The 72,089-nt window shown below is 39.1% G+C and overlaps 1 protein-coding gene across 1 annotated transcript; it reads left to right on the top strand.

Annotated features, from left to right (window-relative positions):
• The first annotated feature begins 562 nt into the window (after positions 1–562).
• SNAPC1 (small nuclear RNA activating complex polypeptide 1) lies at positions 563–39,462 on the top strand. Its single transcript, XM_080809595.1, has 10 exons — positions 563–765; positions 3,197–3,356; positions 3,507–3,647; positions 4,222–4,326; positions 13,207–13,365; positions 15,294–15,362; positions 16,084–16,146; positions 18,739–18,889; positions 34,314–34,412; positions 38,126–39,462. Exons 1-10 carry the CDS (start codon positions 638–640, stop codon positions 38,185–38,187), a joined length of 1,137 nt encoding a protein of 378 aa, XP_080665721.1. The 5' UTR covers positions 563–637; the 3' UTR covers positions 38,188–39,462.
• Positions 39,463–72,089: the final 32,627 nt, after the last annotated feature.

Below are 72,089 nucleotides of genomic sequence, written 5' to 3' on the forward strand. Positions count from 1 at the left end.
TTCAGCTAAGTACTGTGTTAGATTATTATGAATATAGGGGATGGGTGGCGGCAGGGAGATATTCTCAAGTTTCTCAACTTGTGGTTGCAGAAGACTGCTACGGTTACAATAAGAGAGACATACATTAGACACTATATTATGTGGTTGTAGACTGTGACAGAACGAGCCCAGTCCATTTCCTAGTAAACTGTCTTTAGCTCCTGTTTCCATGAGGAGGTAGGTGAGGAGGAGGAACTGTTCTTGCCTAGCTACAGAGTTGACTTGTCACACTCGGGTCACTTTAAAGGAAACTGATAGTAAGGGTAAAGCCAATTTACACAAGCCAGCCTAATGCAGACCTAAAATACTTCTTGGGCTCAAAGGACACTTGACATACAAACCTCTTCAATGAAATTTAAAGGACTGCCCTTAGCTCCCTACGTTAAAGAGAGCTGAGTAGGTAAAAAAGACTGGCATCCACTCATGCGCAGTAAGCAATACCACGGTTCGCACGAGTCCGGCTGGAGGCGGAGCTAACGGGCCCGGATAATACGTCACGGAGCGCAAGTGCGTCAATTATAGAGGCGGAACGTCCGGTCCCGGTTTCCTCGGCGACAGCGGCGGGCTGGGCCGCGTGTGGTGTTTGGGCTTCGCAGGCATGGGGACTCCTCCAGGCCTGCAGACTGACTGCGAGGCGCTGCTCAGCCGCTTCCAGGAGACGGACAGTGTGCGCTTCGAGGACTTCACGGAGCTCTGGAGGAGTATGAAGTTCGGGACCATCTTCTGGTGGGTGTTTCTACTCGGCTGCCCGCCTCTCTCCCTGGTCGGGGGTGGCGTAGGAAGCTGCTTTTTTCTCCAGCGCGTCGCAGCACCTGAGAAAGGCGACAGTCTCAGAATGCTGCCCTCAGCTCTCCTGGGCCTTCTTCCTGGGCGCTTTCATTCCTTTCGGCTGCATCCTTTTTTTGGCGTCCTCCTCAGTGTTATTTCTGCCTGGCCGTCCTTCTACACCCTCCTCTCCATGTCCTCTGCCTGGTACCGGCCTAGGTCACTCATCATTCCCCTTCCTGCAGTGGTGTTCTCTTAGAACCTCGTGTTTGAAAACAAAACAAACACCTAGGCAAGGACAAACCCCTGCACGATGGAATTCATTTTTCATAGGACAACCAAAGTTGCCTTTTTAAAGTGCAAATTTGATCCTGTCACTCCCCTGCTTACCATTCCAGTGGTTTCCACTGCCCTTAGGATAAAGCTCAAATTCCCTAATTCCCAAATTCCCTAACATGCCCGGTAAGACCCTCCGTGACCGGCCTCAGCCCATCTCGGCGACTTTACCTGCCGTTCCCCTCCATGCACTCACTCGCTCCGTTCTGCCTGTGGTCCTCTTCAGGCGTTTCGAAAGCCCGGAGCTTTCCCCCAGCTCTTTCTGCCGGGTCACTTTTTCTTCACTTGGTTTTAAGCTCAAGTGACAGTTCTTTAGGGAAGCCTTCCTTTGCCCTTCTAAAGTAAGGCGTTCAGACTCTGTTTTTCCTAGAGCACTCTTATTTTATCTGTGGACTTTTACCACAGGGTATTGTGAAGTGTAGTAGAATGGTTACTGAGCCCCACTGCCTGATTTTGAATGAGTCCACAGAGTAACCTGACTTGGGGGGAAGTTTGCCTGAGCTTCTGTATCTATAGAATGGAGACAGTGATAATACTTCACATTGTTCTGAGGGTTAAATGAGCTAATATATGTTAAGTGCTTAAGGACTCCTTAAGTATTCATTATTATTATTATTATTATTATTGCTTTAAATTTTTCCCTCGGCTGGATAGAGCTCTGAGGACAGTGACTGGATGAATTTGGTATCCACTGGCATAACATATATAATAGTGAAAAAGCTAAATAATTGGCTGACTGAATTCTTGTGATTAAAACTCTGTGTTTTCCTGAATAAAAATTAAAAGTTCTCTTTTTTGTCGTAATATAATAATTGCTTATGTAGTTTGTACATTGCATGGTTTGAGGATAGAGAGCTCTTTGTTGTACAGTTAATGAAAGGAAAGGAACTAATTTTGTTTTTTTGAAGATTTTGTTTATTTGACGGAGAGAGAGAGAGAGAGCACAAGCAGGGGTGCGCCAGGCAGAGGGAGAGAGAGAAGCAGGCTTCCCTGCAGAGCAGGGAGTCGGATGTGGGGCTCCAGCCCAGGACCTTGGGATCATGACCTGAGCTGAAGGCAGTGGCTTAACCAACTGAGCCACCCAGGCACCCCAGGAACTAATTTTTTAATGGCTACTAAATGTGATGTGTTTATAGCTTAATGTATTTAATCCATAGAAGAACTCTGAAAAGCAGGTATATAATTATCCATGTTTTATAGAAGGGGAAATTGAGGCTTAAGGAGGTTAAGTAATCTCCATGATCAAACTGCTAGTAGGTGGTAAAGCAGATACTGAGAACTGTATGTCTGCATCCAAAACCTGTGGTCTTTCAGTGCATCTCTCCTGAGAAGTGGCAGTTAAGGAAAATTTTGGTGGGGTTACCTCAATATTTAGCTAATGAAGAAAAACTAAAATGAGAAAAAAAGTGAGGACTACTTGAAGAGTGATGTTATTTCTTTAGAAATTGCTTTGGTTGCTAATACAACAGTAGGTATTTTGCATTCTTTTAGTATATTTATTATTTGAAGAGCCTAGGCTTTGGGAGTATAGGGCAGTTGCTTTCCTGCTCGGCTCCCTCTTTACTTTGGTGAGCTTTACCCTGCAGAATTGGGAGGAGGACATGGGTTAGGTTGTATTGTGGTTCTCTAACTTTTTCACCTAGGTGTCTCAAAGACAAATGAGGGGTATGGTGAATCCCTGAGAGTATTGAGGAAAATATCCGTTATATATTAAAATGCATGTAATTTTTGTATTTTATTCTGTAATATAACCATGATTATTTTAATATTTTAAATGTTTTAAATTTTTACCCGGGAATAATTTGTAACCCCTCCCTTTTTGCTCTCCAATTCAGCAAGTAAAGTTGATGGTTTAGAAAGAGCATTATGTTTACCTACTATATGCCTGTGCCTCAGGGTAAGAAGCACAGCAGAAAATTAGGTCATGCTTGATCATGAAAGGATCAGATGTGGAATGCCCATTCAGTTTCTAGCAGCTGCTAGAATATATGTCTTCTAATTTTTGTTCATTACTTGTTTACTGAGAGTCATAATATATTTTCTCTTTGTTTCCTAGTGGTAGAATGAGAAATTTAGAAAAGAACAAGTTTACAAAAGAAGCGTTAGCTTTGGCTTGGCAATATTTTTTACCTCCATACACCTTCCAGATCAGAGTTGGTGCTTTGTATCTACTATACGGATTATATAACACCCAACTGTGTCAACCAAAGCAAAAGGTAATACTTGTTTTCCCTCAGCAACATAGGAAATAGGTACAATATTTTTACAGCAAACTGATTTTAATAGGAATGCCAGTGTTTCAAAAATATAATACATTTGCGAAGAAGATTTACCTTTAGTAACAACTTTTTTACTTTTGTTTATAGATTAGAGTTGCCCTGAAGGATTGGGATGAAGTTTTAAAATTTCAGCAAGATTTGATAAATGCACAACATTTTGATGCAGCATATATTTTTAGGAAACTACGACTAGACAAAGCATTTCACTTTACAGCTATGCCCAAATTGGTATGTTGTCTAAAATAGATCATTTTTCAAAATGAAAACTAATGTTTTATTGTTCATAAAGTACCTCAATCTCCATGAAGTGGAAAAGATACCATGTAATTTCTGATACTTGTAGAAAGGTTTCTTAAAATAGGAGAAAATGCTTTCTAATTACTTTTCTTTTGCAAACAATTTAGTCTTTGCTTTTAAATGCAGTGTTTCTAAATGCCATCTATTAAATTGTTAGAAGAAGAAATTAGATTTGGCATCTGCCATTTTGCTTATTTCCTTTTTCAGACATTAGGTTACTGAAAGAGGACCAAGGAATTTTAATGTCAGTTGGTGAAAAGTTGAAACTTCCACTAATAAAATTTATTTCTTCAGTCTTAATGACAGATGAGACACTAGATTGAAAGAGCATTAAGTCCTAATTCTGGTTCTGACATCAGCTGGCAAATCATGTAACTTGTCTGAATATCATCTGAAGTTAGAAGCATATGGCATGGCATCTTAAAGGTTATTTTAAAATTCTAGTAGTCTTTGGAAAATGGATTATCTAAAAAATATCCTTTAAAAGACATTCATTATCATCTAGCTATCATATAGGATGAAGAAAAAAATTCAGCGAGCTGAAGTTACAGAAGAATTTAAGGACCCAAATGATCGTGTAATGAAACTTATCACTTCTGATGTATTAGAGGTAAATTTGTTTTTTCTGCCCTTGAAATTAAAAAAATTGTTATTAACTATATATTGAAGTTATACCTTCATCTATGGGATACTGAAGTTTTTTCTAATGAATTTAACTGTTGATAGAATGCTTATTTTTCCTCCAAAGTATCAGAAATAATACACCCTAAATATATGAAAATTTATGGAATAAATCTGGAAACTCAGTGAGAAGCAAAAAGATGTAGAAGACTGTACTTGAACTTGGGTATTTAGATTCAAATACTGAAAAGACCATTTGTATTTGACTTTAGATAGGTCATAAAACAAGAATTTAGGGCACCTGGGTAGCTCAGTGGGTTAAAGCCTCTGCATTCGGCTCAGGTCATGATCCCGGGGCCCTGGGATCAAGCCCCACATTGGGCTCTCTGCTCAGTGAGGAGGAAGCAGGCTCCTGCTACCTCCTCTCTCTGCCTGCCTCTCTGCCTACTTATGATTTCTGTATGTCAAATAAATAAAATCTTTAAAAAAATAAAATTATGTATTAATTTCCTAAGTTCCCTTTTACATGTTTATTTAAAAACTTATTGAATAACAATGAGGCTATTCTGATAAAAATTTGAAATCAAGAATTATGGATAAGAGGCACACTCTTTTTTTTTTTAATCTAATTTTATTTTTTCAGTGTTCCAAGATTCATTTTTTATGCACCACAACCAGTGTGCCATGCAATACATGCTCTCCTTAATACCCACCACCAGGTTCACCTAACCCTGCACCCTCCTCCCTCCAAAACCCTCAGTTTGTTTCTCAGAGTGCACAGTCTTTCGTGGTTCGTCTCCCCCTCCAATTTCCTCCAATTAACTTTTCCATTCCTTCTAATGTCCTCCATGTTATTCCTTATGCTCCACAAGTAAGTGAAACCATATGATAATTAACTCTCTCTGCTTGACTTATTTCACTCAACATAATCTCCTCCAGTCCCATCCATGTTGATACAAAAGTTGGGTATTCATCCTTTCTGATGGAGGCATAATATTCCACCGTATATATGGACCATATCTTCTTTATCCATTTGTCTGTTGAAGGGCATCTTGGCCTCTTTCCACAATTTAGCAATTGTGGCCATTGTTGCTATGAACATTGGGCTACAGATGGCCTATCTTTTCACTACATCTGTATCTTTGGGGTAAATACCCAGTAGTGCAATTGCAGGGTTATAGAGTAGCTCTATTTTTAATTTCTTAAGGAATCTCCAGACTGTTTTCCAAAGTGGCTGCACCAATTTGCATTCCCACCAGCAGTGTAAGAGGGTTCCCCTTGTTGTTTCCTGTCTTGTTAATTTTGGCCATTCTAACTGGTGTAAGGTGGTATCTCAATGTGGTTTTGATTTGAATTTCCCTGATGGCTAATGATGATGAGCATTTTTTCATGTGTCAGTTAGCCATTTGTATGTCTTCTTTGGAGAAGTGTCTGCTCATGTCTTCTGCCCATTTTCTGATGTGGTAATCTATTTTTTGAGTCTTGAGTTTGAGGAGTTCTTTATAGATCTTGGATATCAGCCCTTTGTCTGTGGTGTCATTTGTGAATATCTTCTCCCATTCCGTGGGTTGCCCCTCTGTTTTGTTGACTGTTTACTTTGCTGTGCAGAAGCTTTTGATCTTGATGAAGTCCCAAAAGTTCATTTTTGCTTTTGTTTCCTTTGCTTTTGGAGACATGTCTTGAAAGAAGTTGCTGTGACCAATGTTGAAGAGGTTACTGCCTATGTTTGCTTCTAGGATTTTGATAGATTCCTGCCTCATGTTGAAGTCTTTTATCTATTTTGAGTTTATCTTTGTGTGTGCTGTAAGAAAATGGTTAAGATTCATTCTCCTAAACATAGCTGTCCAATTTTCCCAGCACTGTTTGTTGAAGAGATTGTCTTTTTTTCCACGGGATATTTTTTCCTGCTTTGTTGAAGATTATTTGACCACAGAGTTGCAGGTCCATATCTGGGCTCTCTATTCTGTTCCACTGGTCTTTGTGTCTGTTTTTGTGCCAGTACCATGCTGTCTTGGTGATCACAGCTTTGCAGTAAAGCTTGAAATCAGGCAACGTGATGCCCCCAGTTTTTTCTTTTTCAACATTTCATTAGCAATTCGGGGTCTTTTCTGGTTCCATACAAATTTCAGGATTGTTTGTTCCAGCACTTTGAAAAATGCCGGTGGAATTTTGATCGGTATGGCATTGAAAGTATACATTGCTCTAGGCAGAATAGACATTTTAACAATGTTTATTCTTCTGATCATGAGCATGGAATGCTTTTCCATCTTTTTGTGTCTTCAATTTCTTTCATGAGTGTTCTGTAGTTCCTCGAGTACAGATCCTTTGGTTAGGTTTATTCCCAGGTATCTTATGGTTCTTAGTGCTATAGTAAATGGAATTGATTCTCTAATCTCTCTTTCTGTGTTTTCATTGTTAGTGTGTAGGAAAGCAACTGATTTCTATACATTGATTTTGTATCCAGCCACATCACTGAATTGCTGTATGAGTTCTAATAGTTTGGGGGTGGAGTCTTTTAGGTTTGCCATATAAAGGATCATGTCATCTGTGAAGAGAGAGAGTTTGACTTCTTCTTTGCCAGTTTGAATATCTTTTATTTCTTTTTGTCTGATTGCTATTGCTAGGACTTCCAGTACTATGTTGAACAACAGTGGCGAGAGTGGGCATCCTTGTCCTGTTCCTGATCTCAAAGGGAAGGCTGTCAGCTTTTCCCCACTGAGAATGATTTTCGCTGTGGGTTTTTCATAGATAGGTTTTATGAAGTTGAGGAATGTTCCTTCTATCCTTATACTTTGAAGAGTTTTAATCAGGAACGGATGCTGTATTTTGTTAAATGCTTTTTTTGCATCAATTGAGAAGACCATGTGGTTCTTCTCTCTTCTCTTATTGATTTGTTCTGTCTCACTGATAGATTTCCAAATATTGAACCACCCTTGCATCCCAGAGGTAAATCCCACCTGGTCATGGTAGATAATCTTTATAATGTACTGTTGGATCCTGTTAGCTAAGATCTTGTCGAGAATCTTGGTATCTGTATTCATCAGGGATATTGGTCTGAAATTCTCCTTTTTGATGGGATCTTTGCCTCGTTTGGGGATCAGGGTAATGCTGGCTTCATAGAAAGAATCTGGAAATTTTCCTTCTGTTTCTATTATTTTGAAACAGCTTCAGGAGAATAGGTATTATTCTTTGAATGTTTAGTAGAATTCCCCAGGGAACCCATCTGGTGCTGGCTCTTGTTTTTTGGGAGGGTTTTTGATCACTGCTTCAGTGTTGTTACTAGATATTCAGGTTGTCAATTTCTTCCTGTTTCAGTCTTGGAAGTTTATAGGTTTCCAGGAATGCATACATTTCATCTAGGTTGCTTAACTTACTGGTATATAACTGTTGATAGTAATTTCTGATGATTGTTTCTATTTCCTTGGTGTTAGTTGTGATCTCTCCCCTTGCATTCATAATTTTATTAATTTGGGTCCTCTCTCTTTTCTTTTGGATTAGTTTAGCCAGTGGTTTATCGATCTTATTGATCTTTCAAAGAACCAGCTTCTAGTTTCGTTGATGTGTTCTACTGTATGTCTAGTTTCTAACTCATTGATCTCTGCTCTGATCTTGATTATTTCCCTTCTTGTGCATGGGTTGGCTTAATTTGTTGTTGATTTTCCAGTTCTTTAAGGTGTAAAGAGAGCTGGTGTGTTCCGGATTTTTCAGTTTTTTTGAGTGAGGCTTGGATGGCTATGTCTTTCCCTCTTTGCCATATCCCATAGGTTTTGGACCGATGTGTCTTGATTCTCGTTGGTTTCCATGAATTGTTTAAGTTCTTTTTTGATTTCCTGGTTGATCCAAACATTCTTAAGCAGGTTGGCCTTTAGCTTCTAAGTTTTTAATTCCTTCCAAACTTTTTCCTGTGGTTGAGTTTCAGTTTCAAAGCATTGTGGTCCGAGAATATGCAGGGAATAATCTCAATCTTTTGGTATCAGTTGAGCCCTGACTTGTGACCCAGTATGTGGTCTGTTCTGGAGAAAGTTCCATGTGCACTCAAAAATAATGAATATTCTGTTGTTTTAGGGTGGAATGTTCTTTATATATCTATGAGGTCCATCTGGTCCAATGTGTCATTCAAAGCTCTTGTTTCCTTATTGATTTTCTGCTTGGATACTCTGTCTGTTACTGAGAATGGCATGTTAAGATCCCCTACAATTAATGTATTCATATCAATATGGCTTTTTATTTTGATTAACAGTTGGCTTATGTAGTTGGCTGCTCCCATATTGGAGGCATAAATATTTATAATTGTTAGATCTTCTTGGTGGATAGACCTTTTACGAATGATGTAGTGTCCTTCTGTATCTCTGACTACAGTCTTTAGTTTAAAATCTGATTTATCTGATGTGAGAATCGCTACCCCAGCTTTCTTTTGGGGCCCATTGACATGAAAGATGATTCTCCATCCCTTCACTTTCAGTCTGGATGTATCTTTTGGTTCCAAATGTGTCTCTTGTAGACAGCATATGGACGGGTCCTGTCGTTTTATCCAGTCTGCAACCCTGTGCCATTTTATGGGAACATTTAGGCCATTCACATTGAGAGTGATTATTGAAAGATAAGTTTTTATTGACAGTGTGTTGCCTATGAAGTCCTTGTTTCTATAGATTGTCTCTGTGAATTTCTGTTCTATGTCACTCTTGGGTTCTTTCTTATTTTATAGAAGCCCCCCTTAATATTTCTTGTAGTGCTTACTTGGTGGTCACATACTCTTTTTTACCCTTTGCTGGTCGTGGAAGCTTTTTATCTCTCCATCCATTTTGAGTGTCAACCTTGCTGGATAAAATGTTTTTGGCTGCATGTTCTCATTTAGTGCCCTGAATATGTTTTGCCAACCCTTTCTGGCTTGCCAGGTTTCTGTGGACAGGTCTGATGATATTCTGATGGACCTTCTTCTGTACATAAGGAATCTCTTTCCCCTAGCTGCACTTAGAACCGCTTGTCTAAAATTATGATTCATGAATTTTGCAATCAAGTGTCTGGAGATCTTTCTAGATTCATTGATCTTGGTGGGTGTCCTTTCTGCCTCCAGGACACAAATGCTTGTCCTATTTCCCAGACTGGGGAAATTTTCATCCAGAATTTTTTCAACTGTATCTTCTAGTCTTCTCTCTTTCTCCACCCCCTCAGGGATCACAATAATTCTGGTGTTGATATGTTTCATGGTGTCATTTATTTCCCTAATTCAGTTTTCATGGCTTCTAAGCTGTTTGTTCCAGGCCTCCTCCTGATCCTTTTCCTCTATCAGTTTGTCCTCTAGATCACTAATTCTGTCTTCTGCCTCAGTTACCCTAGCTCTTAGAGTATTTAGATTAGTTTGGATCTCATATTGGTTTTCTCCAACCTAGCCATTGCCTGAATAATTGTTGCCCTGAATTCCCTTTCTGACATATTGTTTATGTCCATATCCAATAGTTCTGTGGAAGAGGGCACAGTCTCTAGATTTTTCTTCTGTTGGGTGTTCCTCCTCCACATCATTTTGGTGAGAGGTGATTGAGGGGCTGTATAGCTGAATATATCAACCACGATCTAAGCAAGGTGCACCCTCTCCACTGATGTCTTCTGCCCCCGTAGAGATCCAGAAGTGTATAATCTTACATCTCAGGCTGATTTCATGGGTGTTCAGAGTGTTCTGGTAGATATTTAGCACACTTTAGGGGACCAGTTGAAACAGGGTCTCCTACTTCCCCGCCTTCTTGTCCCTCCTCCGCCTAAGAGGCCAGTCTTAAAGTAGCTTTACCATCTAATGTATTTTGGTATTTTATTTCAGTTGTTTAGTATTAAGAAAAAAATCTTCTTTTACATGGATCAGTAGTGAGAGTCATAGAGTTTTACATGCATGGTAAAACACTGCCCTGAGTTTAAAACAATACCCATTACCAGGACTACAACCTAGTAATTGATGATATATTCGCATGTCAAAAGAATGAATATATGCACACATAAAGGGAGAGAGAATTCTCATGAGCAATTGAGTCTAACCAGGTACTAGCTTAGGTCAGGTTTTTTAATTTCTTTAATCCTTAGTTTCCCCCTCTTTAATATTAGGATTACCATCCTTATTTCATCCAGTTGTAAGAATTGAAACTGAATTATGTCTGAATAATGCTTGTGGCACATAGTGGACTCTTGATAAATGTTACTTCTTTTTCTTTTTCAACCCTATTCAGTCTTTTCCTGTATCAGGAGTGAAAGAGGGATCAGATTTTCAATTTGCTCAAATGTTTCTCTGTATTTTAGATGCTACCATACTCTAATAGCTTTAGCCTGTCTGATTTCATCTGTTATGTTTGTAGTTAAGGTAGTAAATTGATTTCTTTTAAAGACTTACTGATTTATTTGAGAGAGAGGGAAAGAGTCTATGTGTGAGACTGGGGGAGGGGATGAGGGAGAGTGATTCTCAAGCAGACTGCCCACTGAATGTGGAGCGGGTCGTGGGGCTCAATCTCAGGACCCATGAGATCATGACCTGAGGTGAGATTAAGAGTCAGATGCTTAGCCAACAAATTGATTTTTGAAAGTACTCTGGGTATGCTCTGTAAAATAACTGTTTTTAAGCAAAAATTGTTAATTTGGGATCCATGGGTGGCGTTCAGAAGGTCCATGTATCCTTTTCCCCCTGCATTGTATGGTAAACTCTCATATATATGGGGGCTTGGTTTGGTTGAGGTACCATAACTACCTTCACATTCTCAAAGGTGTTCATGCTCCAACCCCCACTCCTCCCCACCCCTCACCAAAAGATAAGAATTACTGTTAGAAGGAATCTGTTTACTAAATGTCTAGTCATAGTACATAGTATAGTACAGGAGCTAAACAAGATGTTTTGTATAGATTATTTTATTCCTCATAATATCCCTGCCAAGTAGGTGTTTTAAACAATTTTTTTTAAAAAGATTATTTATTTATTTATTTATTTGACAGACAGAGATCACAAGTAGGCAGAGAGGCAGGCAGAGAGAGAGAGAGGAGGAAGCAGGCTCCCTGCTGAGCAGAGAGCCCGATGCGGGGCTCGATCCCAGGACCCTGGGATCATGACCTGAGCCGAAGGCAGAGGCTTTAACCCACTGAGCCACCCAGGCGCCCCTAAACAATTTTTAATTATTTGTTTAACTTCAAGTTTATATTTAGGCTTAGGATGAGGATTCAGTGAGGGGAGATTGTATGAAAGATGGAAATGCAAGGTTCCTGGTGTAAAAGAGGTAGGCAGTTCATGATGGAAGCCCAGTGGAGAGATTAGCCTTGAGCAGGAGAAGGCATAATTCTTTTGAAACTTGGGGAAAGAAGGTGAAAATGGATTCATATGATTTGTTGTGAAGAAGAGAAATAGAAGAGAAACAGACCCGATTAGTCTGAACTTTAAGAAACGGCATTGAGGGTTCAAGGAATTGAGAAAGAGAAAGTTTGGAATAAAGACTGAAGAACAAGAAGGTTTGGGGATAGCAGAAAGGATTGCCAGGAAGTACTGAGGTTAATCATAAAGAGGCAGAGGATGTTTTAGAACAGTAAGACATTACATTGTTCTTATCCATATTCTCTTAATGAAAAAGATGATTTAAATCCAGTTATAATTTTTGGTTGTAGACTAATATGGTGGTGGAATGTTAATTTTTTTTTTCAACATACCTTCTTGAACATGCTTTTTAATTTTGATTTTAAGTTCTTTTACTGTATGAATTGAAGGTCCTGAAGGTGTTGAATTAAAGATTCCTCTGTTTAAAAAAATTGTGTATGTCAGCAAACAGGTGTGGAAGATTTTAGAGCTGAAGTGATGCATAAAGGCATGTCCTTTTTAGGGTGATTGAGGAGAAGGGTCAGAAGGGCCAAGCTATGGAATGGCTATCCCTAGAAGCTTCTGTATGAAGTTATCCTGACTACGTAGGGTCTTTGGCTTGCCACAGATCTGCTTTGAGATCCTTATCCCTCAATACCTCAGTTGACTCTGTCCTGTCCTAGTGTAGTCTTTGACCCATTCTCACTGATAATCCTTATATTTAATACTTCCTTACTTTCCTTCTGCACAAATGCTATTAAGTCTGCCCATCAGCACCTGAATTTTTGTCATCATTCTGCCACTCATAAGTTCTAGTTTTGTGGTTAAGGAGGCATAATAAAATGAAAAGAATAGGACCAGAACTTCTAGTTTTGTTTGAATCACTATATTATACAACTGAAACTAATATAACTTTCTATGTTAACTATAATGGAATTAAAAAAAGTATATGGGGAAAAAGAAACTTTTGATTTTTAATTTTAACTGTTACTTAAATATGACATTAAGCCAGTCGTTTCATTTCTGAGTCTTTATTCATATGGTTATAATAATGGCTATGATCTGTTGTGTTTTCAAAATGTGCCAGGAACAATGTTAGACGTTTTATGTTGTTATCTCACTAATAATCTTAGTAACCCTATAAAGGAGGTTGTATTTTCCTAATCTTAAAAACAAGGAAACTGAGGTTCAGAGAAGTAAAGTAATTTCCATAAAGTGCAGTACAGTAAGGTACAGACTGGATTTGAGTGTCCAGGCCTGTAAGGTTCTAAGCCCATGCACGTTCTTCTATTTCTTAATCCTTTACCTTTGTATAGTGCTTTACATTTTATAGAACATTCCCACTGGTATAAGTACACTTAATACTTTTAGACTGGGCTAGGTGGCATCATATCTTCATTAGTAAAGTTGTGCTGTTTTGGTTGCATGATTATATTATTTTCAACGTACTGTAGCATATTATTCCTTATCAACTTAGTCATTTTATTTTGTGTTGATTTTGCCTTTAAGTTTCTCCTCAAAAATGGAATAAAAAACTCATCTTTTCACTTTTAGGAAATGCTGAATGTTCACGATCATTATCAGAACATGAAACATATAATTTCAGGCGATAAATCCAATCCAGACAAAGCCCTCAGCTTGATAAAGGATGATTTTTTTGACAATATTAAGAACATAGTTTTGGAGCATCAGCAGTGGCACAAAGACAGAAAGGTATGTGACTGCTTGTTGGATACCTCACCATTGTATTTGCATTATACACTAATAGCTGGACTTAGGTGATAAAATTGAGAGGCAGCTTAGTTGAGTGGCTATATGTTTCTGGAGTTAGGATTTCGAGGGCTTTATTTTTCTAGCTCTGGCTTTGCCAGTTATCAGCTATGTGATGTTATTTAACCTTACAAACAAATTTTGTTATGTAATTATATAATTAAACAATTATTAGTAGCAGTTCTATAATATGTGTTAAATAATATACATTATATATAATATCAGTGTAACTGTAATCTTGGTATACCACAGATTTATTATAATCTTTGTAATTTAGCATTTTCCAGAGGTTGCACACTGGCCGTCTTTGGGTCAGATCCTACACACAGGTGTGGTTTCTTTGATACAGTGTTGATCCTAACACTGGTTTAAAATATTGAATTAATCACTAGAATTTAAATTTTTGTGACTTCACTTAAAATTGCAGACATCCAACTTCTCTTAAAAGTAAGTGGTTTGGGGGAGCGCCTGGGTGGCTCAGTCGGTTAAACATCCAACTCTTGATTTTTGGCTCAGGTCGTGATCTCAGGGTTGTGAGATCGAATCCCGTGTTGGGCTATGGGCTCAGCACAGAGTCTGCTTGAGATTCTTCCCCTCTCCCTTTGCCTTCCTCCCATGCCCATGCCCTTTCTCTCTCTCAAATAAATAAATAAGGCTAAAAAATATTATTAAAAATTCAGTGGTTCGGAAACCCTGGTTCCGTTTTTCTGCATGGCAGCAGACTGCCAGGCCTGAGTTGTGGCTTCTTCCATTGTGATTGGGCATGCTCTACCTCTACTGGGTTTATCCATTTACAAATCTCATCACCACAAATCTTCGGTTTAGTTTTCTGATCCAAATACTGATGCTAGGCTGCCCATTTTCCACAGTAACCTTTTCACCTAGAGAAACTTTTTTACTCTGGAAATCAGCCTTGCTCAATTTAACTTTTAAACCACTATTCCATCTTATTTTAGTAAATCCTTTTAGGAAAAAATAAAAGAACATAAGCAATTTCTGATGACTTACTATGTATCTGATAATGTATTAGTGTTTTCACAAATGCTACATAGGTGGTATTATAGATATGCTGCCACTTTTTGGCTTTTCGTTGTATAAAAGGAGCTGATTCAAAAAAAGGGCTGGCTCAAAACTTAATTTTAGAAAAGATAAAGAAAGTGATGAGCTGACAGTCGTGGAAAAGAAACAATTTGCTTCTTGTGCACCCATTTATTTTAATGAGAGACAGCACATTTTAGACTGAATACTTTGTTACAAATGGGTTACACAAATGACCTAAGCAATTTATGTAAAAATCTATTAGGTACTCTGTTACAGTACTTTTATAGTATCTTTTTTTTTAATAGTATGTCTTTTAGTAAGCTCTCTAATTAGCATTACTAAGACCTCTGAAAACCTGAAAGAAAGGAGGATAAACCAGTTTTCTTACTGCTGTATGAAGTGTGTGTTTTCCTTCATTAGTTAGAAGGATTCAGGCATTAAATTGATAAATTTTAAAACCGTTCTGAGGGACGCCTGGGTGGCTCAGTTGGTTAAGCGGCTGCCTTCGGCTCAGGTCATGATCCCAGCGTCCTGGGATTGAGTCCCATGTCGGGCCCCTTGCTCGGCGGGGAGCCTGCTTCGCCCTCTGCCTCTGCCTGCCACTCTGTCTGCCTGTGCTCTCTCTCTCTCTCTCTAATAAATAAAATCTTTAAAAAAACAAAAAAAAACAAAAAAAAAACCTGTTCTGAAACCTAACCTTGATATTAATGTCAGGTGGTGAACCATGCTGTAATAATGTGAAGTGATCGTTTAGTTTTGTAGTAATTTGCAATTGATTTTTAGTTAATTTGAATTATAAATGTGTATATATAACATTTTTGCTCTTTCAGAATCCACCCTTAAAATCAAAAGTTAAAGATGGAGAAGAAAAGAGAGAAGGAAACTCAAAAGAATCAGAGGTCAGAAAAATACACTATATGATTATTTACGGGGCAATAGTTAAGTTAGCTTCTTTTCGTTTGATATGTGGCTCCGATTCTGTATACAAGTATCATGACCCTTGGTCACTATTATCACAATTATCTCAGACAATTCTGAAACATCAGTTCTCTGAAGAATTAGTTTTTTCTTTTCTGGAAACTATGAAAGACACATCAAGTGTAGACTGGAAGCGAGGATGGTAAGTGTTTCTGCAGGGAAAGGGTAGGATAACAGTGGAGGGTGCTCTCTGCCCTTACACAGACAGAATAGGGTTTTTGCATTATGTCTTTTCTTACTTCCTGTCTGACTTTCAACCAGTGTGGAGGGCTTGCTATTATTTACTGCTTTTGCCTCCACAGAGTTTTTATCCATTTTAGTTGATGAGACAAGGAACCATTTTTGGGCATAGGCGGGGGGGGGGTGCGGGGAATGGCCTTGATCACCAACGCTTTCATTCATATGAACCTCCTTAAATCCTAAATAATAACAGTCAGTAGCCATAGGGATGGTATTGTGGACCTGCTAGGAGAATGTGGTGTGTTTTTATATGTCTTTGGTCAATATGAGTCCAATGAATGTTAACTTCTTTGACCCTATGTTCTGTCTCAGATCTTATTTCTGATAACAAATAGTTGGGAATCCATAGTTTCTGTTAATATTTATGTTTCTTTTTCTCCTTCCTGTTTATGTTTTATCCAGAGATGTGAAAGGGCAGAATCTTTAGCGAGAATAAAATCAAAGGCCTTTTCAGTTGTCGTTCAGGTAAGTTATTTCTTTCATAAGATAATTTAGGAATTGACCAGATGCTTTTTTAACAGTATTTTTATTTTTCATTAGAGTAACACATGAATAGTTTAAAAAGTCTAATAATCCTATAGAGCTTATATAACCCAGCAGTTTTGTGGTCTACCACTTCCACCCCTGTACTCCTAATCCATCTTCAGCTTTTTCTCTTTTAGTAATCTCTTCTGGTATTTACCTGGAATTTTGATGCCTTTGCTTTTTATTGTCTTCCAGCCTTTAGTATTCCTGATCATGAAAGGTTTTAGGATTTTCTCTCTATCCCTTGAGTTTTGAAATTTATGATAATGTAAGTTGGTGTGGGTCTTTTTTCCATCATTGTCTTTGGCTGTCCTGGCAGGCATCCTTTTGATTGGATAACTTTCATTTCTGAGGAGTTTTTGGTTTTTTGTTTTGTTTTTTTTGTTTGTTTGTTTCTTTGATAGCATTTGCTACATTTTTGCTCCTTCTCTTGAATTTTTATTTTATTTTTCTTTTCAATCTCTATTTTCGGGGAGATTGCTTAAACTATCTTCTGAATCATTATATTGAATTTTTTATTTTTGCTGACTTTTTTTTTTTAATTGCTAAGGGTTTTTTATTTTCTTCCCTGAATCTTTTCTTAAAAAAAATGTATTTTTTTTCTGATGCAATATCTTTATCTTTTATGTTCTTGAGGATGTTAATAACAGTGTTTTGAAGTTTATGTCTTTTCCCCCAGAGTTCCTATTTTTGTTTATTTTGATCTCTTTCATTTTGGTGGCTATTTTCAAATGTTTTCAAATGTTTAAATGTTCAGATCATATTTAAGAGTGGTCATGTGGAGATATGACTTTTTAACCTCAGTGTTTCTTTTTGTTGGATCTCATCATTTTTACCAGAGAGCAATTTCCATTCCCTTGTCTGGGGAAAAGAAGGGTAAATAAGCTCAACCACCAATGTTTTGGGAGCCTACAGAGAGAATAATCAAGAGGCTTACCATTCCTTATGCAAGTTTCACTAACTTCTCTATTTTTAGTAAGAGGCTTTGTCCTCTTCCTCAGCTATACCATTCCTCAGGCTATAGCTTCTCTGGTTTAGCCTCTCCAGAGAGCAAGCCTCCTGTTTTCTGTGGGAGGTAGGTCAGCTGTGTAGTTTTGAGGTTGGGAAACAGGACACTAATGCTTTTTTTAAGACCCATTTCTAATGATTCTAATTCCTGATCCACTTGGATCAGTTAGGTTTATAGTAACTTTCTCAATATATGCAATTAGATTTCAGACTTTGTTCTGTTAAGTCAGCTGTCACTCACTGTTCCTACTACCAAATTTTTTTTTTTTTTTTTTAGCAGCTCCATTGTTTTCTATTATTTCTGTTTTGGGAGTTTATTCAGAAATTTTCTCACTGTCATTTTAGTGGAATTTGAGGGGAGCACACGGATAAGTTTATGTGCTTAATCCCATATTTTTTCCTGGATTGTTTTCATGAATATAGAAGTTCTTTTTTCTGTGGGAAATTACTATCATTTTCTAGTTGTAGAAATGAAGAGAAATAAATAAAAAATTAAAAGTGATTGCAGATTAGTTAAGTGTTACATATTTGTTATCCCACACAGTGAATTGAGCACAAAAAATATTGTTGAATGAAAGCACCAAGGACAATAAGTTAACTAATCCAAATTGTTTTAAACCAGAAATGCCCACATTATATATGCTAATTGATGTTTAGTGTGTATCTTAAAACATGATGAGAATTAAATTGTAATTCCCATAAAGTATTACAAGAGTGTGTCATAGCATAGCTGCAGGATTTTTCTTTATTGAGGTATAATTAAAATATAATGAATGGTAATTTTTTAATAGTTGTTAATACCTGGATTTCAGCATTAGCTGAAAAATCCTGTAAGGACTCTGCTTAAGCAAGTAAAGGAATTCATTGACTGAAAATAACTAAAATGTCCTTGCAGTGTCCCTCTGTTTTTCACCTTTTATGTTGCTTTCACTGTCTTCAAGTGTTCCTGACAGCCAACTATGCATGTTTCCAGCTGTGGATTCAATGGAAAGGGAGAATTTTCCTTCCTAATAGCTACACAGAATTCTAAAATTGAGCTATGGTGGAGATCACATGCCCACCCACCCCTGAACAAATCAGTGGCCGTGGTGATGTGAAACTTTTGACTAGATGAGTGGCACGTACCTGGAGCTGGGCGTCAAGTGGTTCCACTCAAAACACATGGTGATAACTAGGGGACATAAATGTTCTTAGAAGAAAGGGAGACTAGGTTAGTAGACAGTAAAAAACAGTACTCATCCTTTATACCTATTTCCCAGCCATGCAACGACAACTACATTTTAGCCCAACAACTACATTTTTTACCCAATTTGAGTGGATGGTGATGACAGTTGCAAGAAGCCTTTCCTGTTATAAAGATATAAGAGTATATATATATGCAACAAGTATTAAGCAAGCCAGTATAATGGTACTTTTTATGAGTTATTTTTCCCCGTCTTTGTGTATTTTGTCTTTTCCTAAATTGTCTATTAGTTGGATTCGTTTTGTGATTCATTGTGGTTAATTGGATTTCTAACTCTTAAGGCATCCAAGTCAAGAAGGCATCGTCAAGTCAAACTTGACTCTTCTGACTCTGATTCTGCATCTGGTCAAGGACAAATCAAAGCAACTAGGAAAAAAAGAAACAAAGAAACATTGAAATCAGCAGGAAGGAAGATGTCTTCTAGAAACAGAGGTAACTTTTTAAAGTCTTTTTGAGACTCAGCAAGGGATAATGAATCTTGTTTTACAACCTCCCCTCCCTGTTCTTTCTTTATTAAAAGGGATTAGATACTTGTTTGAGAACTTTGTGAGATTTAATATAAACAAATGAATTAATTATCTTAGATCCTTAGAATCTTACTGCTTAAAGGGATCCTAAGAGTTATCAACTTCATCATTTCATAGATGATGAAATTTAGGTCCATACAGATTAAATAATTCGTCCAAAAGTGAAATAGCTATTTATAAAATCAGTATAAAATTGTTCAGAGCATATTTTATAAATACTTTTTGTGTGTGAATTAAACTTAAGTGTAGAGCCAGGTGTAATACATTCTATAAACTATATTTCCCTTTAGTTGCATTAATTAAGCTGTACCTTTTCTTTTAAAATAGTGTGTCTATCAAATTAACCTTAGTATTTGATTCTTAAAGAAATGACTATATATTTTAATAGTTTAATTTTTAAAAAATTGCACGAGTAATATATATTCATAATACATAAAGTTGGAATCTGATTAGCAGGCTCAGGAGGAGAAAAAAAGGCATTAGAAACATTAGTAAATATTCAATGCCTAATATAAAACACATTCCCAGCTACTAGTGCAGTATATAAAGATGGGTTATGGCCTTTTAACATAAATGTTTTCCTTCTATATCCTTTCCCTTCCAGGTAGTGGAAGGAGAATTAAAGTTAAATACCTTAACATAGTCCAGATATGATTAAGTTTGGTAACAGTTGCTTGAAGTATACTGAAAATTCAGAGGAGGAGATACCACATTTGTTAAGGATAATCAGGAAATACTTCAAAAGCAGAATTTCTTAGTTCTTTTTACAAGGCTGGCAGATATTGGGAAGAAACCTGTTAGACCAATCTCACTCTGAAAAAAAAAATCCTATTATGTGTATTGAAAGAATCCCAGCTATAAAACAACTTAACTGAGTGCATTTTGTTCCAGAATGCAGGGACGGTGCAATTAGGAATATATCAATATAATTTGCCATACAAATAGATTAAAGAGGAAAATGTGAATTCATTTTAATACTTACCCAAGAAGACATTTGATAAAATCTAGCATCTATTCTTGATTAAAAAAAGAATCCTTTAGATTAGGGGGTCAGCAAACCTGTTATAAAGAACCAGAGGGTTCTTAGGCCATAAGATTTCTTTCACAACTACTCAACTCTGCCATTTTAAGGCAAAGTAACCACAGACAATATACAAGCAAATGAATATATTCCAATAAAATTGTATTTACAAAAACAGGTGATAGGCCAGGTTTAGCCTGGGCCCACAGTTTGTCAGCCTCTGCTCCAGATAAAAAAAAGTAGTAGGTTATATCTTAACTCAGTTTTAAAAAGTATGTGTGTGAGTGCATGTTATTTGACAGAAGGCCACCTCATGTTCATTGCTAGTACATAGAAGTATCACAGTTGTATTTAATATTGCCTGTCAATGTAATTAGGCAGGAGAGTGAAGTAAGACATGATTTCAGAAAAATTAGAAAATTACCATGATTGGGGCACCTAGGTGGCTCAGTGGGTTAAAACCTCTGCCTTCAGCTCAGGTCATGATCTCAGGGTCCTGGGATCAAGCCCCGCATCGGGCTCTTCGCTCAGCAGGGAGCCTGCTTCCTGCCTGCCTCTCTGCCTACTTGTGATCTCTCTCTCTCTCTGTCAAATAAATAAATAAATAATTTTTAAAAAAGAAAATTACCTTGATTTACAAATGACTGATTTTATGCGTAAAATTATCTTAAAGAAAATTCCCTGGAAAAAACGTAGGAGCACAAAATTTAGTAAGGTAAAGGATACCACTGCAAACCTTACAGAAATTAAGAGGCAAATAAGGAAAAATTATGAATACTCTTAGGCCAATAGGTTAGGTAAAATGGATATATCTTTTTAAAGACACACATTTTCAAAACCAACACAAAAAGAAATAGAGCACTTGAGTAGTTCTGTGTTTACTAAAAAAAAAAATACATTCCAGCAAATGGCTTTGTTGGAAAGTCTAAGAAACATTTAAGGAAGGAATATTATGCTGTTCTTTCAAAAGACACAAGAAGGAACACTTCCCAGCTTATTGACCTTATAAGAAAAGACAAAGACTTTCCCTCATAAACATGAATATAAAAATTTTTACAAACTATTGGCAACTTGAATCCAATGGTATATTAAAAGGACAATGTAGTAGGACAAACTTGGGTTTATCCCAAGAATATAAGGCTGGTTTATTTAGGAAATAAAGGAGAACCAGAATAAAGGAGAAGGACTATATAATCATCTCAGTATATGTTAACAAAATATTTGACAAAATCCAGCATCTATTCATGATAAAATCTGAGAAAATTAGGATTAGAAAGGAACTTTCTCAACCTAATAAAAGATTTGCGTGGAAGAAAATACAGCTAACACCATACTTAATGGTGAAACCATACTTTCCCTCTGAAATTGGGAACAAGGCAGGGATGACTATACATTGTTCCCCTTATACATCATACTGGAGGTTCCTAGCCAGTGAAGTAAGGCAAGAAGAAGAAATGATAGACATTTAGATTAGAAAGGAGGAAATAATATTGTGTCTGTTTACAAATGAAATTATTTTTTACACAGAAAATTTCAAAAATTCTACTCAGTAGTTACCAGAACTAGTAAGTGAGTTTAATGAGGTCACAAGGTACAGGGTTAGTATTTCTGTATACTAACAATGGAATAATTAGTAATTGAAAAAAATTTTAAAGTATAACAACACAAAAACCACAAAATAGCTTGGTATATAGGTAACAACATATGTGCGGGATCTGTATGCTGAAAACTACAAAACGATGAAAGGAATCAAAGATTTAGGTGAACGGAGAGATAATATGGGCCTCATGGATTAGAAAACCAATACGGTTAAGAGACACCTAATCCGGGGAGACAAGATGGCGGGGAAGTAGGAGGAGGCGCCTTTTCAACCTGTACCCTAAAGTGAGCTGATTACCTACCAAAGAACTCCGATCACCCATGAAATCAGCCTGAGATCAGAATTATACACGTCTGGATCTCTACGGGGGCCAGAAGACGCCAGTGGGCAGGTAAAGTGGAGTGGGAACGTCGGACTGATATCGGAAGATAAACAAAAGGGGGAGGGAGCCACCAGAGGCGACCGATTGGAAAATAATACCCCGATACGAGAGTGCCCTGCATCTGGGTACCAGCATTAACTTGGAGTCTTGTTGAAAGCACTCAAAAGAGCAAAGGATCGCGCGGGGAAATTGTGGGAATCGGGGCGGCTAGGGACAAGGGCTTAAGTCCCCAGACCCAGGACAGCCTCCCCTGGCGCTGAGCCAGAGAGAGTGCGGCGGAGAAACCTGGTCTTTGTCCCTGAGCCGCCAGTGCGCCCGAGAACAGGTGGAGTCCGGCTCCCGTGAGGGGCTGGGAGCCACACCAGACGGCAGAACGCGCACGAATGCCCAGCCTGGTGTTCTCGGACCCACGCGGCGATAGAGCCGATAGAGCCGATAGAGCTGGAGGCGCCGCGCCCCAAACCCTCCCCTGGGAGAGGTGCGCGCAAGCCCGGCGCTCTTAGCCCCAGCCAGCAGGAAAATCTCAGTGTGCGATCGCTGCTTGGAACCTCTCTGGCGGTCTGGAGCTGCCCAGACAGCCACAGGTTTTGCGTACAAGCAGGAGATCCTGCGTCCCCAGGGACCGCGACTCAGAACCTGCTCTGCCAGCGGCCCAGCGGGTGCAGCACCTGCAGGGGAGCAGACTGAGGCTTCTCTCTGAGAGGGAGGTTGGGGTGCAGTTTTCTTTCTTCTAAACCTCCAAAAACCATCAAAAGCTGTCAAGGCGAGAGAAAAGAAGTGAACAAACATAAAAACCTCCAGAGAACAAAAACCTGAAAAAACTGTTTTTCTCAGAGCCCACCCCCTTGAGGGGGTCGGGAGGACTTAACTCAGGGAACATCATTGACTGAAAACCCACGTGGCAGCCCCCTCCCCCAGAAAACAAATCAGGAAAGAAAAAAAAAAAAAAAGACTACAAGAGAACAACCACCAATACTTCATAGATACAACTTTTATTTTTAATTCTTTCCCACTATTCTGGTTCATTTTTTTTCTTTTTTTATATAGATAATTTTTTAACCTATTTACCATCACAGTGAGATGTCCAGTATATCAAATTCCATGATAAACTTCTAACCTGAATTTTTTGATACATACACATGTGTTTTTCTTTTGCTTTTCTATTTTCTTAATTTTTAAAAAAATTTTTAATTTAGTTTAGTCCAGTTTATTCCTTTTTTATTTTTATTTTCTAATATTCATATAGAGTTAAACTTCAAGGTAACCCCCTTTCTCCAAGCAATGCTACCCCTATAGGTGAACCAATTTTTAATCCCCCTTTTTCTTAGGAAAGTTGAGTCCTTTAACAAAGATATCAAGATACATCCAGGAAGAATCAAAATAACCTTCCTCGCCCACACCGAGAATCTATAACCATGCTCCCATCTTTTTCTTCTGCCAGTGTCTCTGTGTATTTATGTTTGTCCTGATAGTATATAAATCTTATACTTGGGGTTCTTCTTGACAAGGCTCCTCCTTTTTTTGCTTATATATATATATATTTTTTCTCTCATCATATACTTTTATCAGTCTTTTTGTTTGTCTGTTTTTGTTTGTATATGTCATAAATCTTACCCTGGGGCCCATTTGGGCTGAACCTTCTCTTTTATCTTCCCTCTTTTTCCTGTCTCTCTCTCTCCCTCTTTTTTCTTTTTCTTTTCTTTTTTCTCTCGTTTGGGTGGGGAATCCTGAGTGCTCAGAAGCGTTCCAGGGTGCACCTTGACTGCACCACGGTTGATACATCCAGCTACATCTGTCCAGTCATCTCTCACCAAAATGACTAGGAGGAGGAATCCCCAACAGAAGAAAAATACAGAGGATGGGCCTTCTGCAACAGAGCTAACGGCTATCAACATAGACAATATGTCAGAAAGAGAATTCAGGCTAACAATTATCCAGGCAATAGCTAGGTTGGAGAAAGCCATGGATGACCAAACGGAATTGATTAGGGCAGAATTGAAAGCGACCAGGGAGGATGTTCATAATGTTAGGGCAGAGCTGAAGGCCACCAGGGATGAGGTTCACAACGCTCTCAATGAGTTCCAATCTAATCTAAATTCTCTGAAAGCTAGGGTAACTGAGACAGAAGATAGAATTAGTGATCTGGAGGACAAACAGATAGAGAGAAAGGATCAGGAGGAAGCCTGGAACAAACAGCTTAGAAGCCACGAAAACAGAATCAGGGAAATAAATGATGCCATGAAACGTTCCAACGTCAGAATTATTGGAATCCCTGAAGGGGAGGAGAAAGAAAGAAGTCTAGAAGATATAGTGGAACAAGTTCTTCATGAAAATTTTCCCAATCTTGCGAATGGAACAAGTGTTCATGTACTAGAAGTAGAAAGGTCCCCCCCCAAGATTATAAATTCAAAAAAAACATCCAGGCACCTCATAGTAAAATTGAGGAATCATAATTGTAGATACAATCTCTTGAAAGCCGCTAGGACAAAGAAGCTCCTTACATACAGAGGAAAGCCCATCAGAATAACGTCAGACCTGTCCACAGAGACCGGGCAAGCCAGAAAGGGCTGGCAAGATATATTCAGGGCACTAAATGAGAAGAACATGCAGCCAAGAATACTTTATCCAGCAAGACTGACATTCAAAATGGATGGAGAGATAAAGAGTTTCCAAGACTGGCAAGGCTTAAAAGACTATGCAACCACCAAGCCGACACTGCGGGAAATATTAAGGGGGGTTCTATAAAAGAGGAAAAATCCTAAGAATAGCATTGAACAGAAATATAGAGACAATCGACAGAAAGAAAGACTTCAAAGATAACACAATGTCAATAAAAACGTATCTCTCAATAATCACTCTCAATGTGAATGGCCTAAATGCACCCATAAAACGACACAGGGTTGCAGATTGGATAAAACGACAGGACCCATCCATATGTTGTCTACAAGAGACCCATTTTGAACCTAAAGATACACCCAGACTGAAAGTGAAGGGATGGAGAAGCATCTTTCACGCCAATGGACCTCAAAAGAAGGCCGGGGTAGCGATTCTCATATTAGATAAATTAGATTTTAAACTAAAGACGGTAGTCAGAGATACAGAAGGACACTACATCATTCTTAAAGCGACTATCCACCAAGATGATCTAACAATTGTAAATATCTATGCCCCCAATATGGGAGCAGCCAATTACATAAGAAAACTATCAATCAAGATAAAGAGTCATATTGATATGAATACATTAATAGTAGGAGATCTTAACACGCCTCTCTCAGAAATAGACAGATCATCGAAGCAGAAAATCAATAAAGAAATAAGAGCATTGAATGACACATTGGACCAGATGGACCTCATAGATATATACAGAACATTCCACCCTAAAACAACAGAATACTCATTCTTCTCAAGTGCACATGGAACCTTCTCCAGAATAGACCACATACTGGGTCACAAATCAGGGCTCAACCGATACCAAAAGACTGAGATTATTCCCTGCATATTCTCAGATCACAATGCTTTGAAACTAGAGCTCAATCACAAGGAAAAGTTCAGAAGGAACTCAAATACCTGGAAGCTAAAGACCACCTTGCTTAAGAATGCTTGGATCAACCAGGAGATCAAAGAAGAACTTAAACAATTCATGGAAACCAATGAGAACGAAGACACTTCACTCCAAAACCTAAGGGATACAGCAAAGGCGGTCCTAAGGGGGAAATTCATAGCCATCCAAGCCTCCCTCAAAAAAATTGAAAAATCCAGATCTCTACACCTAAAGAACTAGAGAATCAACAACAAATCAAACCAACTCCACACATAAGAAGGGAAATAATCAAGATTAGAGCAGAGATCAATGAGGTAGAAACCAGAGATACAGTAGAACGTATCAACGAAACTAGAAGCTGGTTTTTTGAAAGAATCAATAAGATCGATAAACCATTGGCCACACTAATCCAAAAGAAAAGAGAGAAAGCCCAAATTAATAAAATTATGAATGAAAAGGGAGAGATCACAACTAACACCAAGGAAGTAGAAACAATCATCAGAAGCTATTATCAACAGTTATATGCCAATAAGCTAAGCAACCTAGATGAAATGGATGCATTCCTGGAAAACTATAAACTCCCAAAATTGAACCAGGAAGAAATTGACAACCTGAATAGACCGATATCTAGTAACGAGATTGAAGCAGTGATCAAAAACCTCCCAAAAAACAAGAGCCCAGGACCTGACGGATTCCCTGGGGAATTCTATCAAACTTTCAAAGAAGAAATAATACCTATTCTCCTGAAGCTGTTTCAAAAAATTGAAGCAGAAGGAAAACTTCCAGACTCTTTTTATGAAGCCAGCATTACCCTGATCCCCAAACCAGGCAAAGACCCTACCAAAAAGGAGAATTTCAGACCGATATCACTGATGAATATGGATGCTAAGATTCTCAACAAGATCCTAGCAAACAGGATCCAACAGCACATTAAAAAGATTATCCACCATGACCAGGTGGGATTCATCCCTGGGTTACAAGGATGGTTCAACATTCGCAAATCAATCAATGTGATAGAACAAATCAATAAGAGAAGAGAGAAGAACCACATGATCCTCTCCATTGATGCAGAAAAAGCTTTTGACAAAATCCAGCATCCGTTCCTGATTAAAACGCTTCAAAGTATAGGGATAGAGGGAACATTCCTGAACTTCATCAAATCTATCTATGAAAAACCCACAGCAAATATCATCCTCAATGGTAAAAAGCTTGCAGCCTTCCCATTGAGATCAGGAACACGACAAGGATGCCCACTCTCACCACTCTTGTTCAACATAGTATTAGAAGTCCTAGCAACAGCAATCAGACAACAAAGAGAAATAAAAGGTATCCAAATTGGCAAGGAAGAAGTCAAACTCTCTCTCTTCGCAGATGACATGATTCTTTATATGGAAAACCCGAAAGACTCCACCCCCAAACTACTAGAACTCATAAGCAATTCAGTAATGTAGCAGGATACAAAGTCAATGTCCAGAAATCAGTGGCTTTCTTATACACTAACAATGAAAATACAGAAAGGCAAATTAGAGAATCGATTCCATTTACTATAGCACCAAAAACCATAAGATACCTCGGAATAAACCTAACCAAAGAGGTTAAAGATCTGTACTCGAGGAACTACAGAACACTCCTAAAAGAAATTGAAGAAGACACAAAAAGATGGAAGACCATTCCATGCTCTTGGATCGGAAGAATAAACATGGTTAAAATGTCTATACTGCCCAGAGCAATCTATACTTTTAATGCCATTCCGATCAAAATTCCACCAGTATTTTTCAAAGAGCTGGAGCAAATAATACTAAAATTTGTATGGAATCAGAAGAGACCCCGAATTGCTAAGGAAATGTTGAAAAACAAAAATAAAACTGGTGGCATCACGTTACCTGATTTCAAGCTTTTACAAAGCTGTGATCACCAAGACAGCATGGTACTGGCATAAAAACAGACACATGGACCAGTGGAACAGAGTAGAGAGCCCAGATATGGACCCTCAACTCTATGGTCAAATAATCTTTGACAAAACAGGAAAAAATATCCAGTGGAAAAAAGACAGTCTCTTCAATAAATGGTGCTGGGAAAACTGGACAGCTATATGTAGAAGAATGAAACTTGACCATTCTCTTACACCGTACACAAAGATAAACTCGAAATGGATAAAAGACCTCAACGTGAGACAGGAATCCATCAGAATCCTCGAGGAGAACATAGGGAGTAACCTCTTTGATATCAGCCACAGCAACTTCTTTCAAGATATGTCTCCAAAGGCAAAGGAAACAAAGGCAAAGATGAACTTTTGGGACTTCATCAAGATCAAAAGCTTCTGCATAGCAAAAGAAACAGTCATCAAAACAAAGAGGCAACCCACGGAATGGGAGAAGATATTTGCAAATGACAGTACAGATAAAAGGTTGATATCCAGGATCTATAAAGAACTCCTCAAACTCAACACACACAAAACAGATAATCATATTAAAAAATGGGCAGAAGATATGAACAGACACTTCTCCAATGAAGACATACAAATGGCTACCAGACACATGAAAAAATGTTCATCATTACTAGCCATCAGGGAGATTCAAATCAAAACCACATTGAGATACCACCTTACACCAGTTAGAATGGCCAAAATTAGCAAGACAGGAAACAACGTGTGTTGGAGAGGATGTGGAGAAAGGGGAACCCTCTTACACTGTTGGTGGGAATGCAAACTGGTGCAGCCACTTTGGAGAACAGTGTGGAGATTCCTCAGGAAATTAAAAATAGATCTTCCCTATGACCCTGCAATTGCACTGCTGGGTATTTACCCCAAAGATATAGATGTAGTGAAAAGAAGGGCCATCTGTACCCCAATGTTTATAGCAGCAATGGCCACGGTCGCCAAACTGTGGAAAGAACCAAGATGCCCTTCAATGGATGAATGGATAAGGAAGATGTGGTCCATATACACTATGGAGTATTATGCCTCCATCAGAAAGGACGAATACCCAACTTTTGTAGCAACATGGACAGGACTGGAAGAGATTATGCTGAGTGAAATAAGTCAAACAGAGAAAGTCAAGTATCATATGGTTTCACTTATTGGTGGAGCATAACAAATAATATAGAGGACAAGGGTAGATGGAGAGGAGAAGGGAGTTGAGGGAAATTGGAATTTGGAAATTGGAGGTGAACCATGAGAGACTATGGACTCTGAAAAACAACCTGAGGGTTTTGAAGGGGTGGGGTGGGAGGGTGGGGGAACCAGGTGGTGGGTATTAGGGAGGGCACAGATTGCATGGAGCACTGGGTGTGGTGAAAAAACAATGAATACTGTTACGCTGAAAATAAATAAAAAATTTAATTAAAAAAAAAAAAAAGAGACACCTAATCCTGTATTATTCTGTAGATTAAATGTAATCCCAAGAAGTCCCAACAGTTACATAAATAACAAGCCGATTCCTAAGTGTATATGGAAATGGGAAGAAACTAGAGTAGCCAAAACAGTTTTGAGAAATAACTCTAAAGTATCAGAAATCAAGACAATGTACTATCTGCAAAAAGGTAGACATACAAGTCAATGGAAAAGAATAGGGAACCTAGAAATAGACTTGTACTTACATGGTCAGTTTTATTTTTGACAAAGGTACAAGGACAATTCCAGGTAAAAAGATAGTCTTCAGTAAATGGCGCTGATACAATTTTATATCCATATGCAAAAAACAGATCTTCAACTTAAACCTCTTTGTCATATGCAGAAATTAACTTAAAATGGTTAGACTTAAATATAAAAACTAAAATCATAAAACTTAAAAGATGAAAACAAAAAATGTGGTCTTGGATTGGGCAAAGATTTTTTATACATGACAGAAGAAATACAAGCCATAAAAGAAAAAAAATTAATTAGACTTGCCTCAAATTAAAATTCTTTGGAAGACACTTACAAGAAAACGAAAAGACAAGCCACAGAGTGGGAGAAAATATTTGTAAGATACAAACCTGATAGAGGTCTTGTGTCCAAATATATAAAGAACTGTCAACACTTAGTAATAAATAAACAACCCAATTAAAAGATGGGCAAAAAATTTGAACAGATACTTCAAAAAGAATATGTGAATGGTAAATAAGCATTTTGAAAGATGTTTGGCATCTTTAGTTAGTAGGAAATGCAAATTGAAAGCATAGTAACATTCTAATACTGCCTGTCACAATGGCTACAAAAACTGAAAAACAAAACGAGATTGACAATAACGAAAGCTGATGAGGACACAGAACATTTGAACCTTCATACATTGCTCGTGGGAATCCAAAATGGTACAGTCACTTTGGAAACCTGGCAGTTTCTGATAGAGCTAAACACAAACTTACCTTATGACCCAGCATTCCTACTCCTTGGTATTTACCCAAGAGAAGTGAAAACTTATATAATTTCACACAAAAGGTTGCATGCAAAGGTTTATACTGGTTCTGTACATAATTGTGAAAAATTATAGCCAGCCTAAATGTCTTCAACTTGGGTAAACAAACCATGGAGTAAGTGTACAGTGAGTTACTCAGGAATAAAGCAGCTGCTGATACATGTAGTAGCATGGGGGACTCATGTGCCTTGGGCTAAGTAAGAGAAAGAAGACAGACATAAAAGGCATAAAGACAATCTGGAAGAATCAGAATTTGTAGGGGCAGAAAACGTCATAGGTGGCTAGGTGCTGAGGGTAGAGGGCGGTGTTGACTGTAGAAGGGCAGGGAAATTTCTGATAATGATGGAATTGTTCTGTATTTTGGTTGCAGTGGTAATTGCCCAACTGCATTTGTCCAAACTCCTAAACCTGTATATTGAAAATGGGGACTTTTATTATCTGTAAATCAACAACTCAAACAAACCCAAACCCAGAGGACATGAGGAAAAGACTGATTAGTTTGATTATATTTAAAAATAACTTCTGCAAGAGTAAGTGTTTTTTCTAAGGTGTATCAAAGATAACTTTGGGTTTTGAAAGTTGCACAAGCAGTTTTTATTAGCAATCAACCTTCATACAAGTGCAGAGAGGTCGGCCGGCCAAGTTGCTTTCTTAAACACCTAAACAGGTTTTTGTTTTGTTTTGTTTTTATGTGGCTGAGGAACAAAAGAGGAGTAAGTGCAAGATAGGAAAGAAATTAAATGAAAGTTTCTTTTCATCTTAAATATTTGGCAGGTGTATATATCACTTCCTTTGCTATAGTATATTTTATTACTTAATGAAGTTACCTAAAACATTTTCATAAACTCTGAAATTAGCTTTTAAGAACTGGTTCTTTATCACATCTAAGATTTGTTATTGAATTTACCTAGGTGTGTTAGGGATTTAACCCATGAGAAAGAAAAAGTCTAATAAGATGCCTGAATTAAAATCTTTTTAGTTGTAACTCAACTATTCTAGCTAACCAGCTTTGTGGCTTAGAAGGTACTGTAAGTACTTTGAAGCAGAAGTGCTTTGTTATTCGATATCTTAAATATCCAAGTGCTTCATAGTTTCTCTTTAATCAAAATTTCATTTCCTTAAAGTGGAAAGGTATTTTTGATTTCATGCTCTTTTCAAAAAGAAACACCTTATACTACCAGCAATGCAAAAGAGCTTGCAAAACTATTTGCAGCACATATAATAATGTTAACATTTCTAATTTTAGGGGAGCTTTTATAAATTAGTAAGAAAAAGGCCACCACCCAGTAGAAAAACTGGCTTAGGAGATGAGCATGCAATTCACAAAGTGCAGACAGTCAACATGTATATTAAGAGATATTTATTTATTTTAAAAGATTTTATGTATTTATTTGACAGACAGAGATCACAAGTAGGCAGAGAGGCAGGCAGAGAGAGAAGAGGAAGCAGGCTCCCTGCTGAGCAGAGAGCCTGATGCAGGGCTCAATCCCAGGACCCTGGGATCATGACCTGAGCCGAAGGCAGAGGTTTTAACCCACTGAGCCATCCAGGTGCCCTTATGAAGAGATATTTAATTTCTGTAATTAAAGGAACGTAAATTAAAACATGATTTTTATATAACTTATTAGATTGGCAAATATTAAGGATAAGTGAATATATTGATAGTGAAAGTATGAATAGGTAAAATCTGAATTTAAGTGGCAGTACAAATTGGCACATCCTTTTCAGACAGCAATTTGGAATCTGTCAAAATTTTAGAAGTATATGTCTTTTAATGTAGCATTCCAGTTTCTAGGTATTTATCCTTTACAAGTGACAAAAAAATAGGACATTCACTGCAGTATTATTTGAAATGGCAAAGACTAAACAACTCAAATGTATAACATTGAAAAACGTGGTATGTAAAATTGTTAGCCCATACAAAAGAATATTTTGCAGTTATTAAAAAGCTAGAGAAAGTTCTATATATACTGACATGAAAGTAGGTCCAAAATAGACCTATTAAGCATTGCTTAATGAGAATGTCTTTTTAAAGAAGAGTATGATTGCATTTCTGTTCATAAAAATATCCATAGGGGCGGACGCCTGGTTGGCTCAGTCGGTTGAGTGTCCAGCTCTTGGATTTGGCTCTAGTCATGATCTCAGGGTCACAGGATCTAGTCCCATGGTGGGCTTTATGCTGAGCAGGGAATCTGCTTGTCCCTCTCCCTCCCCATAATTTAATCTTTATGACTCAGGGTTATTATCATAAGCATATTTATATTACTAGGCTTTAGAATATAATGATCATATCAAGAAATATCTTAAGTGTGTGCGGAAGTTTATCTTTATACTTACGGTTTCACACTGCAGTACTTTGTCATTTCTTATGCCTTGTTTTTTAAAAAGTTTTTGTTACATTTATTGTGGTAGGTGTCTTTCTGTTGTCATTGTGGCTTATAGCAATTTTTTTTTTTTTGCCCTTTTGCTGCTGCTTAATTGTAATGATTTCAGAAACTGGTTGGCTGTTCACTTCGGTTTTATGTAAAATAAACGTAACCAGGTTTTGGATAAAGGCCTGGGGAACATACTGGTGATTGAAGTTCATGAGCTTTATTTAATATGTGGACTTTGAGGTAAACATCTGAAGTTTTGTGTGTTAACTTGGTTTCTGGCTGTATGATAGGTGGGTGAAGCACTGTATTTGTTTTTAAGAGCTTTTAGAGAACATTGCTTTTTATTTTTTAAACTTACTTAATGTAGAGATCCATCTCTAAAATGTAAGTAATCATCATGTTACTAGATGAAGACTTCTCAACTGCCCTTTTTTTTTTTTAAAGATTTTATCTATTTATTTATTTGAGAGAAAGAACATGAACGGGGGGAAGGGAGAGAGAAAAGCAGACTCCACGCTGAGCAGGGAGCCCAGTGTGGGGCTCGATCCCAGAGTCCAGGCATTGTGACCTGAGCCAAAGGCAGATGGCAGACACTTAATTGACTGAGCCACCCAGGTGTCCCTCACCTGTCCGGTTTTAACTCAGAAATCCTTATCTTGACATTGTTGAATAGAGTCTTTGAAGTTGTAAATGAGGATTTAGGAAAAAATCATTAATAATAGATATGGATGGACATGGCTAAAAGATTGTGAAGAACAGTATCAGTAACTTTGGGTAGATTGTACTGATTATAATTTTGTGAACTGGAAATATAGGTTCAAGTTTTTTAAAAAACCTGATTAGATGTAATAAGAGATTTCCTAAAACAGCTACCATCTTAAAACTTATGTAATAAAATACTGTAATTAATATTTATGATTTGTAAGTAAAGGTAAAATTCTAATGACTCAGTGGGAAACTGGTATGATTTTATTAAGTTTAAATTGTATTTAAATGGAAGCTTATTGCTACAGCTTACTCAGCTCTTCCTTAGAGCAATCTGTTCTTTCCATAAACTCTGTACCCCATCTCAGCATATATGTGTTCAGAGCAGAAAATTTAAGTTTATTTTCATTTAATTTCTTGCCTTATGAGAAGTGCTAACAGGTATGTGTTAACATATGTGCTAAGTGAAATACTGTGTTATAAAATCATTGCTTCCATATTTAATCATTTAATAAATATTTATTGAGGCCCTACTGTATGTCTGGCACTTTTCTGAGTGCTGGGGATACACTGACTTAAAGCCTGTGCTTGTAAAACTTACATTCTAGTGGGAAGAGGCAGACCATAGAGAAAAAAATTAACATGTAATAATAGATCAGATGGTAAAAGTATTGTGGAAAAGAATAAGGCAGCATGAGGAATGAGAATGTATGTGGGATTGCTGTTGGACCTGAAAGTTATGTGCTAAATGAGACTTGATAAGACAATGGTATTTGATAAATATGATGAGGATATTTCTTTAGGCACCAGAAGGTTGATGTAGAAAAATGTTTTGGAAAATGGTAAGTCAGTGGCAAATTATGATTAGAGGAATCGAGGAGATATAGTGAGAAAAGATAGTATACATTCAAAAACAAGGCTATTACCTTTAAAATTACATTTATGATTAGCTTATATAGTTGAAGTAAGACTCAAAATTATTCCTTGATATCTACAGATAAAACCCATGATGTGTGTGATAAAGCTTGAGTAAAATATTCGTGTTTGACTACTTTCATTTCTTTCCTTTTCCTTCATCTTCTTTACTTTAATGGAGGAATTCAGTTATTTTCAAAGCAGAGATACAAAGAATACTTAAAATAGATATGGATTTTAAAATGCATATTTCTCTTTACGATTATAATTTTAGCATTTAGTTTAAATGTCTAATTTTTATGTTATTGTAGTAATGACTTTATTTTGTGTAAAAATTTTTCTCAGTGATTAACATTCTTAATTTTTGTATGAAATGATTTTCTTAACTATTTCCAGATGACGTGCAGAATGTACATAAAGAAGATAAATCTTTAAGGCTGAGTATGCCTGTAATTACAGAAGAGGAAGAGGACAATGGAAGTTTTAGTGAAACAGGTACCAATGAAATTTTGTCAAATATTGATGGAAAGTTATGCTTCGGGAGCATTAAGGTTTAGAACCCTTGAACAGCATGGTGGTTACCTGTGTGTTTTTGTGATGCTTTTTTCCTTGACACATTGGAGAATTTTAGTATTAATCATGACACTTAAAAGTAAATGTTAATACAATAAATGAAAGGAGAGAGAAAAGGATAGGTAAAATACCATTACAAGTATGTGAATGTACCTCATCATGAGGATGTCTGGAATGTATTCCTAAGAAGGCGCAAGGCTCACAAAATACAAGTAAGTTTCTGGATATAACTTTAAAAAGATTTTATTGTTAAAAAATAGTTATTTCAAATTTGAATTTAAAATTTTCACCTATGGAATCATGATTGTAACTAAATAGTTGTAAATTGCATGACATAAATTAAAATGGCTATACCTTTTAGAGTTGTTTTCATAATTTGTAGTGTTTATTGAACAACAGTTTAAGTATTATCTCTAGTAATAATTATAGTATTATAGAGAATAAGTTATATTTAACAGGCTAGGCTTGTACGGTAGTCCATCAATGATAATGAATACAATGTGTGTTAAGAACAATTTTTTTTTCATTTGGCTTTGTATTCATTCAGCAAGTATATCCTGAGTGCCCATCATGTTTCAAGCACTTAGCTATGTACTACTGGAATTTAAGAACCATTTTATTTCAATCACAGTTATTATAGATCTGAGTACAGTGACTGGCCCACAGTGGACCTAAGTAAATACCTGTTGAATATATCAGATCAGTCTGTGCCTCCAAGAACCTTAGAGTTCACTTAGGGGAAAAAAACAACCCAGTTCATTGGGGTAGAGAAACAGTGTAATAGAAATATATAAAAGACAAAGAGTGGCATTTCACAAGGAATATTTGTTTCCACATATGAGTGAAATCATATGATCATTGTCTTTCTCTGCTTGACTTATTTCACTCAGCATAATCCTCTCCAGTATATCTTTTCTGGCTATAACAGGAGATGCCACAACCAACACTCAAATAAGTGTTTATCTAGAAAGAGGTATGAACCTAAAAATTACAAGTCATTAAAACCAAAGAAAATAATAGAAAATACAAAAACATGAAAATTATGAAAGACATAAAGAAACAAAATATTCCCCACCAATGAAAAACAAAAGAAGAGTGATGGGAAAAGGAACAAGAAAAGACAAAGAAGAAAGTAAGAAGAAAAAGAGATTCCAGGAATCTTCTAGATTCCTAGAAGACAGCAGCAACCAGGATGAAGTGCAGCAGGCCAAGAGAGCAAACCGTCCAGTAAAGCAGGTCAGAGGTCAGCAAGAAAGTTTTTTAAAAATCTGAAAACGACAAAATCCCTCATATGCCTGAATATCCCAACAAGAGATTTACATGACTGAGGAAGAGTTTGAAGGTATATTTGTGTTAAGTGTATAGAGAAAATAAATAAGACAACAAGTTATCACTCTCTAGGGAAAACAATAAATGCACAGATTAAGTAAGAATCATAGTCCATTACATGGCTCTGTTGTCAATAATGTTTTATAAATGCAGAATACTTAACATAGCTAAAATAATTATGTTGAAGGCTGGGGCCTGGGAAGTATACATGTGTTTGAAGTTGGAGGTGAAGAATATATTAAAGAAAACTATACCCTTGCCTTCCTCAGTGGAAAGTCAAGAGATAATCCATAGAACTAAAACATAAAGTAAAATACACATTTTTTAAAGACATAGAGGTCAATACCAAAACAATAGTCAAAAGTGATGAATTGTTGAACACTACATCAAAAACTAATGATGTACCATATGTTGGCTAACTGAAAATAACAAAAATAAAGTAAAATATGAAAGAAATGGAATCAAAGTCAGAAGACTATGGTTTCTTATAATGAATATTATAAAATTATGTGAATTGAGACATATGCATATGTCATTATAATTTAACCAAATTTTTAAAAATTACAAACTGATAAAAAAAATTACAAACTGATAGATTGTAAAATAGGACTTGCCAAAGAGCCATAAAGGTGTGTATGCATATTTAACTGTTTACTCACAAAAAAAGCCACCAATCAAGACTGGAAAGAAACTATAGCCTGAAACTCATCACAAGATTATAAAGGACTATTTTATGCTGACATAAGCAAATCACAGAAGCACTCACATTTATGAAGAAACAAATATTCCTTGTGAAATGCCTATTCTTTGTCTTTTATATATTTCTATTACACTGTTTCTCTACCCCCAATGAACTGGGTTGTTTTTTTCCCCTAAGTGAACTCTAAGGTCCTTGAAGCCACAGACTGATCTGATATTTACTTAGGTCCACTGTGGGCCAGTCACTATACTCAGATCTATAATAACTGTGATCGAAATAAAATGGTTCTTAAATTCCAGTAGTATATATCTTTTTTTTTTTTTTAAGATTTTATTTAATTTGACAGACAGAGATCACAGGTAGGCAGAGAGGCAGGCAGAGAGAGAGGAAGGGAAGCAGGCTCGTGGCTGGGCAGAGAGCCTGATGTGGGACTCGATCCCAGGACCCTAAGATCATGACCTGAGCTGAAGGCAGAGGCTTTAACCCACTGAGCCACCCAGGCGCCCCCAGTAGTATATATCTTTATAGCCCTGTACACAGCTAAGTGCTTGAAACATGATGGGCACTCAGGATATGCTTGCTGAATGAATACAAAGTCAAATGAAAAAAAAAATTGTTCTTAACACACATTGTACTCATTATCATTGATGGATTACCAACTATCAAGCCTAGCCTGTTAAATATAACTTATTCTCTATAATATCGTAATTATTACTAGAGGTAATATTATTTAAACTGTTGTCCAATAAACACTACAAATTAGGAAAACTACAACACTAAAAGGCATAGCCATTTTAATTTATGTCATGCAATTTACAACTATTTAGTTACAATCATGATTCCATAGGTGAAAATTTTACATTCGATTTGAAATAACTATTTATAGTGGAACATAAGGAATAATTATTTATATGTGGAACATAAGAAATAGTGCGAAGGACTACAGGGGAAGGGAGGGAAAACTGAATGGGAAGAAATCAGAGAGGGAGACAAACCAGGAGAGACTCTGGACTCCGGGAACCAAACTGAGGGCTACAGAAGGGAGGGGGTGAGAGGATGAGGTAGCCGGGTGATGGGTATTAAGGGGGGGCATGTGTGGTGCTGAACACTGGGTGTTATATGCTACTAATGAATCGTTGAACACTACGTCAAAAACTCATGATGTACTATATGCTGGCTAATTGAACATAGTAAGTTTTTAAAAAGATGTATGGTACTAATGATTTGGGTCACATTTTCACGTTTAATTGAAATGAAATTCAAATTTTAATGACTCTATCTTATTGCACTGGCCTGTATACCTTTCAGATCTGGCACACTGGGTCTATGCTGGTTGTAGGGAGAACATACCCATCTGAAACAACTTCAAAGTAATTTATTATTAAATAGGATTTAGGAAGACTAGAATCTACTTCAGTTAGTTTTCAACTGCAGTGGCATTTTGAAGGAAAGAATCACATATATGTTAGGTTTAGGACTTTAGCATTTCTTGTTGGAGCTTTGTTGTGAGGGCATTCCAATTAAACAGTTATATTATTTAAGTGTATGTTATCAGTTAAAGTATTATTTTATAGACCTGACAGACTTCTTAATTTTATGTCTTTAGAGTTCACTGCACCCAAGAGGAAAAGAAAATACAGAACAAAGAAACCAGTGAAGAAGTCTTAATTTTGACATCTCCGATAAAAGAAAAGATTTATATTTTGGATATTGAACAGGAAGACTGCCAGTATTAAAAATAATTCTTCTGGGAAACTATAGGTTATTTCTCTGAAATGGCAACATCTTAACATTGCTCTAGATTTGTAAAGGAAGAAAAAATTAGAAATAAGAATTCAAAATTTAATTTTAGTATTTCCTTTTATGAAACCTGCATAAATGAAAATAAAATTTGGATTTAGAATGTAATAGAAATAATCCTGTTATTTCGCAGATTATTATTGTTTCCTATAACTTTTTGTGATGTTATACCTTTTATAGTTCTGATAATATTAACTATTTAAGATATTTGTTCTTGAAGTAATAATGTTTGTTACATGTAAGTGGATTATTAAATTTATAGTATGGTAATGGATTCGCTTATGATATGTATTAACTATTTTATATATTGTATGGTTAAGTGCAATATAATTTTTGCCTTATTTGCTTTATTTTTGAACATATGAAACTTATGTGGTCAGTAACTTATACGATTGATATTTAGGAAGCCCAGTTTCTACTTCTGCAATCAATTAAAATGTCTTTGGTGCTTGTTTTAAAGCTCCCTTTGGCTTGACATTATGTATGTATATGTGTATATGTATGTATAGATATATGTTTGCATCTGCCATATATATACATATATGATCAGTTCAGTACATTGTTTAAATACATTTAAATACTAATTATTTTTATTTTTTTAAAAGATTTATTTATTTTTAGGGAAAGAGCACGCGTGTGTGTGCACACACATCTGTGCACGTGCATACATTTGTGGCTAGTGGGGCAGAGGGAGAGGGAGAAGGAGGGAGAATCCTCAAGAGTTGGGTGTTTAACCGACTGAGCCACTGAGGCACCCCTAAATACTAAATACTAATTATTTCTAATAAAACCTTTAAGAGTGATAAGGTAAATTCCAGGATGTATCTATGGTACAGAATAGATGATACTCATGGAAAAAGATTTCTAAACTTTGTGGACAGGCCTCTGTTAATTTCTCGCTTAAGACATTTAAATGGAGATCACTTAAGCCATGTTGTTTGAATTGCTGCCACTAACAAACCATCTCCACACCACGTGATTGGCTCAGCCTGTCTTATAGTTGATTATACTCCATGTTGTTTTCCAGCATTGTGTATTCAGGAATTTTGCAAATGTCCTGTGAGTGAAAATGTGTGATATGTATAATCTTTTAAGTTAAAAATACTGACGCTAGCCCAAATAAACTTTAATTTATTAGAATGTATGCTATTGCATTAGCTACTAAACAAAATTATTTCCCCTGATTTCAGATGTTCCTGATAGTAGATGGGGCAGTTTTCATAATGTGGACATTGGACAGAGCTTCTGGGATTTAATTAAATTCTAGTGTTGGGGCACTAGGAGTTATCATTGGCCTCTTGTGTACTAGGTTATTTGCTAGAACTTGTCTGATCATTAACGTTTACAAACACTGTACAGCTGACACTGAGTTTGCCCTCTGTTTTTTCATAATAATACTTAAAATATCATTTCATTTGTAGAGTGAAGAAACTATCTTAAGATGGTAAGTGCCTTGCCCACATTCAGTTAGTAAGTGATGCATCTGGGATACAAATTTAGGGCTCTTGCCTATAATTTCAGTGTCATTTTATATAAGCCAACAGAAATGGAAATCCAGAGGAGTACTTCTCACTTGAAGCAGTAAAACCCTATTTTGTAATGGCTTAAGCTGTAAGGAAAGGTTAAAACCAGTTGAGTCTCAGTGCAGGGTGATGCTCTGGGTTGTAAAATAGGTCGGTTCCATGATGGCTTCATGTACAGGTTTGGGTCTTCAGGAAAAGCTTTATTTCAGTGTGGGGAACTGTTCACCAGTCAGGTTCCCAAACGTGAGCCAAGGGCTAGCCTTGCAAGCAGGCCTTTCTAAGGACTGCAATCTCAGGCCTACGCTGCTGCCTTTTCTCTACACTGTGTCATTTCATTTTTCACTATTTCAAATAATGCTATGTTGATTTTTTTTTATTTTTTTTATTTTGGCTCACTTAGGTATTTCTGTTAGATAAATCTACATATGAATTTGCATGTCAGACAGTGTATGTGTGTACACATACATATACATATAGAATTTTAATTATTGCCAAATCAAACAAAAATATTGCCAATTTACGGTCCTACTAACAGTATTTACAAGGGACTCTCCACATCTCCATTACACTTGTTACCAATCTGTAATTTTTCCAGTTAAACATAGCCTGAATCTTAACAGCACAAATGGTAGAAAGACAGTTAAGAGTAACAAAAAATTTTTTAAGGTTTTATTTATTTGACAGAGCCCACAAGCAGGGTGAGTGGCAGGGAGAAGTAGGCTCCCTGCTTAGCAGGGAGACCTGATACGGGTCTTGATCCCAGGACCCTGGGATCATTACCTGGGCAGAAAGAAGCCGCTTAACCAACTGAGACACCCAGGCACCCCAAGAGTAACAAAATTGTATTAAACAGTTGTGAGCTGTGAAATTGAAGCTTATTAAATAGAATTCAAATAGAAGATATTTGTGTTTAACAGTGGGCTTTCAGAATTAAAATGTGGGGTCATAATACTAGCTACCTATTAAATTAAGCTATTTGTATTGTCATCCTGATTGTAATAAAATGACTGTACCAAGTCATAAATACATAATTTTAATATTAAGTAGTGACTAAATTAAAGTTTTGTGAAGAAAACAAGTTATGTGGCAGTGTTTGTAGCCACAAGATGTATTTTAAAACCCTTCCACTTTCAGACATCTTAATATAGGAACATACTGTTCAAAGTAGAGACTTGGAATCATAGTAGTTTTAATGTTATATGCCAGGTTTACTTGGAGTATCTAAAACCATGAATGAAAGAAGCAGAACCATAAAGGAAATGGAGGTTGTACACATTCTGATAGGGAAATATTTTTCACTTTGGGGATGAAGTATTGTGATTTATGCCTCAAGAAGAAAGCTACTCTGGAAACTTGCAGTTCTCTATGAGAAATTATAGCATGTTTATTTTCTTTTCTGGTACTCTTGAGTTTATGTTCTAAGCAGACCTATGATCCCATTTGGGTTTATAACCCCTTCTTAATGCCTCAAAGGTCTGTGAGTGGATGTATTTATTGTGGAGAAACACCCCCAATCTCTTTAATACCCAATTAAAGTGCTTATTCCCTGAAACACACAGTTGTACCATCTGCAAGCTATTTTCTACTGCCAAAGGAGTGATAATGAACCAACTTTCAGGCAAAGACTTTGTCTTCTTAACAGAGATTCCTAGAACAGTGGTATAATAGGGAAATGTATTAAAAATGCATTTATCTAAATGATTTGACTAACTGTAATTTTCCTGACCTGGAAAGTAGAAAGTCAAATATTTGTATCCTAGTTCTGCACTGATTCATTATATACTCTTTAAAAATTCCTTTTTGTTTAAATCCTTTTCTCAGCTATAAATTCAAGATAATGTAGAACTACCTTAGAGACTTGTCACAAATATCTAGAGCTGCATAGTGCTTTGAAAGTGCAAAGATACGAAATTCTAAACTTCAAAATAATTACTGGAAGTAGGGGTGCCTGGGTGGCTCAGTGGGTTAAAGCCTCTGCTTCCAGCTCAGGTCATGATCCCAGGGTCCTGGGATCGAGCCCCGCATCGGGCTCTCTGCTCAGCGGGGAGTCTGCTTCCTCCTCTCTCTCTGCCTGCTTCTCTGCCTACTTGTGATCTCTGTCTGTCAAATTAAAAAAAAAAAAAACAACTTAAAAAAAATTACTGGAAGTATAAGATTTTTTTTTTTTAAGATTTTATTTATTTGAGAGAGAGAGCATGAGACGGGAGGAGGTTAGAGGAAGAAGCAGACTCCCCGTGGAGTTGGGAAGCCTGATGCAGGACTGGATCCTGGTACTCCAGGATCATGACCTGAGCCGAAGGCAGTTGCTTAACCAACTGAGCCAACCAGGCACCCTGGAAGTATAAGATTTTAAAAAATACTTGGATGCCAAGGAAGCCAGAGTGATTATTAATGTTTAATGTGACTTTTTTTTTTTTTCTTAGAGGTTTTATTTATTTATTTCAGAGAGAGGGAGAGAGAGCAAGCCAGAGGAGGGGCAGAGAGAGAGGGGGAAGTAGACTCCCTGCTGAACAAGGCGGGTGCTGGGCTTGAACCCAGGACCCTGGGATCATGAACTGAGCTGAAGGCAGATACTTAAGTGACTGAGCCACCAAGGCTTCCCTGCTTAGTGTTATTTTTGATGCAGATTTTTCTAAGTCAATAATCGGAAGCTTATGTGTTTACACGGATTTTCAGATTGACAAGAGCTCTCATAATTCAATCGACAACTTAAGAAGCTCCTGGTTTCCTTTATTCACATTGCATTAGGTACAATATAGATCATCTTCCTAATAACCTATTTTGGTTATGTCAAAAAGATTCACAAATATATAGAAAGATAAAATACTGTTAATTGAGGTATATTTAAAAATGAAATTAATGAACTAAAATTTGCTTTCACGTAAAGAGCCTGGGAAAAGAAGCAGAGTTGTTAATGCCTTCCTAACTTCCCCTTGATTCTTGAATTAAATTACAATTTGAAGAATGCTTGCTTTTTAAATGGAATTGAGAAGACTGTGGGTGCTTAACTATTCACATTTTCATTTATCTTCTGAACAGCTATGTAGTAATTTTCATTGCACATTTTAGAAATTCCCTGTATTAAAGTAAATGCCAAAACCTCAGACCATATAGCCCTTTCTCGTGTGGTAATATTTTTTTTAATGCCTGAATTATTTGGTTTAATGTGCTGTATATTGCAGGTCTGGATTTTTTTTTTTTTTAAGATAAATTTGGGGGGCGCCTGTATGGCTCAGTGGTTAAGCCTCTGCCTTCAGCTCAGGTAGAGATCTCAGGGTCCTGGGATTGAGTCCCGCGTCGGGCTCTCTGCTCAGCGGAGAACCTGCTTCCTCTTCTCTCTCTCTCTCTCTCTCTCTCTCTGCCTACTTGTGATCTCTGTCAAATAAATAAATGAAATCTTCTAAAAAAATTTAAAAAAAAGATAAATTTGGACAGACTTCTTTTGGTTGCAAGGAACAAAGGCAACATTCGTATTATCTTAAATGCTGGAGGCTTATTTTCAGAATACAGAGGACAGCCATCTCCTCCGAGGCACAGCTGCTTGGAGAGCTGAAAAATGACTTTTTGTCACGTAGTGAACACAGCAGCTCAGATGGCTGTGTCCTCATCTTTGAAATGGCTGTCCACTGCTGGACTGCATGCTCTTCTTCATGTACTTTCCAGCTTCTCTCTGCATTTCTGCTACTCCTACTGCTCCTCAAAGAGGAGCTGAATAAACCAAAAGAAGTCTTTCTGATTTGGCACAGATTATTCTGGTGGGTCATTTTGACCTCCTGTATGTCTACCCAAAGGATGGCTGCCCTCAATGATGGCCTAGGTTCCTGGTGCAACCAGCTGTGGCCAGTGGAGCCGGGTCACAAGCCACAGGGCACAGCAAATCATGTGGAGGGACCCAACTCTGGCAGTTTTCTTTATAAGAGTCATGTGGGACAGGCTTTTTGAATCTCAAGAACTTCTCAGTTGGTCCGTGATTTGATTAAAACTATAAGGATGTTATAACATCATCAATAGTGCCACTAAGTGAAGTAATCAAGTAGTAGCAAAAATTTCACTTGACAACAGGAACATGGCAGAGTGGTGAAGAGAAATTGGTCAGGGGCCAGACTGTTTGATTTGGTCTGAGATTGCAGTGTGACCCCGTGCCTTCATAAAATCTGCTTGTACATTCACTCAGTGTAATTCCATTTAAGTCCCCTTCTCTCCTTTGTGATGTTGTTGTATATTTTACTTCTGTATGTTACAAACCTCATTATACATTTTAATTTTGCTTAAAGAAAAAATAAAAAATGTATTACATTTACCCACATATGAGCCTTTTCTAGCACTCTTTTTTTCCTTCATGCAAATCTATGCTTGCATTTGGAATAATTTTCCTTTAGTCTGAAGAACTTTTAATATGAATTTCTTGTTCAGCACTGTTGGAGACAACATTCTTTCAGCTTTTGTTTGTCTGAAAATGTCTTTATTTCACCTACATTTTTGAAAGACATTTTGATAGATATTTTTGCTGGAATTAGAATTCTAGGTTAACAGCTTTTTCTTTCACCACTTTAAAGATTATTCTATTATCTTTAGCCCCCTTCCTTGCATCTGATGTGACACAAGTTTCACATTCATAGTTTCCATTCTCATTGCTATTCCCTTGTATAGGACATGCTGTCTTTCTCTGGCTGTTTTTATGATTTTGTCTTTATTTTTGGTTTTCAGCAGTTTGATAGGATGTGTCTGCTGTGGTTTATTTTCTCCGTGTGTCCTACATGTCATATCAGTCTCACTCTTCTCTAGGATTCCAAGTACATGTGTGTTGACTGCTTGATACAGGCCCACGGATTATCATGGCTTCCCCCCCCACCAATATTTTTTTCTCTGTGCTTCAGACAGAATGATTCCTTTTGACTTGTTTCAGGCTGATGAGTCCTTAATTCTAATGGATTCAACCTGAAGTTAGTCTCTTCCAATAACTTAAATTTTAGGTGTTGGATTTTTTCAATTTTAGGATGTCCCCTTGGTTCCTTATCATGGTTTTCAAATTTCCATTGAAATTCTCCATTTTTTTAACCCATTATTTCCATCTTTTACTACAGATTGTTTAATATACTTACCTAGTTATTTTCCAGTCTTTGCTAGTTCCAACATTTGGGTCATCCCTGTATGTGTTTCTGTTGGCTGATTTTTTTTTTTTTTTCCTATTGACTAAGGGGCATAATTTCCTGTTTCCTTCCTCATCTAGTAATTTTTTATTATATAATGATACATGTTAGAAACTCTGGATTCTGTTATCTCCCGCTAAAGAATGTTTTGTTCTAGGAAGCAGTTGAATTATTGATAGAGCACCTTGAGCTTGAGGAGATTTGATTGTAGGCTTTGCTGGGGTGATCTATTTTGGTTTTGTCCCTACTTTTAGGAAAAATACCTCAGCCCTGGTATGTGGCTTCTACTTCTAAGGTGTGACCCTTAGGAAGTTATTCACAGAGTGATGTGGAGTGTCTCAAGCAGAACTTGAATTTCGAGCTCTTCAGCCGTTCACTTGTCTTGGTATCATTGGAGTTCTTGCCTGCTGCCACCCCAAGATGTAAGGGCATTTTACATTTACATTTTGGGGTTGCCCTCTCTGTCATCTCTGCTTTAGGGGGTTTCCCATCTTGATGTCTAACCACTCTGACAACCCAGGCTTCCTCCTCTGACTCCTCAGGTGAGGAAGACTCAGCCTTTCTGCCTGTTCCAGACAGGGCTGTGCCTCAGGGGTGAAGTTGTATAAACACAGATCACTCCTTTCAAGGGTTACATCTGCCTAGGGTTTTATCACAGAAACGAATGAGGTGATAGCCTCCTAGTCACCCATGTAAATCTCGTCTTCACGGGATTTGTGCCCTGAGTGTGTCCCAGGTTCCCAAGGTTCCACTTAGTATTCGTGGAGACTTAATAACGCATGTAGGTCCCCCAAGTATATATTTGATCATAATTTAGTGTGATACTAACCTAATGGCTTGAAAGACGTTGGTGCACTTCTGAAAATGTAAAAAATTCCTGATTTTTCAAGGAAGTTAATCTTCCCAAAATGCTAAGCACTACAGAATTATCAAATTATGTTATTAATTTGCTTTTGGTTGAAAGCAGCAAAGCCTGATCATCAGGCTAATTACAGATTATACATGAGGGAAACTTTTTTATATATACCAGTCTTCTTTTAAGTGCTTTAATATGAGGCTTTAAAAAAATCTTATTTAAAATAACAAAAACAGAAAAGAGAAAGCCTTCATATAATTACATTATCTACAGGCTGATTTCAAATACCTTATCACCATAGTACGTAATTAATTGGGCTACGTGAGCTTAACTATTTTTAGAGACGTCAACACCCAAAGATTTGTTGAACTTCCTACAGTGTATATAATTTAAATGAAATGAATTTTGCTAAAGTCTCACAAATTGTTAACTCTTCTGCCTTTGTTAAATGTTTTAAACAGTTGATTTATCTCTTAGTTTCTTGCAGCATAATTGGCATACTGACTTTCTTGCTAACTTTATACACCATTTTATTACATGTGGTTAACTGAAAGTATTCTCTTTGTAAACTTAAGTATTGCCTATACATTAAGCATTGCCTATAAAATTTCCCACCAGATAATTTCCCCAATTTTAGCATTGCATTTAAAAACAAAATATCCTGGGGTACCCGTGTGGCTCAGTTGGTTGAGCAACTGACTCTGGATTTCGGCTCCTGTCAAGGTCTCGGGATCCACCAGGCCTCTGGGTTTGTGCCCAGCAGGGAGTCTACCTCAGATTCTCTTTCCCTCTCTCTCGCCCACACCCCCAACTAGCATGCTCTCTCTTTCTAATAAACAAATAAACCTTTAAAAAACAAACAAAAACAACAAAACATCCTGTCCTCTATTTAGAGGCCATATGTCTGGAAAGTCATTCTGTTTTTAAGATGAATCAACCGTCGGGGCACCTGGGTGGCTCAGTGGGTTAAAGCCTCTGCCTTCGGCTCAGGTCATGATCGCAGGGTCCTGGGATTGAGTCCCACATCAGGCTCTCTGCTCAGCGGGGAGCCTGCTTCCTCCTCTCTCTCTGCCTGCCTCTCTGCCTACTTGTGATTTCTGTCTGTCAAATAAATAAATAAAATCTTAAAAAAAAAAAAAGATGAATCAACCGTCAAAAAATACATCTTATCTTCTTTAGTGTCCCCACTGACCCCTAAAAAATACCAAATTATTAACAAAATTACCCATATATTGTATATGTTGTACTGGTAAATAACTATTAGACTTCTTTCTGAAATTTTGAAATTAATTCAAATTTCAAATTCACAAAACTACATTCTATAGAATCAGGATCCTATCTCTTCATAATGTTTCTGTATCTCTGTAACTGGGACTTATTGCTTCAGAGAAGAAAATGAAAAATGCAGACTGTCTCCTAAGGGCTGTTTAGTCAGAAATTTCTTTGTCCTCTGGTGGAATTACACACTTACCCTGATACCAGTTTTTGATGAAATGAGGAGAGTATCTTTAGTAATTTATAAAGCCTGGGTGATTAGCCTGGGTGAACTCAAACAAGGCAGGCATGGGCTTCCAGTAAGCTGCTTTAGGCTAGAATTTGTGGCACCAAAGGCAACTGAGTCCAAGCCAGGCCATGCCTGATTCCATTGAGTTTTTAATTTCTACTTTGTTTTCTCATTTCTGAGATTTTTATGCATGTCTGGATATTTTTGATATTCTCTTATTCTTTGTTTTTTTAAGTTCAACTTTTATTAAGTATTTCAAACAATTATTTTTCCATTCTGTATCTGATGATTTCAGTATCTGAAATTCTACAAGTCAGTCTATAATTTGTTGTTTCTGATAACTCTCACTCATGGTGGTTTTTATCCTCATTGTATTTAGAGCTGATATTTTCTGGAATCTAATGTGTGGGATCCTGTGGGCCTAATAGGAGATGTCGAGATGTTTTTCCTTTAGAGAGGACTTCTGTCTATGTCTGCTGTGAGCCCGGAACACTATTCTTCTGGTATGTGCAAGGTCCTCGGAGTGTCAGGTTAAGCTCCAAGTCCGGCCTCTGGACTGCAGGATCTATCAGGTCGACTCCACTACACTGGTCTCTGTTCTACTTCCTTACAACCTACCGCCTCCTGCTCTGGTTTCAGCTCATTGTTTTCTTTTCCCCTTGGAGATTTTCCTGACTTTCTAGTGAGTGTAGGAATGCATGAAAATGTAGTTTTACAGTAATTTACCCAGGAAGAGTGAGAATGCCCTTTGAAAGTACTTGATTTGTCATTCTGCCAGAAGTAGAAGTCTCAGGAGGTATTATTTATCATCATTTTGCAGAAGAGGATACAAAGGCACAACCATGGTAAGTAACCTGACTGGTATCGCAGAGCTGGTGAGTTATGAAGACATTATTGGATGGACCCATGTGGGCTGGCTCCAGAGCCTACACGTTTCCCCACCACACGGGTGAGTCTGAATCTCAGAGGAGATTGTACGACGTATTGCAGAGAATCGGTTGGTGAGACCAGGAGAGATGATAGGACACCGAGGGAGCGTGCAGGATGGAGCAGTGACCTGGGGTTGGAGCACCAAACATAAGGGCACTCTGGAGGGGCTGAGGAGTGCTGGAGAAGAACCGTTGATAATGAAGTGAAATGTAGATGGAAATTTAGGAAAAGGAAGTGTCACAGAAGCCAAGGGAGTAGAATCTTAAGGACGGAGTGGTAAGTAGTGTCATTACACACAGCGGTATGATACAATATTGAAAATTATCCTTTGAGTTTGGCAATTGGGCCACTCCCTTTACTGAGAGGGCTAAAGACTGAATGTTGTATCCCCTCCAAATTCTTCCGTTGAAACCTAATCCCCTATGTGATGGTTATTGGGAGGCGGGGCCTTTGGAGACAATGAGGTCACGAGGGCAGAGCCCTCATAAATGGGATTAGTGAGTTTACAGAAGAGACCTCAGAGAGCTCTCTCGCCTATTCCACCATGCGAGGACACAGAAGACGAGGACACAGAAGACGGCCGTTTGTGAACCAGGAAGAGGCCTCTTTCTAGATACTGGGTCTGCTGATGCCTTGATCTTCAACTATGCAGCCTCCAGAACCATAAGAAATACCTGTTGTTTAAACAACCCAGTTTATGGTAAGTTTGTTACAGAAGCCCAAAGAGATCAAGGCAAAGGGCTAATTTTAGCGGTAGGTTGAGGATTAAATCGGAAGTACTGCACTGTGGATGGGAAGTAGGGATTGTTCTTTTATTTTTTTTTTTTAAAGATTTTATTTATTTATTTGACAGAGATCACAAGTAGGCAGAGAGGCAGGTGGGGTTGCGGGGGTGGGGAAGCAGGCTCCCCGCTGAGCAGAGAGCGGAAGGCAGAGGCAGGGATCATTCTTTTCAGAAGTTTGCATGAACATGAAGATAAACTGGTTCAGTGAGAGGGAAGCCCAAGACGCAAAGGTCAAGATGTTTATAGGTTTAGAAAACAGAACTAAAGAGAATGATACACAAAATGACTTACTATAACTATAACATGTATTCCAGCTTGAAATACATTAATATTGCAAATCCGTGTTTTGAAACTTACATATCCCCTTACAGTCATCCAGCTCTATTCTCCTGTGTCCGGTAGAAAAAAATACTAACTACTCTGAGGTAGAGTGAAGTGGGTGTTTTGTCTCCTGACAACCATAAAGCTCTCCTTGTCTAAGAGTTACTCAAATAAAATACAGCTTTGAAGAATCCTATCCCACACTTATAGATAAAACAAGTACTTTGACAAAGAATGAAAGTTACTTAAGCCTGGAGAGAAGAAAGAAACTCTGTGGCCCTATGAGTCTTAGAGCTTTCTCTTACTATATGAGGAATTAATTACTGAGAATTATGGCCAGTTCTCTATCTTTATGAAGGATTAAAAGAAAAGAATGGACTTTAATTTTTAAAGGGATGACTTTAATTAAGTCTGAGTAAAAGCCACTTATTGAAAAGGTTTGTTAACACTGAATTTCTTTCCTACTGGCTGAATTCTCAGCATTTGTAACTTATCAGTGCTTCCGGAGCAGAGTCTCCCAGATATGACATTCCTGGTCTCCAGGTGCTGACATTCCTGTCACCAGCCGCTGTTACTTGGGTCAGAGGTTGGCTAATTTTAGGTTGTGCTGTAAACACCTGAGGAGCTCATTTAATAAGCAGATCCTAGGGTCCCACTGCTACAGCTTCTGCTCCAGTAAGTGCTGGCTGGGACCTGAGAATTGGCATTTGTAACAAGTTCTCTCCATGATTCTGGACCACGCGGTCTGAGGCCCAGTGGTGGTGAAAGCTGGCCTCTGCTTATCTTTGGCAAAAACAGAGAACAGCTTTTCGGATGCATTTCTCTGCCTCTGCCCTCACCTTCCTCCAAGCACATTTGATATTAGGGTGAGTATGTATTGCTTGAGATTCTTAATATTCTATAACTGTGTACTGATCTCTGAAATGAGGTGATCAAACATTTTGGAACTTTTTTCGAATGACTGCAAAAATGTACTTAAAAAAAAAGAAATTAATGTCATGTACGTCAGAGTCTTGAACAGCAAAGCCATCCTTTTGACCCATTTGTCTTGCTGGTTTCCAGACCGTCTCCTTTCCCAGGCTGGTTATTTTCCCTTACCTGTTCTGAATTCCTCCCTTACACATTCTTAAATACTGACCTGGAACTAGGTATAGACTAGCTAAGGGAGCGAGACAGAGGTGACCCGAACGCTGTGGCTTTCTGGTGAGTGAGTCTTTCCAGTGTCTCCTGGAAGTTTCTTTTTTTTTTTTCTTTTTTATAGAGTATTTATTTATTTATTTGACACACACACACACACACACACACACACACACACAGAGCGCAAGCAGAGGGGGATGGGAGAGGGAGAAGCAGGCTCCCTGCTGAGCAGAGGGCCTGCCCTGGGGCTTGATTCCAGCACCCTGGGATCATGACCTGAGCCCCCCAGGCACCCCTGAACTGCAGGCTGGGGCTAGGCCTTGCCCTCTTCTTCCCAGACCAGACTTCCACCTGACAAGCCCGGTCACCCTTCTGCGCATTCCCAGTGTGACTTGCAACGGTTCCATCAGAACATGATACTATTTATTACCTAATGGCTACATTTTAAAAGCTTTGTTTGTTAGCATAATCCATGTCTTAGGGAATGTTCTGGAAGTATTTGTGTTCAGAGGCTTACAACAGATACAGAAATTGAATGAAAATCAAAGGCAGGTTTTATAAAAAACAATAAAAATTTCCTCTCTTGTCGGATAAAATGCTCATTAGCTCACAGCCTACATGCACAAATCATAGTTAAAATGATTTTTCTGTTTTCACCTACTCTAACAAAGACACAAAGCAAGAGCTATCTCAACCAAGAATAGTCTCCACGGTGACACAGACCCACGGAGCGGGTGGCTGCAGCCCCTCACCCTGGCCTGCTCTCATTTCCTATTTATAGCCACAGTTAATAAAGGCAACAGGATGTGGTCATAGGCCAAGGGTCAGAGAGCCTAGATGGTAATTTCCACGCAATGTGTGTAAGAGGTATTTGTCCTTTCTTATTTTGGAAATGAACTCAAGCTATGTGGGTGGTGACATTTGCCTCACAATTATGGCCAATAATAAGTCAGAAGAGCCCTGCAATAATCACAAATTACCTTAGCTAAAACACTTGGTAAGCAGTCCCTGGGGCCTGTCCTTTCTGTCCTGACGCCCTTTATGTATGCGCAGGCCAAAGGGCTAATGTTCTCACAGACCACCACCCTCCTCCCCACCGTCCTCCTGGTCTCCAGGCCCTGAGCCCCTGCACAGCCTCCCAGTTCCCCCTGACTCCCTCTGTAGCTCCTCTTATCCCTCCAGGCGCCCTGAACCTCGTGGCTTGCTATTTCAGGGACACAGCCTCCAAGTCCTGTCCTCTTCCACTGCCTACTCTCCTCAGCCATGTTGGAGAAAGCTTACACATGGCCGCCTTCTCTGCCGTGCTCCTGAAGTCCTGTTCCAGATAGGCCCTCTCTGTAGCCTCTTCTGTTTGTGCTTTAGGTTCCCTCTCAGCTTTCCACTCTAAGTCCTCTACCTCCTCTCTGCTTCCTTCCTTCTTGTAAGCACATGTCCTTATATGATCCTGAACTTTGGGGCCATACAGCACGCCTGAACTCCTTCAACCTCCCTCTTCCAACCCCAGAACCCCTTGGTATCATTACTTTCTATCCCTCAACCTATGTTTCTGAGACTGAAAGGGTGCCTAAGCCAGAACTCTGCTTATGCTGGCGATGCCAGCCACTCTTTCAACCAACACCCAGTCCTGCCTCAATATTTTAGATCCTTCCTCTCCAGTCACTCCTTCTTCTCCCCTTGAAATTGTACTAATATCTTTTCTTGATACTGACTTGTGTGTTTTTTTCATTCCTGTTACATAATTCCACTTACTTTGTGGGTCTCCCTGTCTCTAACTAGACTTTGGCATCTATAGCCCTAGGTTGTATAGAACACCAAAGAAACCAGAATCTTGGCTTTTTTTTTTTTTTTTAAAGATTTTATTTATTTATTTGACAGATAGGGATTACAAGTAGGCAGAGAGGCAGACAGAGAGAGAGGAGGAAGCAGGCTCCTCGCTGAGCAGAGAGCCCGATGCGGGGCTCGATCCCAAGACCCTGGGATCATGACCTGAGCTGAAATCAGAGGCCTTAACCCACTGAGCCACCCAGGCGCCCAGAATCTTGGCTTTTGAATTTCAGAAGCAAAGTCCATGAACAAGACACAGAGATTTGCAAGAATATAGGATGTTTTAAGAGTCCATTTTCCAGCCTCTTAGGAGATGAATTTCCTCAGCTTTGGAGACGGGAAGAGTTATAAAGGAGAGCAAGGAGCTGAGATCCTACTGAGGTGTGAGAAGGCAATGGCAGATACCGATGGGGTGCCCAACAGGCTTTCCCTACCCACTCTCTTTTCCAACAGAACCCACCTCATATCATAGAAGCTGAAGTCAACAGACACTTGCTCTCCCAGCCCCCCCCCCCCCATTGCAGCTAGAATGGAAGGAGGAGGCTTTTGAGGGCTTTCTACAAAGATGTCTCCCCTGATTAAAAAGAGAGAGAGAAGAAGGAATACCCCATCCCCCAACTTCTGGAATGCCATGGAGGATATGAGGTGTTTGTGCTGTGTCAGTCTTCTTGTCCACAAAGTAAGGATGGCAGAGTAGGAAGATGGAAAGATTCTGAGTTTTCACTGACTTTGGATTCACCACTTTTGGCTTCCTTGTTATGTGATGTTATGTAATAAGATGTTTCTACTGTTTAAGGCACCCTCTGCAGTTATCTGTAGTTAAAAACATCCTGTACCCATTCCCACCATTTCTTAGAGAACCCACGGCCAGGGGGATGAGAGAACTTCCAGATAAGTTAGAAAAGTCCTACGGGGACATTTGTCTTATAGTAAATGTCTTGTTGGCAAACCATGCAGAGTTCCCCTTTGCCACCACAGTAAGGGGATGGTAAGAAAGGCGAGGTTGGATGGCCCATTCAGAAAGGCCCAAAACTCTCTTATAGGTTTCTCTGTTGCCCCAGAATGGCCTGGGCAGAGAGCCAGACTTCCCCACAAGAACAATGGAAATTTCAAGGGGGAGCGTCAGCCCCAGCAAGGTTCTGGGTGTGGGTGAGAGGACAGAGCAGCAGAGGCATCCTCATGGACTGACACCTGGAGGCCAGCCACCACTGAGGAGGCCTGATGGGCTCTGGACGCCAGACATTAGAGGCCCCTCATAGTGTGAGATGGTGCCCGAAGGCCAGGTACATCCTAACACCCCTGATGCTGTCCAGATCTTTCCTTCAACCTGGATGCTACCCCCAGAAAAGGTGGGGCGAGAAAACGGAATTGCCCGAGAAAAACCTGAATCAACGGAATTTATCCTGAATTGACTAAAATCAAGCTCCCCAACACCAGGTGGAATGGGGACAGGGGCCAGAAAGTCAACTTAGTTAAGGAAAAGCAAACATGTATTTCTCTCTTACATTCTTGAACATGCACACAGAAATAATCCTCCAGAAAAATCCTGTATCTTAAAAAAGAAAAAAAACAAAAACCAGTCTTACCTCCAATCCTATCTTCCCCTTTCATTCCCTGCACTGCCAAATTTTTGAAGAGAATTATCCATACCTGGGGCCTCCTCCTCCCTCACCTGGCCCCAGGCCAATACACGTACTCTCTAACAGGTCCGTTATTCAGAAAACACTTCTTGAACTTATACTTGGAGTCATCACTTTTCCAACTCTCTCTGACTTAGAAAAGTTGGTGCAGTTAATAAAGAGCCTCGTGAATGTTCCAGTGACCCTTCAAATGAGTCCAAACCTAACTCATGATCTTCCCCCTCACAGCAACTTAACCTACTGGTTTGTGAACTTCTGATAGGTCCTGAACTCCGGGGGCATCTTTAAGTCTTATTTTCTTTCCCTCATCTGATCCATTTCAGGTCTTTTTTGCTTTGGGGACCTCCCACAGAGGGTTGCTGTGAAACACCAGTGAGCCAGATCTCTGTGCTTGTTAACTAGAAGTATGCTTCAGGATCACTTATGTTAAACACACAAAGATGAAAAGCAAACAAAAACCTGGGTCCCACTGCAGATACGCTGTCGAACCTGATTGGACTGTCAACCTCTTTCATCTGCGTTCTGTGCACTGATCAGAAAGGACTCCTGTGTTGTTCCCTGCTTTTCCCAGCCCAATGGGAGCTGCTTCTGACCCTGTCTTATCTCGTTGTCTTCTAGCCCAGGGCCAGGAAGTTTCCTGAGGGGATCCCTACGGATGGAGTTGAATGTGAATCCTCAAAAGCATCAAATAGATTATATCTGGAAGGAGTAAATAGATCACATGTGCTTTAGATTCTATGTTTGAGCTATTTGATTCTTTCCATACAGGATCTGGGGCTCTCAGGTATCCCTGCCACTGACATACCAGGCGTCCATCGGAAATCGGTTTGTGAATTCTAAGAAGATGTATACAGCTGTCCCAGATTCCTCTCAGAGCCCTCCTGAATCATGCATGAATGGCCTGTGAGGCCACAAAACGGTCTGCCTCACTCATTCTGGCTGATCCAGTTATCCAAGCGCCCATTCTTAGTTGGCGGGGCTGTGGTTTGGCCCGTGGTCATCTGTCAATCAGTTGCTCATCTAGCCGGTCATACAGTCAATCACTCAGTTACTCATGCAGGCCTCCGGTCATACAGTCATCCACCCACCCACCCGACAGATAGCTGCTGAGAGCCTACTATGTGCCAGATGCTATTTTCACATTGGAGACAAAACAGACAGTGACATGAAGGACACAGGACCCCTGGAACCTACCAGGACGGCGCTGAGCGGGTGTCCCAGCAGTTCTCCTGCAGAAGGACCGTTGTCTGGCACCTGGCTGAGCGTTGCCTCCCACTCTCAACTCTCTTTTCAGGCTTTGCTCTTTCCAGCTGGGGTTGAGCACTGACTCTTGGGTTCCAAGCCACAGGCAGGAAGCTTGGGCAGAGATGAGGTGGAAAATGTTAAGGTGGCATGAAAACAAGGATGGAATGGGGAACATAGTGGGAAAGGCGGTCTGGAGAGACTGCCTTCGGAGGAGACCCTGGCGTGGCCAGGAGCCTGTTTCCAGGTTGCTGCTTTCGTTGTCTCTGGGGGAGGGGAGGGTTAGGGAGGGAGACCAGATGCTGCGAGGCCAGGAGGGGTGGGTCAGCCGCCCGCCCGGGCGGTAGCTGGGCCGCCTCTGCCCGCCGGGCTGGGCTACCGGGGCGATTGCAGGGCGGCGGGGTTGGAGGGAGCGGCGGGCGGGGGCGCGGGGCGGCGCGGCGGGGGCGCGCGGCGGGAGGGGCTGTGCGCGGCGCGGCTCCCGAGCACGCGGGGCCTGGCGAGGAGCGCGCGCCCGGCCGGCTCGGCGCCGGGTCCCCCAGCAGCGGGCGGCCGCCCAGCAGCCCCCTCGCCGGACCATGGCGACTGGCAGTAAGTGCGCTCGGGCCGCCGAGGCCCCGGGTGGGAGGCCGCGGGGCCCCAAGGGTGGGCAATACTCCTCTTTCCGACGCCTGCCTTTGTGCCCGGCTCGCGGGAGCGGCGGCCGGGGTACCCCCGCGCCCCCGAGGCGAGCCCTTGCCCCTCCGCCCATCACCTTCCGCTGCCTGTTAGGACTTGAGAGGCGCAGGTGGTTCTGGCACCTTGCCTGGGAGGGATGTGGCCAAAGGGCATGCTCCGTCGATATGGAGGGGACACGGCGATGCCGCGGGGCCTGTCATCGAGCCCTTCGGGGAAAGTGCCCCCAGGCCCAGACCCAGCCTTTGGGGGGCCCTGCCACCAAGACGCCGCGAGCTTTTGGCGCTGTCGGTTCAAGGTTCGCCTCGAGTTTGGTGATTTGCGCGCTTGTCTTCTGAGGATACGGGTGGCCTGACTGGTCGGCTGCCCCGCGGCCCCACCTGGGCCATGTCCCCAGAGGGCAGCTGAGGGCTGGCCAGAGACCGCATCTGGTCACCACGACCAGTGAGTGAGGTTAGCGCGTGGACGTAGATTAAAACTACTGAATGGAAGTGTTGGAAGGCGCTGAGCTGGCCTCCTTGGAGCCTCTTGGCACCGCTGCTTTCTTGGCTCAGTGCTTTTGGAAATGGAATCACGTCTATGAAAGCTGGTTAAGTAAGAAGTATTGAAAGCTGGATGCATATTAATAGGGTCCCAAAGGGAGGTCAGAGTAAGACCATTAGTCACACCTGCCCCATACTTAACTTTGTAGAAGGTGCTGTGTCCAAAACCCTTATCACACACCCGGCACATTTTAGGGAACCCTTGAATGAATGAGTGAATGAATGAATGATATATTGATTACAGAGGAGCTTTGGTAGGCATTTTTGAGGGGTGAGAGGGGACAAAGATGGGAAGATGGGGGTTCACATTTCTGCAATCATTATTATTTTTCTCTTAGACTACTGTCCCAGCCAAGAACACAACTTTGTTATAGTGCAGAGAGTGTGGGTTTTTGTAGACAAACAGATCAGTATTTTAAACCTCTGAAATTCACTAGTAGTGGGACCATGTCAGATGTCCTTGGTTTCTTTATCTTTAAAGTCAGGACAAAGCTGACCTATCTTTGCACAGCGATGGGCACAGATTTGGCCCTCAGTAAAGGGTGGTTGCTCACCCTCTTTACCATCATTTTATATGTGTGGAGATACAAACATGCTCTCTCTTTTTAAATGAAAAAAATATGTAGATCATGTTTTGATAATAACACAAGCTAATCTGGACCAAGCATCCCCTTTTCTCTCCTCATTTATAAATGGGTGGTTTGGCTAACTTTTTTTTTTATAGGAAAAGAAATTATGGATTCAGGCTTTTGTTAATAAAGTAAGACTCAATAAAGAGGCAGATAATTACATTTGTCCTTACTGTATTTCTTTTATTTTTATTTTTTTAAAAGATTTTATTTATTTATTTATTTGACAGACAGAGATCACAAGTAGGCAGAGGCAGGCAGAGAGAGAGAGAGGAGGAGGCAGGCTCCCTGCCAAGCAGAGAGCCCGATGCAGGACTTGATCCCAGGACCCTAAGATCATGACCTGAGCCGAAGGCAGAGGCTTAACCCACTGAGCCACCCAGGCACCCGGCCTTACTGTATTTCTTAAGGAAAACGAAAACAAAGTAGCTTGAAGCACCTATAGGCATTTGTGCACCACACAAATGCTGTAGGACAGTGTTCCGTTATTCATTTTCTATATTTTGGGCACAGATGATCCACTTGGTATTCTAGAAAAAAACTGGGCATACTTCTGTCCCAATTTATTTATTTATTTATTTAAGTGTTTCTTTTATTTCCTTACATGGTATATTCAACTCTACTGAAGAATCAAACTTAATTCCATTGATTTTGTTTATGGAAAAAAATTATAATATTCAACCACATTATCTCACGAACCGATTTTTAGGCATAGTCTTTTTTTTTTTTTTAAAGATTTTTTTGTTTATTTATTTGACAGACAGAGATCACAAGTAGGCAGAGAGAGAGGAGGAAGCAGGCTCCTTGATCGAGCCCGATGTGGGGCTCGATCTCAGGACCCTGAGATCATGACCTGAGCCGAAGGCAGAGGCTTAACCCACTGAGCCACCCAGGCGCCCCAGGCATAGTCTTAAATCTGTTTATTCTCGGCTGGGATGGAGCTGGAAATCTGAAAAGTTTCCAGAGTGTAGAGGATAATTAGTTTGTCTTTGTTCTTATTCGGAAATAATGTGAGAGACTTCCTACGTGTTTCTACTAAGGAAATGAAGAGAAGGGAAGCATTCTCAGCCAGTGTCTTAAAAAATTCTCCCTAAATCTTGACCATGCTTACAGCTTCAAGTCCCATAGTCCTTTTACAGTCAGCATCAATGTGGTCCTGAAACTAGCGCCGAGTTCCTCCCAGAGGCAGAGTCCTCAGCCTGGCTACATATTATAATTACTCCAAGAGCTTTAAAAAAATACTCTTGTATCTATCTATCTATCTAATCATCTTTTAATGTAGTTAGTTTCAGACTTAAATGTGTATCCAAATGACCTGGAGGGCTTGTTAAAAGACTGGTGGGCCCCAGCCCAGCGCTTCTGATACAGTCACGTTGGATGGTTGCCTGAGAATTTACATTTCTAACAAGTTCCAGGTGATGTTGAAGCTACGGTGCTTCCTGTCCTTTTCTCTACCTCCTCAGGTGAGAGGCAGGTAGGCACATAGAGTGACCATCACTTCTTCAGCAGTCCTGTCCTGTCACTGTGCAGTGAGTACATGGCCTCATTTAGACATAGCAAAGCTGGGCACAGTGCTGCCTAAGGGCTCTAGCTGACTGCTCTCCCCATTTTTCTCCCCCAGGAAATTTCCCCTTGAGAGAAATATTGGTTCTAAAGCCAGGCAAAATCTGAATGCTCTACTCCAGTCATTTCTGGAAGGAATCCAGAAGGACCTTCTTTATGAATGTGGTATGTAAATGGATATAAAATACAGAGATACTTTAAAAATATTTGCCTGGCAACTTACAACCTTCAGAAAAAGAATGTAACAAATAGAACAAAAATATCCTTCTGTCCAGACAGCATGCTGTCTAGGAGCCCATTCCCGAGGACGAATGGAGCATCTGAGGGCCTCAGCTTGGTTCTCAGTGAGTTATCGTGAAATGGTAGGGAACTTGGGATCTTCAAACTAAATTCCCCTTGGGTTATTTGTGTTTTTATTTGGGTAATTCAGGTTATAAGATCTTGAAAAGTTGAAAAATTGGGAGGAATTGTAATAGGAATAAAAGGTAAGAGACTAGCAGGGAAAAACTGCTATTAGCACAAACAGCCCAGTCTATTGTATAAAGTGGTGGTACTTAGGTATTTGAACTATGTTTTGTGATTGCCTCAGTAACAAGTGTTCCAGATAATTTTGTTTCCAAATCACAGTGAAGTATTTTTCTTTTTCTTCCATTTATGTCATTTGTTTCATTACTAATATTTCTCCTTATGAGTCTTTATTATTGAAGTCGCTGTAGTCTATTTATGAGAACAGTTTCTCAGAGACAGCAAGTCATGTTTGGGCAATGTTGGAAATATGTAATTATATTACGCCCCAGAAATCTCAGGCAAGTCTCGAGTGGATTGGTCTTTGTTGCTGTTGTTGATGAACATTTGGCTTCATAAAGGAAACATCTGGTCCCCATTTGGTTGTTCCTCGTTTACTGGCTGATCTTGTGTCAGTACTGCTTGGTCCATTCCCAAGCTACCCACCCAGGCCACCTCCACCAGTGGCCATCCCCCATCCCCTCCTTTCTACTTTTGGTCAGTAACCTGCAGTTTCTTTTTCTCCAGCCCACGTGCCCCATCAGCAATTTCCACTCAGTGCTTAGTGTTCAGGATGGAAGGAAGGAGAGCAGAGAAAAGAAAAATTAAGCACAGGTGGTTAGCAGGTGAAGGTTGGAACTTCTGCTAGATAGTTACCATTCAGGATTTAGGATGTTTAGGATTTGAAAGAAAATTGTTTGACTTTGAGTGAAAACGGACCCATTCTTGGGTAAATTTGTTTCCAATTCTGTAATTATTAAAAAGCTTACAAATAGTGCCAATTAAAAAATAGAGGCCAACTAAGAGTTGGAAAATTACTACCTTGCAACCATCATAGTAACGATTGACGCAAAAGTCATCCATGGATGCTAAGCTATTGTGTGAAAACTTGAAGACCAGAATTTTTACATTCTTGGAGAATTTCCCCGCAGATGGTAATTTTACTGTAGAGAAAACTGGAGGATACACTACCTAGTCCAAGTAATCAAAGTTAGTATCACTGGTAATGGAGCAAACTGATATCCTGTGTTTCCTGATATGAAGCACTGGGAAGGACTCAATGCCACCTGTGTCAAAAATGTATAATCTGGTTCTTTTTTTTTTTTTTATAAAGATTTTGTTTATTTATTAGCAGTTGTGTGTGTACATGAGCTGGGGGAGAGACAGATGGAGAGGGAGAGGCAGACTTCTCACTGAATGAGACAGCTCGATGTGGGACTTGATCCCAGGATCATGACTTGAACTGAAGGCAGATACATAACCAACTGAACCACTGAGGTGCCCCTATAATCTGGTTCTGATCTAGAGGAAATATCAGACAAATGCACATTGAGAGACATTCTACAAAAGTCTATTGCATGAGGAATGGCTGAGACACTGGTCCAGATTGAGGGAGACCAAAGAGACATGTAAACACAGTGGGTGATTTTGGATCAGACCCTAAATTGGGGGAAAAAATGCTACAAAGGACAACGTGTGGTAATTGGTGAAATTTGAATACAGATTGTATGTTGGATAATGGCCTTGTATCAAAGTTAAATCCCTTAAATATGATATTTTTATTGTAGTTTACAAAGGAATGCTTCATTCTTAAGGGAAACTGAAGTATTTACAGGTAAGGGGGCATGATGTCTGCAACCAAATCTCAAAAAGTTCAGGAGAAAAATAAGTACATATGTGTGCATATGTGTGTTATACAAGGAAGAAAGATAAAATGTGGCAAAATTTTAACATTTGGAGAATCTAGGCATTCTCTCCACTATTCTTGCAACTCTTCTGTTAAAAAAAAAACAAAAAACAAAAAACAAGGGACACCTGGGTGGCTCAGTGGATTAAGCCTCTGCCTTTGGCTCGGGTCATGATCTCAGGGTCTTGGGATCGAGTCCCGCATCGGGCTCTCTGCTTGACAGAGAGCATACTTCCTCCTGCCTGCCTCTCTGCCTGCTTGTGATCTCTGTCTGTCAAATAAATAAATAAAATCTTAAAAACAAAACAAAACAAAACAAAACAAGAAAAAGCCCAACAACTTATAAATGACAATGGTGGGATGACAATCTGTGGTTTGAGGTATTGTGGTCTATTACCATTGAGTTTACTTTCTGAAAAGAATCATGTTGAAAGACCCTTATTCTGAACTCCTAATTTTAGTTTGAAGTCATAACATTATCAAAACTGTTAATCAGGGGCGCCTGGGTGGCTCAGTGGGTTAAGCCGCTGCCTTCAGCTCAGGTCATGATCCCAGGGTCATGGGATCGAGCCCCGAATCGGGCTCTCTGCTCAGCAGGGAGCCTGCTTCCTCCCATCTCTCTCTGCCTGTCTCTCTGCCTACTTGTGATCTGTCTATCAAATAAATAAATAAAATCTTAAAAAAAAAATCTCTTTAAAAAAAAAACTGTTAATCACAGAAAACTTCATATACGTAAAAAGGAGAGAGAATAGTATAATAAGGTACTCTATGTACTCAGTATTTTTCTAGTCTTATTGCATCTATCTCCCCACTACTTTTTTGGGAGAAGGTATTCTGAAAGCAAATGCAAGATACCATGTTCCTTTAACCATTGATGCCTCAACGTTTTTCCCTGCACACTCTTCCCCTCCCATAACGCCCATGCTGCTAGTGCACTTAGGAAAAGTAACAATTCCGCAATAAGAGATGATAGCATTTGGATATTGTTAGTATGATAGAATAGAAACCAGAGTTCTGAGGACATATCGACTTGACATATGCGGGTTGTGCACTTGTTTTAAGTTTGAAAAGCTGACTAAGCCTGGTAATTATAAATGGTTTAGAAAAAAGGATCTGAGAAGCTGCTTGTTCTTGTGTTTTCCCAACTCCTCCTCCTGTTTTTAAACCAAGAATTAAAATTCTTGAAGAAAATATAAAGATGGGTCTGGAGACAGTATTTTGATTTTACCTACTTGATGTGACCGTATTGAAACATTCCGAAAGTCAGAATGACTAACTTCATCCTGCATGGCTAGAATTCCATATGCTTTAATTTCAGCGTGGCATCTTTGATTTGGTAAGCCCGGAGAAGCCTTTTCTTGCTGAGCTGACTTTCTAATGTTTTGTGTAGAAATGGGCCAGATCTCATGGGAGGAATAAGCCTTTTCCTGCATAGGATAGATTTGGATGACATTTGTTCTTTTAGGTCACGAGGGTACCATTAAGTTATTAACTCTTATTTAGCATTGTGGTCTGATAGAAAGATGCCCGTTATGCCATTTAACAATGATGATGTATATGCTAAAGTGAGGGTAAAACTCTTTGACAACTCTTAATAAATTAAGGAGGTATCTGAAGCATATATTGCAAATAAAATTCTTATACATAGCTTTTATGCTCCCATTACTAGATTATGCACATCTGATCTTAGGCATTTTAAATTTATGCATAGATACCATCCCTTTATGATAGATTTTCTTATTGAAAATAAGAGTATAATGTTCTTGAGAGTTCTAATTTTAGGAATGTAATGTCACATTTTATAATTTGATTTACAATGAAATGAAGATTAAGACACATAAAATGATTTTATCCACCCTATGTGAAAATTGCCCTGGCTTGCATACTAGTACATTTATATACTGCTTTAATCTATTACAATCTATTTAATCAAAATTAGATCTTCCATTGACTTAGCTCAATAGACAATTGAAAAGTTGATGAACTCAGTGTGATGGTGGAACAAAGTACAGGCTTAGTTTCATAAGTGCTCAAGCTTTGAACTCTGGGCCTAACACTCACTGTCTGGTCAATTGTTTAACTTCCCAGAGCTTTGTTTTATTCCACTCTGAGAAGCTGTAGAAATTAAATGAGATGGTGCACATGGTAACCATCAAATAAATGTCTCCTCACCCTCTACAAGATCCATTCCATAGTGTGTGCCTCATGTTACAGGAATAATCTGTTCTTTAGAAATGGGAGTCCCAGTCTTTGATTCTTTTTTTTCTCTGTAAAGAATATAAAATGAAGATTAAATTATCTGTTTAGAAATGTAAGCCTCTACAGAAGTGAATCCAGGAGAAATCACCCAAAGGTAGAGAACTCAGATTTAAAATAGAAGTATTAAAGCATGGTGTTTCTTTCCCAAGGCTTATTGTTTTACCCAAGCGTGCTTCCAGCATGTGTCATGAGCATGTGGGCTTGTGGTAAATGGGCACACACACAATTTTTAATAATGTAGGGCGATTTCAGTGATGGGGTCTGAGAGGTGCTACGACAGCTATGTCTTTTATGGAAGATGCAAGAGGGCTATGGGATCCTCTCTGCTGATTTGTTCTTGGTGATCTCTTTGGGCTTTGTAGTCTTGTTCTGCACTTGGGCATGACCGATGGGTGGTTGTGGGACTGGATGGGTTTTGTTCCAGGGTGTCTCCCCAGAGTTTGATACCCTCCTGGCTCTGAAGTCTTATAAATCCTTTCCAGTGATATCAATAAGCCTGAGGAAATTTCTGGTTGTCCCATTATTGAGCTTTAAAAAGGCATAATCTATTGCTTCCTGGCCTTTTGGCTAAGATCAAGTGTAAAAAGGCTATAATCGTCTAGTAATGTCTGTAATGACCTCATCGGCCTGATGTCCCTGCTGGTCCTGACCTTGGCCATCTGAGAGTAGCCTTTCTCTGTCTCATACTCCCACTGCCCATCTTCGTGTTCCCTGTTTCTCTTGCATTTCAGCCCGTGCTCTAACTCTGCTTACCTGCCAATTCCCTTCCCTTTCATTATTCCTTTGAACTTTGGCTGAACCACACTGGCTCTGTCAGCCTCAAGTTTGTAGAGTCCCCAGCAGCTAGGCTGTCTTCAAAGAGCCCTGCCTTGCTTCTCCATAGTCAGAAAGTAGAGGATTGCCCTTTACGCCTCAGACTCTACCATCCTGTCCTTAGGCTTTTCAGAGGCACGTTATAATGTCCTTCTTGACTGGCCATTAGCATAGAATCAATTGTTAGATTTTAGTGGTGATAATTTCAATTATAATTATAATTATTGTTATTTTTCTTTGTGCTCCCCCTGTATTTGTTATCTATTGGTGCGTAGCACGTTTCCACAAGTTTAGTGCCTTAAAACAGCACATCCATCTCCCAGCTCTGTGAAGTCAGGAGTCTGGGCAGGACTTCTGGGAATTGGGAGTCTGCAAGGCTGCGATTAGGCTGCCAGCCAGGGCTAGGTTATCCTCAGAAGGCCTGAGGCTTGACTGGGGAAGGATCTACTTTCAGGCTTATACTGGCCTATTATCAGCACATCCCATGTTGCCAGGATTCAGACCCTTGCAGTCTTGTGGACCGAAGATCTCCATTTCTTGTTGGCTGGAGGTCATTCTCTGGTCTTTAATACATGGACCTCCTCAATATGTTCCCTTACTTCATCACAGCCAGCAAGGGACAGAATTTCCTAGTGAGATAGGTATTAAAATCTTAATTGATAGAATCATAGAAATGACATCTCATTACTGTTGACATATTTTCTTGCTTCAAAGCGAGTTATAGATTCTGCCTGAACTCAAAGAGAAGGCATCACACAAGGGTATGAGTATCAGAAGGTAGGGGACAGTTGGAGACCATCTTAGAGTCTGTTTTCCATACTCCCCCACGAAACTTTCAGCATCTACTTCAGTTAGCTTTTAGTTTGGAGCATCCCATTCCTCTTTAAAACTTTAGATAACACGGGGGCAGTAAAGCCTGGAATGGTAATTGCCTTGCTCAGAAAAGAAATTATTCTCCTCCCGCCTACCAGAGAACTGTTGTGCTGTAGGAAGGATGGTGTGGTAGGGAAGGGCAGTCTTTGGTCTTGGAGCTGTTATTGGGGAAGTCACGTCTGAATGAGAGGCTGCTGAGGGAGCTTCAAATAAGCAGCAGACAATATGCTTTGTGAAGTGCTTTTATGAAAGCCATTAAAAATTTTTAAAAATGGAAACACTCAAAAGGTCTCGTTTTTTGGAAAAGTTTAAAAATCAAGCGAGTCAGGACAAAGCTATGAAATTAAGCTTGAAAAATCAATGAAGGAGGGCATGTGATGTGATGAGTCCTGTGTGGTGGTATATGCGACTAAGGGATCATTGAACCTTGCATCAAAAACTAATGATGTACTGTATGTTGGCTAATTGAATTTTAAAAAAATGCCAATGAAGGTCCCAAAAGGAGAAAAACAAGGGGAATGAGGACTCTATCAAAGAGAAGCGGTTTTCTCATGGGGGCAAATGGATTTTATTAAGGTGCCTTGTCAGTGTGTGACAACTGCCCTTGTCAGTAAAGGGATAAGGAATTATTTAAGATTTTAAGCCTCTATTTGTGTTATGATCTTGTAAATGATCTTCTCCATTTCAAACTTGTTTTTGACTTACTGAGAGAATGACAGATACCTGGAAACTGAAGAATTCCTGACTACTGACAATATTGTTCTGTGTGACAACAAACTGCAGGCTGAATTCTTGCTCTAAAATGGACTCAGAGTTTAGGATACAAAACTCCTCTGAGGAGTTTTTCCCCCCAGCGGTAAATATTGATTTTTATTGCATGTTCTTTTCTTGAAACTCTGAACATCTTGATTTTCTTGGTTTTTACTTATTACCCAAAAGCTATTCTCCAGTAAGAGAGATATAATCACAGTCATTAGCTACTTGTAATTAAGGTAAGACTACCCTAGTTTTAATAAATTGAGTTGGATCCTAGAGACAAGCATTTAATTTACATTTTTATCTGATAAAATCAGCCTATATAAAATGAATGGGAGGGAGGAGTCTGGACTTATTTTCTTAAAAGAGATTCTGTACCCCCATTGTGCCCCAAATCACGTGCTGTTTTCTCTTTGAAGTCTTTATAAACTTTCCAACAGATGCAGCTGTCCAACAGATTCTCAACACAACCCGTTGCTCACTTTATCTAAACCAACCCCCCCCCCTTTTTTTTTCTTTTTTGGCTTCTCTCTAGTCTATATGTTCTATGAGGGAAAGATTACTTTTAGGTTTATTTCCTCAATTTTCTCATTCTGTTGAATAAGCATGGTGCCTTGCATAGCTACTCACATGGTTGTCAAATTCGGTCTGTTTCTTTACTGAGAGACTTTTCTTTTCCTTGGATTCCCCTCTTTACTCTAGCAGTTCTCAAAGTGTGGACCTAGCAACGCTGGGAGGTGGAGGTCCCTAAGACTTTAAAGGATCAGTGAGGTCAAAACTACTTTCATAGTAATACCAATATTTTGTCTTTCCATATTCCTTTTCTTGACTGTTCATCAGAATTGGCAGAGGGTACATGAGGAGTGATGACATCCTCACCCTGTGGCTTCTAGAATGTTGGGCCTGTGTATTTTGTTTCTCACTCTAGTTCAGTTCTCACAACTTTCCTGTTTGAGATTGGTTGTATGCATGGACCATTTAGGGGTATGCTCAGAACTTCATAGATGTATACATTTTCTTTATCCAGTTCCCTCTTCTCTGTCGTCTTCACCACCACCCCTCACCTCCCAGCTGAGATGAGGCAGGGTAACGCAGCTTTGCTGTCCTTCACTTGGTACAGCATAGCCTGTGGCTTCCCTTCATAGCCTGTGGCCTCTGTGGTCACTGTGCCAGTGAAGAAAGGGCGGGCCATTGCTTTTTTCCTGCTGTTGTCTTAGTGCACAGCAGGGATGGCCATCGAGGCTCCAGCCTGCCCTGTCTGCAGCACATGCTGTGAGGACGAGGCATGCTCCTGCTTTGGAAGTATAGGGATGATGGACAGCAGGGCTCCTCCCCTCAGTCTCCACAGTGCCCTGTGGGGAGGCGCAGGGATGTGGCTCTTTCATACTGTCTGCTTGGACTGGGCCAAGTGGATTAAAAGAGGTTCTGTCCTTTCAGGCTCTCCTCTTCCAAGTCCTCTGGCTGGAGAGAAGAGATCTCAGTTGGGGATGATTTGCCCTGCAGGTGACATCCGACAGTGTCTAAGACATTTTTTGCTGTCACAAGTGGGAAGTTGTTATTGGCCTCTAGTGGGTAGAGATTAGAGATGCTGCTAAATATGCTACAGTACACAGAATAGCCCGACCCCTGCCCTGAACAAAAAAGAATGATCTAGTCTGAAATATCAATAATGCTAAGGTTGAGAACCCCTGAGCTATAGAGAGTGGACTTATCTTGGAGCTTTTCTCCTTCTTCTCCCCCTCCTCCTCCTCCTCCACTTCCTCCTCCTCCTCCTCCTCCTCCTCTTCCTCCTTTTTTTTACATTTATTTCATCTTGTTCAAAAATGGAGTTCCCCTTGACATTTTAACATGATTTTTCAGACTGTTGGCATCTATCATTAATGAGAAATGTAACTTATAATTTAGTTTTTAGTTACATTATCTTTCCTCTTTGATTTTGAGAGTTCTTTTATTTTCAATTTCAATTTCATAATATGAATATATGTATTTTTTTTCAAAGAATTTTTTAGATTCACAACAAAATTGAAAGGAAGAAGGACTTCTTATATACTCTCTGCCCCCACGTATACATAGTCTCCTTATCAACATTACTTAAGAGAATGGTACATTAGTTTATTTATTTATCAAGGATGAACCTACATTGATACATCATAATCTTCCAAAGTCCACAGTTTGCATTAGAGTTCGCTCTTAGTGCTATACATTCTGTGTGTTTGGACAAATTTATAATGATATGCACCCGCTATTTTTTCATACAGAGCATTTTCACTCCCCCAATTCCCTGTGTTCTCCCTGTTCATCCCCGCCACCCCCACCCCAGCAACCACTGATCTTTTTTACGGTTTTGCCTTTTCCAGAATGTCAGATAGTTGGAATCATATGGTAGGTAGCCTTTTAAGATTGGCTTCTTTCACTTAGAGATACGTATTAAGTTTCCTGCGTGTCTTCTCATGGCTTGATAGCTCATTTCTTTTTAGTGCTGGATAATATTCCACTGTTTGGTTGTAACCCGGCTGATTTATCTATTCACCTACTGAAGTACAAGTTGATTGCTTCCAAGTTTTGGCAGTTATGACTATAGCTGCTGTAAACATTTTTGTGTGGACATGAGTTTTCAACTTATCTGAATAAATATCAAGAAGCACAATGGCTGGATTGTATGGTAAGAGTGGGTTTAGTTTTGTGAGAAACCATAACACTGTCTTCCAGGGTGGTTGCACCATTTTACATTCCCAGCAGCAATGAAGGAGAGTTCCTCTTGCTCTACATCTTTGCTCATATTTGATGTTGTCAGTATTCCAGATTTTTGTCATTCTAGTGTGTGTATAGTGGTATTATGTTGTTTTAATTTGCATTTCTGTAATGAGATATGATATGGAGTATCTTTTCATATGCTTATTTGCTCTCTGAATGTCTTATTTGATGAGGTGTCTATTAAGGTCTTTCGTCCTTTTTTTTTTTTTTTAAGATTTTATTTATTTACTTGACAGACAGATCACAAGCAGGCAGACAGGCAGGCAGAGAGTGAGGGGGAAGCAGGCTCCCTGCTGAGCAGAGAGCGTGATGCAGGGCTCGATCCCAGGACCCTAGGATCATGACCTGAGCCGAAGGCAGAGGCTTTAAACCACTGAGCCACCCAGGCGCCCCTCTTTGGTCCTTTTTCTAAATTGAGTTTATTTTCTTATTGTTGAGTTTAAGAGTTCTTTGTGTACTTTGGATAACAGTCCTTTATCTTTATAAATGCATTTACTACAAATATTTTTTCCTAGTCTTTCTCTTGTCTTCTAATTCTCTTGACATTGTCTTTCACAGAGCAGACATTTTTAATTTTAATAAAGTCTAGATTATCAATTGTATCATGACTCCTGTCTTTGGTGTTGTATCTAAAAAGACATCATCATGCCTAAGGTCATGTATATTTTCCCCTTGCTGTCTTCTAGGCATTTCAGTGTTTTGCATTTTACATTTCGGTCTATGATTCATTTTGAGTTAGTTTTTGTGAAGGGTATAAGATCTGTGTCTAGATTTTTTTTTTTTTTTTTTTTTTGCTTGTGGACGCCCAGTTGTTCAGCACCATTTGTTGAAGAGACTCTCTTGGCTCCATTGTATTTCCTTTGCTCCTTTATCAGGTATCCGCTGATTCTATTTATGGGAGTCTGTATCTGAGCTCTTTAATCTGTTCAGTTGATCTATTTATCTCTTTATCTATTTATCTCTTCCCTGATACCACACTGTCAGATTACCACAGCTTTTGGTAAGTCTCGAAGCCTCCAACAATATTGTGTTCGCTATTCTGGGATGTTTGCCTCTCCGTATAAACTTTAGATTCAGTTTGTTAACATCCATTACATAACTTGCTGGGATTTTTGTTGAAATTGCATTGAATCTACAGATCAGGCTGGGAAGACCTAACATCCTGATAGTATTGAATCTTATCAATGAATGTGGAGAATGTCTGTGTTTGTTCAGTTCTTTGATTCAGTTCATCAGAATTTTGTAGCTTTTCTCACATAGATTTTGTACATATTTTGTTAGGTTTATACCTAATTTTAAATTTTTGTGTGTGTGATTTATTTTTGTTCAAGACATTTTAATCTTAATTCTCATCTCTGATTCTGGAAAATTCTTTGTTATCATCTCTGAGTATTAGCTCTTTCCCTATCCCTCACTTCTTTCCTTTTTAGACCTTCTCAGACTGACATACAGTGAAGCTTCTTGTGTTTCTTATCTGCCAACTACCCATCCAGTCATGTTCATGTTCTTTCTTGCTCTTTCTCTCTCTCCCTTCTCCTCTTACAGAATTTCTTTAGATTCATTCTCTACCTCAGCAGTTTCTTTTAAGTGAGGTCTACTCTGCTATTTAACCTACCAAATGTTTTTCACTACAGAGATGGTAATTTTCATTAATATTTCGTAACTTCAAAAAATCCTTTTCCCATAGTATCTTATTGCTTCAGTATGTTTTCTAAATTATTGTAAAACATCATTTTCTAGACTCTTAAATTCATCTACAGTTCCCACTTCTTGAAGTGTCAACTTTGGTGTCTGCTGATTAGCCTTGATGGTGATTTATTTCTTCATGTGGTCTTCGATATTTAATTTTGCTATCTCATCTTCAGTGAGAGTTTCCCATATGCCTTGGGCTGGGAAAGAGTCACTAAGGACAGAGATTTTCATGTGTTTACTGGATCCCTAGGGATTTTAGGGGTCCTGGGTCACTTTTTAGATTAACTACTCATCTGGAGTTCTTACACTGTGAATGTAGAAAAATAAAATTTAGACACTTCACCTTGTGTAAGCTTAGAATTTCTATTTCTCATGGGTGATTTTTTTTTTCTTCTTTTAAATTCAAGATCCAGGGCACCAGCAAACATCTTTGCTCTTTGACTGGGCTAGTAAGCAGGCTTTGTATGGTCTTAAGTTTCATTGGCAAGAGTGTTCTTTAATGTGTTGGGCTTCACTCTGGCGGGGAGGTGTGGATGGAGGTCCAGTACCTGTTCTTCTTCTTTGTATAGACCCATCGCCCCTAAATCTGAGACTAAAGCCCCATGCGGGGGCGCCTGGGTGGCTCAGTCAGCTAAGTCTCTGCCCTGGCCTCCTGGTCCTGTGTTGGAGGCCCCTGCTCAGCAGGCAGTCTACTCCCATCCCTCCCCAATCCCTGCTTGTGCTCTCTCTCAAATAAAGAAAATCTTGAAAAAGAAAAAAAAGTAAAGCCCAGTGGATTGCTGAGGCTCTGGCTTTGATATTCTTTGGTTTTTGGAATCTGGGAAATATTTGTCTTTTGGAGCTCACCTATGTAATTACATGTATTTTTTTGGTTATTTTTTTTCTTCTGGAATTTTATGTGCCGGTGGTGGGAAGGGTGCATCCATATCAGCTCTGTACGTACTATGGTCAGAGTCCTGAATTCACATTTGAGGTTGATCACTCATCCATACATCAGTTGTATTGGCATGTGAATACTTCTTGATCCTCTGTTTTTTTCCTTGTGAAATTATTTGTTAAACTCATTGCTATATTGCAATTAACTATTATTTGAAAAAGCAGTATGGTATGAATATGACGGCACATATCCTAGCTTCTCCATAAAACCAGGAAGGTGTTTGATGATGTCTTTCTGTTTTCAAAGCACATGTTTTAATTTCTTTAAGGCCTTAAAGAAATCTACCTTCTATAAATCCTGATTTTTATCCCCATTGAGTATATGAAGATATTGAGATTAAGTTGTTACATTCTTTGCTATGACAAAAGATTTTCAGTGAAGGAGGCAGTACAATTAATTCCTTCACTGATGATGTTAAAGATTGGTTCATAGGGGCGCCTGGGTGGATCAGTCATTAGGCACCTGCCTTTGGCTCAGGTCATGATCCCAGGGTCCTGTGATTGAGTCCCACATCGGTTTTCCCCTGTTTCTGCCCCTCCCCCTGCTCATGAGCTTGCTCTCTCTCTCTCTCTCTCTCTCTCTCTCAAATAAATAGATAAAATCTTTTTTTTTCTTAAAAGATTTTATCTATTTATTTGACAGACAGAGATCACAAGTAGGCAGAGAGGCAGGCAGAGAGAGAGGGAGAAGCAGGCTGCCCGCCGAGCAGAGAGCCCGATGCGGAGCTCGATTCCAGGACCCTGGGATCATGACCTGAGCCGAAGGCAGAGGCTTTAACCCACTGAGCCACCCAGGTGCCCCTAAATAGATAAAATCTTAAAAAAAAAATCAGTTTATAGACTGGCATTTTCCATAGGACTGTCTAATACAGTGATACGCACTACATGGACCCACTCTTTCGCTTCATAGTACATTGTGAACGTTTTCTCATGGAAGATGATTATTTTATGATTTAACAATTGTCTTTTAATGGACACTTACTTATTATTTACTCCCAGGTATGCAACTGCTGAATCAAGGGATGTGCTCATTTGATAATCTGGTGTTGCCCAATTTTCCTCTAGAAAGATCACGTGGAGTTGTGCTTTTACCAGCACTGCTCCGATAACATCTAGCGAAACTTCCCTACAAAAATAAATTTCAAAAAAAAAAAAATTTCAAACTGTAGATAATC

This window comes from Martes martes (assembly GCF_963455335.1).
Source record: "Martes martes genome assembly, chromosome: 7".
Taxonomy (NCBI): Eukaryota; Metazoa; Chordata; class Mammalia; order Carnivora; family Mustelidae; genus Martes; species Martes martes.

What these genes read in the sequence shown, in the direction of transcription:
- SNAPC1 (XM_080809595.1), top strand. Translation starts at nt 638, where the DNA reads ATGGGGACTCCTCCAGGCCTGCAGACTGACTGCGAGGCGCTGCTCAGC. An exon ending in AAGTTCGGGACCATCTTCTG is followed by an intron (nt 766 to 3,196) that starts GTGGGTGTTTCT and finishes TTTGTTTCCTAG; the next exon opens with TGGTAGAATGAGAAATTTAG. An exon ending in AGTGGCACAAAGACAGAAAG is followed by an intron (nt 13,366 to 15,293) that starts GTATGTGACTGC and finishes TTGCTCTTTCAG; the next exon opens with AATCCACCCTTAAAATCAAA.